Here is a 61,283-nt window from a genome sequence, read left to right as displayed (position 1 = left end):
TCTTTATACAATATTTCTCTATATGTAGTTTTACTTCAGTAATAATAGGGAAGTGATCACTTCCTATAGTTGTTTTATTGATTACTTTCCATTAACACCTGCTAGAGAATCTGAAACTAATGTTAAATCAATTTCCGACACTGTATTTTCTCTCAAATTAATTTTTGTCCCACTCCCATCGTTCAAAACTACCAAATATTTCACATCCATTATTTCTTCAACTACACCCCATTTTGATCATTATGATCACTCCATAGTGAGCTATGTCCATTAAAATCCCCACAAATCACTTTATCCTCTAAATACTTCCCAAATTCCTCCATTAGATCTAAAGAAAGTCTTAAAATAATAAATTCTAACTCTTTTCCTTTATCTCAAACTCTAAATTGAATCCCCTTTTTAATGAATATTATACATCCTCCTCCTGATGATACGTCTCTATCTCTTCTAATGCTTTCATATCCTTTGATAACAAAATCAAGATTTGGTTTTAGCCAAGTTTCCTGATTGCATATAATATCTAATTCTTCTTTAAAATCCCTAATAAATCCTTTAAACTGTTGCCCATTTGAAATTAGACTTCTATCATTCCATTGTAAGACGATCAATTTGTTCTTTCTTCCAGTCCTCCTACCCTCCCTTCTTCCCCTAATCTCTTATTTATGTGCTCCCATGATATATCCTTAATACTGAAAAACCTCTCTGCTCCTTTCACGATTATTTTGATTTTCTCTGTCTTGTGCTTAACTTGATCTGTACAATTAATTACATCAGCAATAAACAGCATCATCTTTTCAACTGTCAGTACTGTGTCTGATCTAATCTGCCTTTGCTCTGGTGTTGGACTCAGCTGAACTTTTCCTGGCACATCTTTTGGTTTCTTCACTCTTTTTGCAGCTTCTGCATAACTTCTATTATTAATGACTTCGACATGTTCAATTTCCACTAATTTTCTCCTTACTTCACATCCTCCATGAGTCACCCTGTGTTGCCCTCCACAGTTCCAACAAGTATCCTTTCCATTTTTACATTCATCATACCCATGCTCTCCTCCACACTTTGGACATCTTTGTTTCCCCTTACATGCTGCTGCGATATGTCCATATCTCTGGCATTTATAACATCTTAGAGGAGGAGGAATGTATGGCCTAACAGGAAAACACATAAACCCTACTTTTATTCTTTCAGGAAGAGTAGTTGTTTGAAACTCCAACATCACCTAAAGACTTTCTACTCTTTTTCCTTCAACTGTTCTCATCAGTCTTTTTCTTTTGTTTATTTCACTTCCATAGAATCATATTGAACTAATTCAACTTTAACTGTCCTTTTATTTGGTTTTGTCTCTAAACTTTAAACCAACTCTTTATTTTCCTCTCCAGGCTGCAGAGTCTGCTGATATAAACATGCATCATGCATTCATGTTTTTCCTGATAAACTGTGTAAAATAATGTGCACTACATGTGGCATCCCTGCTACTTCACACTTTGAGCTTGTTAAATGTTTGAAGCTAAATATTTCTAGGATAAAAGACATCATCTGGCAGATTAGCTCAGATTGCTTCAAAACTCTTCCATGATGAAGAGCATTAGTGAAAACGAAGACTGGTCATAGTTGGAAAGTGTTTTAGCTGTGATCAAATAGCTCCGTCTGTTAGAGGATCTCCTGTAGTCTGTAGGGTCGGTTCTCTGAAGGTTCCTGAGGACCAACAAGCTGACAAGGAAATGGATCCATAAAAAGTTTGAGACACAAGAGTGTCGACCTGTTGGATGGTCTCTACAACATGAGACCAGTTGGAAGCTGAAATGGTTCTAACTGAAGACCCAAATAGTGTCAGACATTAAAGACAGATGAAGGATTTTTATTACACTGTATGAAGGCTGCAGACACCAACAAACGAGATGTTCTGGACTGAGACATTTTGACTGCTGGGAATTTATCTCACTTGGTGAGCTTGACTTTGATTCCAATAACTTTAAACCTGTAACTGTGTCAAACTGACCAGATGTTCTCAATCAAAGGTTTTCTCTCTGAATGGAGATAAAGAAATGTTGGCTTTAGTTCTTCATCTGGTCATCTGAGAGGAACATTGCTGATAAACTGTTGGAGATGATGATCTCAGAGTGGAAAGTTTGAACCATGTTTCATGTATCATGTGTGACCTGGTAGATCAAGGTGTTGGTTAGTATGAACTGCATGGGCTTCATCTAAAACCAACTGTGTCAGGGTTTAAACGCAGCAAACTGGAGGAAGGACAGACAGGGTATGAAACACAGAAAACATCTGATTCATGGAGACACTGATCAAGAATGATCATATCTGTGCAGCGTCCCAACTCAGTTACCTTCTGCTACAACTAATCTGTCCACTAGAGGGAGCACAGATACTTCCACAGGTTCTGTTTCAAACTTAAAGATGAAATAACTGCATTCAGTGTTATTTGACTACTTTGTTAAATCTTTGAATAAAGAAATGTCTGTTTTTATTTCCTTGTTTTACTTCAAATAGTTTTAAGAAGCAACGTCCAGCTTTCTGACTCAATAACTCATTTTATTAAGAATTGGAGGATAAAGAAACCAAACACTGACAAACACATTTAACACGACTAAAACAAGATGAAATGCTGAAGGAAAGAACTCAGTGTGTCATGTTCATTTTTCATGATGTGTTTTTAATCAAATATTTAGACTGAAAATAAAACAAGTCAAATAAAACAACAGCAACAAATTTCCACCCACTGCTCTAAAAGTGAGAGCTGTAAAAAACGACAGCATGAATAAAAGCAAATAAAAACAGAAGGTTACAGTAAACACACATAAAATGATTCCTTGGCTGCTGATATAGAAATGACCTGTTACTGGATACAAATTCACATTTACCTTCAGAAAGTTCAACCATGTTTTCCAGCTGGAGCCAAACACTGTTGAGCTGGATGTCACCTGTGCTGAAAGCCAGCAGATAACCAAACCCCAGCATGATTTCAATGTGTGAGAACATAATAGAAGGGGAGGAAGGGAGGGAATAAAGCTCAGACAGCATGGGATCAAAGTCTGTGGTGACATTAACTTCAGTCCAACTGTGGAAATAAAAAGATAAAAGTCCAGAAAAAGGCATCAAACCTGAATGAGCCAACAGCTCAGTGTGATAGACTAAAGTACTGAGAACATCTAGTGTCCTAGTTCAAGTCCTCAATTGACCAAAGAGCTTCTATTAATAGATCTTTACCATAAATGATGTTGAGATAGTTTAACAGCTTTAGACATTTTTCTATGACTTTATCAATGGAATTGAACTTGACATTAGTTAGTAAAGTTGAAAGAAAATTCACATTAGTTGATAAACCAGCTGCTGTCAGCTCCATCCATCATATTGAGCCAATAGGTCAGAGGTCATGACTGAAAGGGTTTACAATATTACAGTAAAATGTCTGGTTGGATAGCTTAAGGTGTTTGCTCAGAGATCAGCAACATGGAGGTCATTGGATCAAGACTGAGAAGATCCATGTTTTTAAAAACCAAAACTGAACAATTTGAGAGAACTTTGAAGAACATTTCAAAGAGTTGAACCAGTGTGAGTCAATAGCTCAACATGATGGATCATAGGGTGGAGATTCAAGAAAGTCTGGGTTCAACTTCTCATCAGGAACCATTTAAGATCTGATTTGTTGTGAAGAACCTCAGAGTCTGTATTTTGAGAAGTTCAGGGATGAAAGTGAAAAGTTGAAAAGCACCAAGAGAAGAGAGATGAGAGAGGAGCAGACCTGATGGTGTGGAGGAACTGTCTGTGACCAGAAGATGCCAGTGGTGGAGTTCCTGGGTTCAAGTCCTGCCTGAGCTACAACCTGGAGAGAAGATCTAGTCCTGCATAATGGTTTGCTCAGAGTGTAGAGAGAACTGTTAGAAGTTGACAAGGTCCTTTGTTCAAAGCACATCTAGATGTTGGAGAAGCAGGACATAAAAGGAAAGAACCTTTATATTGCATGTAACAACCACTACATAGTTTAGCATATATTACACACAGTTTACTAACATACATACTAAACTATGGCCCAGATCTTACTGATTGTGTTGTTAACAACATTACTACTTTTGACCAACAATGAGTCTACTAACTGTAATTGCAGCAAAAAGAATGAGAAAACATTTCAAGGACTGATGGAGGCAAGAAGGGCAAGAAGGGAAGGAACACTTGCATTTTCACAACATATACTAAAAACTAGGTGTAGAAGTAGGTGATAGAAGTAGGACATATGGAGCAAGAAAGGAATGCACACATATAAAACATATGTGTGCATCTAGATATAATGGGTGTGTTAAGTTGTTTTAGAGAGAATGATTGACAATGTTAAGCACAAACAGCATGTATGTTTTTTTTCTATATCTTTCAGGGATTAGAGAGTATATAACAGCTTTTTAGGATGATCCAGGCCTAGTTGTGGTGGAGATTTAGAACCAGACGCTGCACCACTGGTGACTTACGGTCGCGAACAGTCCCCACCACAAGACCCTTCACACATTATTATTTACAGAGAGCACATTAGTACATAGATTCAGCTGGGGCAGGATGTGGTCACCCTATGTCCAGTCGTAATCTTTGAGGTCAGCTGCCCTGAAGGTTAAAGTCCTCTAAAATGGTGGGGATGATGATACATCCCCTCCCTAACCTGTCGTCCTGGCTCCCCCTTGCCGTAGCTTCATAGGTGTACCTACATAATCTGTCATGACACTAATTGTTGGGCTTTTGGTTTTTCTTTTGCTGAAAGTTGAAACACTGAGTTTGAATTTGTTTATGAAGGACTGGAGGTGGCAGGGTTTGAACCCAGGATCATCGGGTCCACAGCACAGCGCCTCAAATGACATGACCAACCAACCAGCTGAGAAACAAAGAGATCTCTAAACCATTCCCAGTGATTAATGTTAAATCTAGTTTATTAGACCAAAATAAACTGAAATGCTGCTTAACCCTGAGCTTCACAGCCCACAGATTCTTAGGAGGCAGCCTGTTTATCTGGGACTAAAGTACAAAACTGTTCAGATCAGATGAAGAAAAACTACATTAGTGACACAAACAAGAAACATGACAGAAAAGATTGGAGATAGAAATGTTAAAACTTCTTCTGATGGTGATATTAAGAGCCAGGATCAAACATTTACTGGAAGAGATGTAAAGAACCAGTAAAGAACCAGTAAAGAACCAACTCCAGCAGCAGTCTTGTTATAGCACTGGAAGCACATTGGAGGAAAAACCCTAAATGAAGCTTTGACTGGAAACAGAACCAAACCTTTGGATCCTGGAATAATCCCAGCTTCCATCTTTAAAGGACTGGAAGAGGACGAAGTTTACAAGGAATCTTTTCCAAGAGTTTCAGAAAGAAACCGACTGAATGTGAAAATGTTTCTGAGTGAAAGAGACAGACATGTAGAGACTGAACTATCTGTTCAACAGTGAGAGTGTTTCTCTGACAGGAGGAGACTCTTTAGACTCAACACAGAAACACTGAGGAACCAGAACTGATCCAGACTCCAGGATAAAGAGGTTCAGTGAATGTGGTGTTGAAGGTAAATGATAAATAAATAAATAAAGAGATGAGAGCACGTGCACAAACCTATTCACAATATAAACATCATAATACAGTTAAGTATCTCATTTTCATAACACCACAAGGGGTCATTAGCTTTGTTTCAAAAGGTTGGGGTGGTAGGACAAGTGATAAGTATGTGACGGAGCATAGTGGATATCTTGACCTGTTGTCCCCTAGGGATGTGGTTCTTGCTGACAGAGGGTGTAATGTAGCAGATTATGTAGGACTTGTCAATGCACAACTCAAGATACCTGCCTTTATCAAAGGAAAAGCACAGCTTCACCCAGAAGAAATCGAGTTGTCGAGAGGACTGGCAGCTGTGCGCATCCATGTGGAGAGAATTATAGGACTTGTAAGGAATAAGTACTCTATTTTGCAAGGAACAATACCCATATCACTTTGTTATTCAGCCTCAGATGGACTCACGCCACTAGACAAAATGGTGAAAGTGTGTTGTGCCCTCTGTAATCTTTTCCCTCCTGTTGTTCCACCAGAGTGATGACATGCTGAATTAAACATCCCAACACACAAAGTATTTCATTTTGAAATAAATCTGACTTTTGTTGATCAAACAATATACTTGTTTCATTATTACAATATTTAATGTTTTAAAGGTTTACTACTGAAGAGAAACATATGAGAAACATGTCACCATTTTTCAATTGTGATTTTAATAACGCACAAAATTAAGACAGGATAAAAATAAGACAAGAAAATCATCCCACGTCCTCATCTTCCTCTCCTCACAATGTAGATTTTATTTGCATTAGTTCTACTTGAAATGAAATATACACTGAAAGAAGTGATGGAAAGAGGATAGTAAGGAGGAGAGGAAGGAAGGGAAGGAGAGAGGCAGGAAGAGAGGTTGAATATTCTAATTCCAATTCTCTTGTTACAATACATCAAAATAACAGAATTGGAATTAGAATATCCCTCCTCTCCCACTGCCTCTCTTCTTCCCTTCCTTCCTCTCCTCTTCCCTCCTGATCTATGCTTGTCCCTCTCCTCAGTGTAGATTTTATTTCAAGCATATCATTAGAATAAGAACAATAGGGAATAAAGAAGGCAGGTTAAACACAACTTTAAAAGATCACAAGACAATCGCAGTACCTTAAAAATAAGGTTTGTCGACTTAGTTGAAAAATAACCCGAAGTGGGATTACTGGAATGACACCATGTTTAGAAGTGGAAAACTCTGGCATCAGAACAAAAGGAAACAAAACCTTAGCCTAAATATTATTGAATATCATTTTGTTATGTTAGCTTTGTACAATGTCTGTTGCATCACAGTGTAGTTCCTCAGTTTGGCTTTATCTTCCTGCATTCATAACACTTTCCACACTTTTGGAACCCTTGTCATCTGCAAGCAAGACCTGTGAAAGTGTCCTCGCTTGCATAGTTTTGATGCGCAGATGACTACATCCTCTGGAGCTCCCTGTGGTTCACCACAGTAGCCTCCTGAATGTGGCTGTTTCTCTGAGATTGGGGAGACCACTGTGCGTGGTACCGTGTAGTACTTTCCCAAAAGTTCTGGCAGAAGTCTAGTTTTGATGAACTGCACTACTCTGTTGTACGTCTCACTGAAGAACACGTCATCAAACTGAATGCGTTGGATAAACGTTTCAGTGGGACTCCACACAACAAAGTCACAATACTGTACACCTGCAATACGCATTTGGGCTTGAACTTGTGACATGTATTTGTGATTTGCCTTCAGTGTCATCACATTGTCCTTTTCCACTAGACAGAAGTTTGTGTCAGTGTTACAGCTGTTGGCAAGAGAGCTATTTTTGAGGGTAAAGGGACATTTGATTTCAAGCACATCTTTACCATGGCAGACACATGTAATGATCCCATCTGGCGATGCACCAATCCATGGCAAAGATGTGTTGATGATGAGGCCTGCTGTTGTCACCTGCAAATCTGTGTGATGATCTTGCAACGCTTTGATGTAATGTATCCTTGCTACTGGCTTATTTAGATTTCCCCATCTAGAAAAATGATGTTACACATGAATTAGATTGACTCCTACTTACAACAATCACAACCTAGAGTATACTACTTCACATCTAAAACCTGTGCATTAGCTGTTATGCAAACATGATCTAATTATGCATTGTATACATTATCTAACTGTGTAATTACCTGACTTTTCGACAGAGCAGAAATGAAATAGTGGAAGTGTTAGGACTGGGATCTTATCTTGAGCTTGCATCACTTAAGTCTTTGAAGTGTAATGATAATAACTTTGTTACTCTGCAATATCCCTTAAAAATTTAATAAAAACCAACCCTGGGTAAACCTGGTTGGTTATGTGGCCTTTCCATATGCACTTCTGTCTTTACCTCACTGCCTCAGCAGAAACCTGACAGGATCGAGGGTAACAAATCCTTTTAATCAAGGATATGCCACTGTCCGTCCTGCCTGCCTCGTGGAAGACCGATGCTGTGACTCTGCCTGCTCTTTGCTCAAACCACACCTTGCTGGCTGACTGTTCTCTAGTTGCCTTTTCTACTGAAAATGACTGCAAGATGTTTTGAACACTGAAGATTAGTTAAATGCAGTTTTTAATGTTGATACATCTGTTTATATTAGTGTTAAGCCAGGGGTCTGCAACCTTTACGATCCAAATTTGCCCTCGGCCCAGCTAAATAACACTCGTTTAGAGCCACAAATGTTACATGACCTTTTAAGTAAAAAGTAGTTTTTTAAAAAGGTCTTCAGGAAAAAAAAAACATTAGTTGGTTCTTTTTTATTTTTAGCCAATGTTATCAAGACCCACTGTGGAAGATCCAAAGAGCCACTTGTGGCTTTGGAGCCTTAGGTTGCGGACCCTTGTGTTAAGCAAAGTTCAAATAGTATACTTAATACCAGTACTTACCCAATATGCATTTACCAGAAGCTTTTACCAAAAGTGTAGTAATCTTATTGAATATACCAATAATATAAAAAATAAGGAAGTGCTTTACAAATTTAGTGAAGAATTAGACAGCCAATGTACATACCTCTTTTTCCGTTAGCTGAAGATCATCAAATACCTTTTCACTCTCTACCAGCAGTGATGATAAATCTGCTTGTAATCTTGCATTCGAGAAGAGACTTGTCAGAGGTTGTGGCAAGATCAGTTGGACAGTCTTTGGTATGTATTTGTCAGAGTGACCCACGATGATAGACAAAATAGCCGTTCCGTTGGGATTTCTTTCCTGGACATCACACTCATGCAGCTGTTGGAAGAACCTCATGTATTCATCCTCTGAAGGGACAGGAATGCTGGGCAGTGTAGTGGATTTTGATTTATTCTTCTTGGTCATTGATATTTTGCTCAGTTCCTCATACTGGATTTGAGATGTTTTGCCTGGAATGACCCAGGCACAGGCCTTCTGAGTGCTGGACTGTCCATCTTTGACATTGACTGCTGCCAGTAGTGCATACATCAGTGCAGCTGCATGGGAGCATGCTTCACCCAATCCTGCTTTACAGGTGCAGTGAGCCATTAGCACAGTCCCATCCTCTCTGACAACAACCCAGGGTTGTGTGGGTGTGGCATTTATGGCCTGAGAGTGATTCACTTGAAGTCAAAGAAGGTGATCTATTAGTAAAGTAGAACTAGAAAATACTTATCAAGATGAGTGTGAGACTTTAACTTTCTTGGGTCAAGTACAACATTAACCTCAGGTACTCGGAACCCCCCCCACATGACTTTTTGCAACAGTCAGGAGCTTGATGTTCGTACACCCACCCCTTGAAATTTCAAAATTGTTTATTTAGGACCTTAACATCACTCTTACATTAATCATTAGTCCTGCTCTATGTTTCAGTGGATGATTTAAATGATCCTAGCTTACCCCTTTGCAATGCTAACAGTGTTAGCCGCTGTTTACATCAAGCATAAAGATCAGTAGAACACGACTTACCTTTGCTTTACACAAGAATATTTTCTTGTTCTTCTGATACCATATTTTTGGGTCAATGACCCAGCCAGCCGTGAAATATCGATAGGCATCCGTGCTTTTAAAAGCTTTCAGACTTTCCCCGATGTATGAAGACGGGTTGTGTATAAGATATATGTATAAGTCGTGGAAGGAAAAATCTGGAAGCCTGTCAGTTGATGAAAGGTGTTGAAAACAGTCTGCAGGAACTTCGTATGGATCGCATCCAATAACAGCAATTTTTTTGTTGTATCGTTTAAGTTCGTGGGGATTTAAATGAGAACGATCCATTCTGGTCTGAGAGAAAGCGCCACGGAGCTTAGCGTTCGGTACTCAACATGGCGGTAGCAAGGTAGCGTGCATGATGACATCATCCTCCTGAAACGCATCTATAATGCAGAATTGTCAGTGGGGCTGCATCTCCGGTCTTCTGATTCATCTGTAGCTTCTTTCTCCATTCGATCTTGTTCGCTGGTCTTCTGCGAGGAAACAACCCCGTTTCGTTCTTTGGCAGAGTTTTTATAGTGCAGATAGCCTCACTGCTCATCCCCTGTTGCCGGGCAAGCTATCCCATCATTGAGTTACATGGTCACTGTGACCTTTCGGTGCTGTCACCTGGCCTCCGTAGACAGAGTCGTAAACAGCCAGCAGTTGGCTCCCTGTGATTTGACTTTTACCTTCACGACTCCCGCTCCCGTCCTGGTGCCATGACTTTTGCCTGTATTTTGAACTTCAGACTGATGAAAAACAGCGTGCACCTGGCTTTTTGTTTTTTGCTCCCATGCTTGTTATGACTTGAGCTTGCTCGTTGACCTTCCATTCATGCCCAGTTCCCGTGAGCTGGCTCTACTCTGCCCCTCCCGTCCTGATGTTATGTCTCTGCCGCCTCTGGCTCCCAAGCCATGGTGCCCTCCTTATCTGCTCAGCCTCAAGCTTTCTAACACAGTATTTCTCTGCTCACACCAGTTACAGCTAAAAAAAATCATCACTTCATTTTTATTCATCACAATTGATTAACATTACCCCTCTTCATTACATTTAATAATTGTAGAAAAATAGAAAATCATCATACATGTTGCTTTGATTATACTTGTAGTTTTCTACTTCTGAAAAAGATAAGACAGTTAAGACTTCTGAAAAAGATAAGAAAGTTACAGTTAATGTGTGACTCCATACAGGCCTCTTCAGTCCTCAGTTCCAGAGTACGAAGATATACTCATTTTACTGTTTCATAACATCTTATCCATGTAATATGATCATTATTTATTTGATACTCTAAAGATTAGGCTCTCATTCCATCATATGTGATTGTTGTTAAAATCAATCATAGTGATACACTTCTGCAAAAGAAAGAATAATTAAAACATACACCAAATGGGCCTCCCATACTTCATAGCTTTAAAATGTGAACATTTACTGCTGTATATGTCATTAAACTAATTATGAGGGTTTAATTCATTTCTGCATGGATACATGGAAGGATGTCACCTCATATTGACAATGGACAGAAACCTGATGGTAGCCCCGCAATAAAACCACCTTCGAAAAAATAGTCGTGCCCGCCAAATGGGCGGAAAAATCCTGGATGTGAGGGACTGGGTACCTGTTGTTATTGGTCGCATAATTAAGGCGCCAAAAATCCCCAAAGGGTCACCAACCCCCAGCGGCCTTGGGAACCATATTTAAAGGATACGCCCATGGACCTTTGGAGCGGCATACATTGCTGAGGCCATCCATGTTAGCAAACTCCTCTTTAGCTATTGCTAACTTAGTGGCATCTAGGCGGCATTCCCGCACAAAAACCGGCGGACCCACCATAGAAATACAATGCTGTACCCCATGTTTAGCTATTGTAGCAGAAAAAGTGGGGACCGTGAGAGCAGGAAACTCAGCCAACAATCGCTGAAACTAATCACCCATGGGAAACATGTTAGCAAGAGGCCAATGGCCGGGACCCCCAAGTGTACAGGGATAGGTTTAAAAAAAACACAGCACCAATAAATCCACTATTCACTATTAGAAACAAGCACTAACAACCGGAAAGCACACAAAAAATCTGCACCCAGAATAGGTACTGACACAGATGCTACTACAAAGTCCCTGTTAAACTGACGTCCATTGAAACATCATTAGCAGTATCTGGTGGTGGTCCGTGGCTCTGACACAAAATGTCTGCCGCCGACACTGGCATTATGAAACAAAACGGAAGGAAACGACGACCAGAAACTTCGTTCAAGAAAAAAAAACAGCTTATTTGAGCTGCCGGCACACAGCCACTAGCAAACACCGGCAATCTCTTTTCCCTGAAGTTGGAACAAACACGGAGGTATGCAGCGCTTTGCCTTCACTCCAAATCGGCGGTGGTAGAAACAGAGAACTTCGTCCTTTCGCCGCTCCGTCACCGCAGCCAAGGCTTCAGCAGCCTCTGGCCCTCCTTGAGCCATGCATGCACCTTGAACCTTGTTGTGATTATCAGCAATAAAACTAGAACCAATTATCCTGCCCCACTTGCAATTTGTGACTAATAGACTTTATACAAATGTAGAGGTGCACCTTTAAGTTTCTAAGGAGGCTTGTCAAAGTGGAGTTCAGTGTTTTGTTGCTTCAAGGCAAAGAAAAGGTAAGACAGCTCCTGGTTGGATTAAAACCCATGTTTTAAGCATAACTTTTCACTTTAAAAATGTATTATAATCTTAACAGAGAAAGGCCGTTCATTATCGAAAACCTTCCATTGTGGCAGAATTACAATTCTGCAAAGATAAGTGGACCAACATTCCTCCATAGGGCTGTAAAAGACTCATTGCATGTTATCACAAATGCTTTATTGCAGTTGTTGCTGTTGGGGGTTAGCCCAACCAGTTATTCACAACTATCTACCTGGTGTGGATTTGACATGCGTTTGTATAAATATGATTTTGAAGCAAAACGTTTTCCACATGTGTCACAAGCAAATGTTAGTCTCCTGTGTGGATTCTCATGTGTACGTCTAAATATGACTTCCAGGCAAATCTTTTTCCACATGCATCACAAGCAAAGGGTTTATCTCCTGTGTGAATTTTCATGTGTATGTTCAAATTTGACTTGGAGACAAATCTTTTTCCACATTCATCACAACTAAAAGGTTTATCTCCTGTGTGAATTCTGATGTGTTTGTTTAATTTTGACTTGGAGACAAATCTTTTACCACATGCATCACAACCAAAGGGTTTGTCTCCTGTGTGAATTCTCATGTGTACGTCTAAATATGACTTCCAGGCAAATCTTTTCCCACATGCATCACAACCAAAGAGTTTATCTCCTGTGTGAATTCTCATGTGTTTATCTAAAGTTGACTTCTGCACAAACCTTTTTCCACATGCATCACAACCAAAGGGTTTGTCTCCTGTGTGGATTCTCATATGTATGTCTAAATATGACCCCCAGGCAAATCTTTTCCCACATGCATCACAACTAAAAGGTTTATCTCCTGTGTGAATTCTCATGTGCATGCTTAATTGTGCCTTATAGTAAAATCTTTTTCCACATGCATCACAACTAAAGGGTTTCCCAGCATGGACTTTTTTGTGTTGTTTTAAGTTATGTTTCCTGGTAAAACCTTGACCACACTCACCACAATTAAACTTTTTAACACCTTTCTGGACTTTTGTCAGTGAATCTATAATTTTCTTCTCTCTGAAACACGTCTCATTACTGGAACAATCTGAAGACGTTAATCTTGGATGACATGTCATGTGACTCTGAAGAGAGCGTCTGTTAGTAAATTTTCCTCCACACTCAGAGCAGCTCAAAGATTTGTTGACAGCGTTTCTGCCTGACCCTGGAGTCCTGCTCTCCTTCCAATCAACCTCACTGTCTTCAGTTTCAGAGTCTGATAAGAGTTTAAGCTCAGATTTATGATGCTTCACACCAGTTCCACAGTCCTCTTCTATCATTTCTACTTTTATCTGGTCAGTTGAGATGCTTCTTGGAAGATCTCTCTCTTCTGTTTTGTGTTGATGAAGCTGAGAGAGCAGACGTTTCTCTTCATCCTCTTCACTCTTCATATGAACAACAGTTAATGGAAACATGGTATCATTAGTCTCTTTTTTCACATTCAGTTGTTCTCCATCCTGGCTGGCCCAGATTCTTTCATTTTCCTCCTTTATGTGGAGGAGCTCCAGCTCCTGCTGGTTCATATGAGGACTCTGTTCTTCAGGAGCCTCTTCTTTAACATCTGCAGACATAATTGAAACACATTACATGCATAATGAACAACTTTATCTTGACAATGTTACAAAGATGATAAAGATTAAAACTAGAGAAAAGAATCTGATAAATATTATCAGTGAACAGTACAGTAGGTAAAATCAGAGAGGCCGCAATGGTGTGATAACCTGGACTGTAAATATATTGGTTTCACGGTGTCATGGTTTAACACTAGAACTCCCAGGGCCGTCAATTTGACGGGTTTGAAAGTTTGACATGACATAACTCTGGTTTATTAAAACTTTTATCTTCCTGGCATCCTGACTTTTTCTAAACCTGTGTCTTGTGTATTCCTATGTCTCTATTTAAAGATCTACGTATTTCTATCTCTAACTACCACAGCCGCTATTTTGACGGCCCTATTATTTACATTGACGTTTTCTTTCCCGCAACGGAGTATACGGGCGAGCGTTGCTTAGCAACCACCACTCTAGAACGCAGTCAGAGAAGGAGATTGTTGGCATCCTACAAATAGCTTCTAGAAGGATGTTTTCTGCTGAAGAGGCATTGGAGATGCTTCAAAAATTAGATGATTGTGATTCTGGGGTCGAGAGGGATTCTGACGGTTCTTGGTCAGTATTCAGTTCCAGTGACAGCAGGTCAGAGAGTGAGCCTCCCCCGGCTAAAAAAACACGAGTCGTCCCGTTAGCAGGAGGTTGTGACTCATTATTTCAAGGTAGTAAAAGACTAGCCTATGTAACCATTTTATCATTTTAGGCTATAGTTTACAGATTAATAAACTAATAATATATAAACTATAGCAACAGTGCCACAATCAGCGCAGGTTCAGAGACAGGGAGAGGAGCCAGGTGATCAGTGCCCAGCTATAAACCCAGCAATCCAGCTGGCAGGAGAGAAACTACAGATCAAGATACTGATGATGGACAAAGAAATAAACAATAAGTTAGGTCATAGATATAGTAGCTCAGGAACAACAATCTATTCTGCACTTTACTGCGTTTTCATCGCAAGACGAGCGCACACCTGGGAAGGAGGAGGAAATAGGAAAGGATGGCGCTGTGTGGACAGTAGTAGGGGAGGAAGAAAGTAGAGGGAGCCGTCAGACACAGAACACGCTGACAGAGCACCTGATCCAAGATGCCCAGACCACGTTCTTCTGTTTGGTGGATGCCAAAATGCTCATCCACGTTCAGGACTGCAGGGTGGCTGAGGCCCGCAGAGTTTTAGGAGATTATTCCTCCTCAGACATGAGTGTGGATGAGCTGAAGGCATTTTTAGCACTAGTTTATGTCCGCGGAGTGAAAGGGGGGCGTAACATGGAGCTGTCCAGCTTTTGGTCAGATTAGTAAAGCTTTTTTTTTTTTTAAATGAACCCGCTACTCTGTATTATTTTTCAGTACTATTTTTAAATAATAATAAAACATAATAGGTTTTGATCAAATACTATTAATTCTTGTCAAAACCATCATTTTATAGCCTTCAAGAAAACCTTTAGCATTCTGACCAATGTAATGTGATGACATCATCACCGCCTCGCATCCAGAATGCTCGCCGTCAAATTGACGGGCTTGGGAGTTCTAGCGTTAATTAGCATATTCTAAAACACAAATGTATATAGTGATTTAAATGCTTTAATTTAACGCTGAAAAAGAATAGTTATTACATTGTTGATAAAAATACCGTATGTTCATTATTTTGTACATAATATATAAAGCTTTTTTTGTTATTTTTGAGGACTTTCAATTAGTTTGGATGCTTTTATTAGAAGCTTCATGCTTGTGATTGGTTATGATTTTAATCAGATTGTCTTTAATCTCTTTACTCCTGCCTTACAGGTACAAGCTTTCATCATGCTGAGCTGTGCTTTACATTAGATTATAACTGCATTATCTAACCTCTTATCCAACCAGGTCCCTGAACAACTGACCATTAACAGAGTTTATCTACAGCCACTTCAGTGATATATTTCTTCCTGATTGGGAATAATACTCTCCTCCATTTGAGGATCTTCTTTGGAAACTAGTCAATGACGCTGAAGTTGGTTCCCCGTAGCTCTCTGCCCCGACTCCTGACCTGATCTTTCTTCTTGTAGTGCCTGAATTTCACTACAAATGGCCGAGGCCGGTTGTTGTCGGGCTTCTTACCTCCGAGCCAGTTAACACGATGGAATGTGATGTTTTTAACCTCGTCACTTGGGAGTTTTAGCTGACTTTGGAGAAATTCCCAGATAGTGGATTCACCGTCCTCCTCTACCCGTTCCGGGATGCCGGAGAAGACAAGGTTGTCCCACATGCCCCGAGCTTGTATATTCAGGATGGTCTCCCTCATTTCTTTGTTTCAGACAGCTGCATCATTCCATCGGTACGTTTCTTTACCTTATCCCTCAGCGTTTGTTTCTTGGCTGTGAGCGAAGCTTGTTGTTTGTGGCTGAACTCCAGAGATTCCCTCAGAGCTTGAACATTTCTTGTGTAGAACCTCCACCAGGGTAAGACGAGCATCCAGGCTGGTTAGCTTCTTGCCAATAGAGTCCAGGACATCAGCGTAGCTTTTCTCTGGAGAGATAGTGGAGGTGCTGGCCGAGCATTCTGAACGGGGATATCTTGATGCTGTTGTGGTCATTGATGCAGATTTTTGTGTTTTGCCCATTACTATGTTGTCAAAACATTGGTCTACCTAGCTCTCCAGGCTGTCTAATGTTTCCTCTTCCAGTTTGTTTTATTGAGAAATATGAGACAGTGGTTGGTATTTTAAACGTTTCTATGTTGGGCTTCAATTTATTGGCTTGTTTTACTTGAGTTATTACTTGAGCACAGCTCTCACGAGATCTCAGCCACTCATCATGTCCTCACATTCATGCTTCTCACTTAATACTTCCAATTATTAAGTGCAAGCAGCCAAACAATCTCATTTTCATAGTTTATTCTGAATATCTAAACACTGTGGGTGATTTTGGATATGAATGATACATTATATATTAATTATGATTGTTGAATTATATATGTTTTTCCAAATATTCATAATCATACAATCATAATTTCACAACATGCCATTCTAACAAAATAATCCTAATGGGTACCAAATTCGGCACGGTAATGGTAGATAAACTTTTAGTGTTCAACACACACACACATCCTTGTACTTATATCTTTATGAGGACTTTTCAGTTACTTCCATTGACTTCCATTCATTGGGCCTAACCCTAACTCAATTCATACCCTAGTTCTAAACCCAACTCCTGTCCCAAGAACGCAATTTGAAAATGTGAGGACCAGGAAAATGTCCTCACTTTGCGATAAAAATACAAAAAATGGTTCTTAATCAGCAGCAAGTACACACACACACACACAAGGCCAGTACATCCATTCATCGATGTGGAAACTTGGGAATAAGCGCCTTGCCCAAGGTGATATCTACCTGTAGGAGGTCTGGAGCTGGAATTAAATATCAGGATAAATACTATCCCCAGCGTGTGCATCAAGTCTAGACCAACAGTTTCCTGACAAAGCTGGTTGCATTTTAGCCACTAAATGTCACAGCAAGACAGAGAAAGACTAAAGAGGCTTGATTTCTGACGGCAGCCTCAACTGAAAGAAAGAGGACCCGTGTCCTCAGGTGCACCAGAACCAGCCTCTCTCTGACCTTCATAATGTGGGAGGTCAGAGCTATGGGTCTATAGCCTTGAAATCCTTTAGAATGTACTTTCTTTGGCACTGGGACCAGACATGATGTTTTTCATAGCTCTGGAACTCTTTGTTACTTCAGGCTCATAGCAAAGGGGTACTGCAGCACTCCACTCAGCTGACCCGCACAAGCCTTCAGAATCCTTGGGCTGATACAGTCAGGACCAGGAGATTTCCTAGGGTGAAGCTTTTAAAGCTCTCTACGCACCTGGTCAACAGAGATATTAAAGCTACATGCAGAAGATAAATGAGGAGGGGGAGTCAGACCAAGGACCTTCGGGCTACCGCTGAGAGGTAGTTGATGTAACAACGAAGCAGAATTAAAGCTGCTACTGGGGTGGGGCATTCAAACCTGTTTTAATTTTTAGGCCGTGGTTCAGTTTTACTCAACTAAAACTGAATTAATGACGCTGGATTTTTATGCTGGGCCACAGGAAGAAATACTTTGAAAAGCATTATCACTTATTTTTAATTAAAATTAAGAATATTCAGTGCCATCCATGCCCAGATGTCACTAAGGCAATCAAGAAGAGGCTAAACAAAAACATTATGTTTTAAAAGGGAAATAGACTTGACAGTCATCAGCACAAAAATAAAACGCAACCTCAGGGCTCCAAGAATGGAGCCTTGAGGTACCCCCCAGGGGAGGTAAAATCATCCACCATGACCCAGAAACTCCTATCAGAGAAGTAGAACCTGAACCATTAAAGAGCTGAGCCAGTGATGCCCACCCACTGCTCCAGTCTGGAGATGAGAACGTTATGATCCACTGGATAAAAAGCAGCTGGTAAATCTAAAAGCAGTTCCCAGAATCCGTTGCTAAGAATACATCATCAAAAATCCCTAAAAGAGCCGATTCAGTGGTAAGTTTTAAACCCAGACTGGAACACTTCCATAATCATATATTTATCCAGTAAGGCTTCAGCTGGTTGTAAACTGTTGTTCCAAAATTTTGGACAGAAAAGGGTAACTTGGAGATCGGCCTAAAGCTTAACAAAGCAAAATGATTGAGGCCAGATTTCACAATAGTATGTTTAAAATTGTTCTGCTCCACGCTGGAGGTCAAACTACTATTAATAACTTTAAGGATAAAGAGGCCAATAGAAGAAGAAAACCCCTTAAGACGACCTGGAGGAAGAACATCACAGGGGGAGCCAGATGGTTTTATACTGATAACCAGTGTCTCTAGAGAGGAAAGGAAATAATGCTCCCAGTGATCAAAGACAGCGAGGCAGGTGACCAGATGGACGGGTCATAGGAGGGAAGAGAAATACAGGCCCTAATGTCAACCTTGTCCAAGAAATTAAGAAACTAATTACAGAGTTCTCTGGAAGCTTCTAGAGGAACAGGTTCAGGCGCATTAAGAGCAGAGTTAAAAGGAGACATCTGCAAAATCCACTTTTTTAGCCTTTAAATACATTTTGTTGTGTACTTTGAGTCTGTAGGAGAGCAGAATAGTTTAATTTAGTCTCTCCAGGTGCTACGTAGATATTTGTGTGAGTGTTTCCTACAATTAAATCTGCTTTCCGTCCCGTGGGTTTGTGCTCACACGGAGTGTTTTCTTTTATATGTATTTTACTCATGACTTATTTGTGATAAAAGGGGGGCCTTTAGGGTTTTTAATCTTTTTATATTGTTTATCACTTGTGTCTGCTCTAAGTGCTTTCTTCCCCCACATGCCATTGACAAAGAGATAAGAGAGAAGGGTGAGTTATGCTATTATCAGCAACATCTAGGGACTGGCACCAATCCTCACTCCTTTCTCTCTGTTTAAAATCAAGACACATGAACTCTAACCTTACACACACACACACACACACACACACACACACACACACACACACACACACACACACACACACACCCACCTTGAATGTTGTTTGAACTGTGTGTGACCAAGCATGTATAAATAAAGAGAGAGGGGGCTAATACTTCGTAGATTTGCACTGCAAGTGTGAACTACCCTTGCCGCAAGTAAAACTGACTCTGTGTCGTTCCTTACCTTTGAGTTGATTAAATATTACCTATCAAGAATAGTTTAATTTAGTCTCTCCAGGTTCTGCGTAGATATCTTTATAATCTGTTTGCGTCGTATTTTCCTGCCAGTTTCAGCTCAGGAAACGTCTAATTTCTTCGTCCTTTTTATGAAGCAAATCTGGTTTTGATCATAAAAGACAACCAGATGCACCAGACTGTTAGCTGCCAGACAGGAGACACACACACAAACAAATCCTTACTCTTGATAGGAGCTGCAGTTAATGGAAACCTGGTATCAGTCTCCTCCTTCACAGTGAGCTGCTCTCCTTCCTGACTGGTCCAGAGTTCCTCCTGTTCCTCCTTTATCTGGAGGGGCTCTGGCTCCTGCTGATCCACATCAGGACTCTGTTCTTCAGGAGCCTCTTCTTTAACATCTGCTGGCAGCACTGAAACACATTACATGCATTATGAACAACTTTAACTTCATGTTTCTAAGCTGGTAAAGATTCACATTAGAGACAAACATCTGATCAGCAGTTTAGAGAAAACTGAACCTCAAGAACTGACAGTTTAGGTCATGTGCAGAATCTCATATTTAACCCCTGAATTAAATCACTATTATATAAAACATAATTGCCTGAGTTTTGCTGTGAAGCAGATGGTTTGTGAAGTAGAGATTGTTAATTGAATATAGCACAGACAGCTGATATAGCAACATTTAGATATTTAGTAGGAGGATAAGACAAAGGAGGCATAATTTAGCATAAATCAACCACTAGATTGCAGCAACTTGTTCCCTAAACAATTCTTGGTATGTGGTAAATACGTATCAAGCGACATTAGTGGACAGTGCGTGAGAGAAATGCATCAGATCTATTCTATTTTATGATCAGTTTTAATCATCAATTAACACTATATCAATGAGGGTTATTATTTAATGTGTTACTCCATGCTTGTGGCTTTATGTTCAGAATATTTGATGTGCGTACGATAATATAAAATGCATTGCAGGAGCTCTCTCCACATCAGCAACAAGAAGATTACAGAACAGTTTCTGGTTATTGTATTGAACTTCATATTCAGCGAGATGTTTTATCCAAAAAATGTCCGTCCCCTTAAACCAGGGGTCTGTAACCTTTACAATCCAAACACTGCTTTTTTTTTTTCTACAGTTTGTTTTACAGAGAGGAACGGCCAAAATATTCTGGAAAATGAGAAAAGCCAGCAGGGACTCACCCTAAATGACTTGCAGCTGTAATTGTGAACGAAGGTGGTTGAGAAAACTGTTAAATTAAGATCACCTTTATTGGCCAAGTTTGAGTACAAACAAGTGCAATGTGCTTATTTGTTTTACAGCAGATTAGCTGACTACTCTGACTGGGCGGGGGGTGGGTCGGAGAGAGAACCAGCCCCTGGAGAGCGCTGGTTTTGATGGTTCTTGAGCAGGAGAAGATGCTTCACCTGCTGCTGCCATTCAGTCACGAAGCTGGTGATCCACTGACAGGTGGAGGCCGGCACTGTGAGCTGGGTGACCTTCTGATGGAGGATGTCTGGGTTGATGGTGTTTAACTTTACGTTCTCTCTCTGTGTTTAGCTGTGACACCTTCCTGGAGGTTGAGCTGCTGCTGCCAACAACTTAATGTTCTTCTGCTATAGATGATCCACTTGGCCCCGTCTCTCCTAGACATAGCTACTGGCTGAGCTTCTACTGTGACTAACTGTATGTGCTCTCTTTTATACTCTAGACTTGAAAACTGGCTTAGAGTTTATCTGCTTATCTGTGTTTTTCTCCTAGATGAAGCCACTAAAGGAGCTACAACTGCCTTTAACATTTTACTTTTCTTTCACATAGAAAGTACTCCTGGTTCAGGGCTCTCAAACCCCCAGTTGGTCTAGGCAGAGGGCCAGGAGGAGTGAATGTTGCAACTCACTGACTGGATGCAATCGGTTGTGTTTCCTTAGAAATGATTTAACCAATTTGAACACTAAACTGAATCTGACTGCACTGGTTGATAACTAGGATCAGGTGAATTGAATGAGTAAAAAAAATGTGTTAAAATAAATACTATGAAGTCTAAGGATAATCTTTATTAATCTGACTCCTAGCTGTTTTTCCAACTTATACAGGTCCTTCTCAAAATATTGGCATATTGTGATAAAGTTCATTATTTTCCATAATGTCATGATAAAAATTTAACATTCATATATTTTAGATTCATTGCACACTAACTGAAATATTTCAGGTCTTTTATTATCTTAATATGGATTATTTTGGCATACAGCTCATGAAAACCCAAAATTCCTATCTCACAAAATTAGCATATTTCATCCGACCAATAAAAGAAAAGTGTTTTTAATACAAAAAAACGTCAACCTTCAAATAATCATATACAGTTATGCACTCAATACTTGGTCGGGAATCCTTTTGCAGAAATGACTGCTTCCATGCGGCGTGGCATGGAGGCAATCAGCCTGTGGCACTGCTGAGGTCTTATGGAGGCCCAGGATGCTTCGATACCGGCCTTTAGCTCATCCAGAGTGTTGGGTCTTGAGTCTCTCAACGTTCTCTTCACAATATCCCACAGATTCTCTATGGGGTTCAGGTCAGGAGAGTTGGCAGGCCAATTGAGCACAGTGATACCATGGTCAGTAAACCATTTACCAGTGGTTTTGGCACTGTGAGCAGGTGCCAAGTCGTGCTGAAAAATGAAATCTTCATCTCCATAAAGCTTTTCAGCAGTTGGAAGCATGAAGTGTTCCAAAATCTCCTGATAGCTAGCTGCATTGACCCTGCCCTTGATAAAACACAGTGGACCAACACCAGCAGCTGACACGGCACCCCAGACCATCACTGACTGTGGGTACTTGACACTGGACTTCTGGCATTTTGGCATTTCCTTCTCCCCAGTCTTCCTCCAGACTCTGGAACCTTGATTTCCGAATGACATGCAGAATTTGCTTTCATCCGAAAAAAGTTCTTTGGACCACTGAGCAACAGTCCAGTGCTGCTTCTCTGTAGCCCAGGTCAGGCTCTTCTGCCGCTGTTTCTGGTTCAAAAGTGGCTTGACCTGGGGAATGCGGCACCTGTAGCCCATTTCCTGCACACGCCTGTGCACGGTGGCTCTGGATGTTTCTACTTCAGACTCAGTCCACTGCTTCCGCAGGTCCCCCAAGGTCTGGAATCGGCCCTTCTCCACAATCTTCCTCAGGGTCCGGTCACCTCTTCTCGTTGTGCAGCGTTTTCTGCCACACTTTTTCCTTCCCACAGACTTCCCACTGAGGTGCCTTGATACAGCACTCTGGGAACAGCCTATTCGTTCAGAAATTTCTTTCTGTGTCTTACCCTCTTGCTTGAGGGTGTCAATAGTGGCCTTCTGGACAGCAGTCAGGTCGGCAGTCTTACCCATGATTGGGGTTTTGAGTGATGAACCAGGCTGGGAGTTTTAAAGGCCTCAGGAATCTTTTGCAGATGTTTAGAGTTAACTCGTTGATTCAGATGATTAGGTTCATAGCTCGTTTAGAGACCCTTTTAATGATATGCTAATTTTGTGAGATAGGAATTTTGGGTTTTCATGAGCTGTATGCCAAAATCATCCGTATTAAGACAATAAAAGACCTAAAATATATCAGTTAGTGTGCAATGAATCTAAAATGTATGAATGTTAAATTTTCATCATTACATTATGGAAAATAATGAACTTTATCACAATATGCTAATATTTTGAGAAGGACCTGTACTATAATAATATAAAGCATAAGTTCTAATGTTTCCCTTTTGTTAGAATAGGATAAGAAAGCTCATCGACACACATTACAAGGATAAATGGCCCAAGGTCCGTCATAAATGACCTGTGGCTCAGTCCACTGGGTTTGATAGTAGAGCAGCCGGGAACTGGGTTGATTAGAAAGCTGCAGTAACATTTAGATTAAGGATGGACACCAGCTACTACACAACCTACCAGATAAACACCACAATGGTGACACATAGTCTACTGATAATCACTGGGGGAGGGTACATCCATTGCATTGGAGTGCCGGATATAAAACTACATGTGACCTTCTTTCAGGGCTCTTCGTCATCCTTTCACACAATGGCGACGGTCCGAGACGGGAGCCTCAGCGCTGATCTCTGTAATCATTCCTCTGCCTAATTTAAATGAAAGGAGCTAAAAGTTAGAAACTGTTCGAGAGTCGTTCCTTTAAGAGTCAGTGTTAGATAGAGTGTGATCACTTCTGGGGACCAAGGACAGGAGGGACTCCGAGACGTCTGACCGCCAACAGGGTGCGGCAGCTCAGACAAAAGTTTGTGAACAACATTTCAAGACACATTCAAGCTCTTTCAAGGTCCTGTGGTGAACATCTACCTTGACCAGAGCCCAAACACCAGCACTCCTTAGAAGATGGAAGAAAAAGACATCTACAAATGATCTTTGCAAATTGAGGAAGTGTGTTAGAAGTTACTTTGAATGGATTTTCTCCATTTAGATAGCAGAGAGACGGTTGCACCACCTACCAGGAGATGGCGGTAATGTAATACCAAACATGAAAGGATGAATGTTTTCACAGTCCAGACTGTTAATGTGGCTGTTTTTAATTAATTCAGTCAGAATTCATTAATTTATAAATCAATTAATTTTTAGGTTACTTTAAATGTCTCTAGATAAATGACTGTGTTGTAATATAACATTGATATTTTAACATATTCATTGATGGATTAACTACTTATCATATAAGTAGCATTAAACATCTTCCTCAAACATTGAAACTGAAACAACATGAGATGTTTGTCCAAAACTCCTGCAGCTGTAATCATTCCCAACAAACAGATCTTTGTGCTTCCAGCGGCTCCCATACCGCTCCTCTACCGTAATACACCATGGATGGACGCATCTGATTTCTACCGTCAGCGATCGTCGGCTCACTTCACCGCAGTTAGATGATCCTCTGTCGTTTCAAACTCTAATATTTCTGAGCTGGGCTCCAGAAGCTCCTGCTGATGTTTCACTATCCTAACAACGAGTTCTAATTCAGAGGAATAATCCACCAGCAGACTGAAAACGGCTCCTAAACTTTAACTACCATCCACACAGTTGGCATGAAGAAGGAAACATCCAAACCTAATCTGGGCTGGAAAACATCATCCATCATCTGGTGTCTCTTCCTCTGCTGCGTCCTGCCGCTGTTTGAGCTCCTGCTTCCCTCCAGTTTCTTTGACCAGATGTTCCTCAAGCTGCTGGACTTCTTTCCAGAGTTCATCAACTGCTGCTGCTGCAGCTCTCTTACAGCTTTATCAACACTCCCGCTTCTGGGCTGCTGACGAACAGGGAACAAAGGATGAAGAACCCGGAAGAGATCCACGTGTTTGGGAAGAGGGGGCGTGGCCAGCGGAACCGGAAATAAATGTATTGTTCTTATTATGTATTACTGTTGCACGTGTGTTTTTACAGTTGTTTCCAAACACGATGTTTCAAAGTGAATATTTCAAAATACGGATGAAATGTGTTGAGACAAGGTAACAATTAAAATGCTGAGCAATGAGCCAGGAGGCCCCAAAGATTGAAAAACATTTGAACATTAGAACAAACTTCCAAGGAAACACAAATATTTCTAGTTCTACCTGCCTTCTTGTTCCAACAGGTTTGGATATAATTTACATTTAAGTCAGAATCCTTGTAGACTGCAATAAAGGGAGATTTTAGTCTAGAAAAGTTGCATTTATGCAATATAATAATGGATTAGTGATTAAGTCTCAACATTTCTGATCATATTTAGGGACATAAAATGTTCAAATATCAGAAAAACAAACACTGTCCACCATATCCAGGATAAATCAGGAAATATATCCTTCGAAACCGTTTTGACTCCTGAGTCACACGAAGAATCATGAGGCTCGCAGTCAGTCTGTGTCATATTTGAACAAATACTCCTCATTGTTTATTAGGTATGAATATTTGTGTAGCAACATCCAGACCTTTACCTCTTATATACTTTAACTGTATCCAAACTGTAACGTCTCTCATCAGAAAAGAAATAAATAATTTCACGCACATTTTATCAGCTGGAGAAATCAACCAGGCATCAATCAGACAGGAGATATTAATGTAGTAACTCAGAACCACTAGGAACAGCTCTCAGAACCACAGTTTTTTCCTCAGATGAGATTAAAATTGGACAAAATGATCATACTTGTAAAAATGCCCATTTTCTTCTCAAACATATTCATGATTTAACTGTTAACTTATCAAAGAAAAAACAGCTCAAAGTATTTACCAGTAGAAAGCTTAATATCAATGATTTATGGTCAGGGTCAATGGACCTTATGGTTCATTAAAGGTTAAAGCAGAAGACTAATATTTCTTTTTTTTTAAACCGTCTATGCATGGTTTAAGGAACTGTATTTGAAATGGTCTCACGTCTTTACTCACATATACTGTATTCTGAAACTGAAATTTATAAGTGGTTAACAAGATGCGTTGTTCTGTACTTAACCTGCATCTGGAATAATCTCTGCTGGTCCAGATTTGATTTTTACTGTCGGATTTTCTGCCTCTGTTTATTAATGAAATCAAATGTATGCATGAATTTCTTTGGATCAGAATCTGAGGAATGCAGCAGCATGGAGAGGAGGCTGGGTGTGAAGTTTGTTATGGAATGAGGAGATGTTTGCATATAGGGGGTCCTTTTTGTTGCAGAGGACAAAGTCTGTGGGGAGGCATGTCTCCATAAAACCCCAAATCAACTCTCATGGTACTCCCTCTGGGTCTTAAAAATTACCCATCGTTTTATTTCACAGTGACCTTACATCAGGAGCTTATTTAAGAACCAGATCCACATGGAATGAACAATGAGATCTGAATACTGACTGTTAACTCATATGGATAAACCATTTAAGGTAAAACTGTCTGGTATCTCAGACTGCTTTCAGCCCAGATTTAGAGACCACCATCTCCAGATGTCAGTGTAAAGGTTTCAGCCTCAGCTGATTTAGACATTCATGACAGTTTTCCATTAACATCTGTAAATGGTTTATTCTTAATCTAAACAGAAATCAGACAAAAATAACAACATTTTCTATTAAAATTATGACTAATAGGTTGATTAAACAGAATGTAGGAAAGATTCATATGTTTGTGACGCTGTAATTTTCAAATTCCACCTTACATGTGGCAGAAACACAGTGACATCTGCAGATGATTTACTGTATAATCTGGCAAGAAACCATCCTGGGATTAACTTTATCTTCAAATGATAATTGATATGGTGATCATATAGACAACACTTACAAATATGAGGGGCTTTTATTTTGAAATTCCATATTACATTAGGATTAAACTTTTACACTGACATCTATACATGGCGTCCTCCTAATCTGGACATAATTAGCCTGAGATAAAATAGTTTTTTCCTTCATTATACATTTGAGAGGTTTCCATGTTTATGGGGCTTTAATTTTGAACCTCCATATCTCGTATGGATGAACCTTTCACAGTCACAGCTGTAGATGTTAGTTTTGAAGTTTTTAAAATATGATGCTTGAAGAAGGGTCACTTTAACAGTTTTTACACGGCTCACACTGAGGACCTTGGAGACTTCAAGTAAGTGTTTTGTCTTCTCAGAAAGGTGCTAAACTTGTTTTAGATGCAAGTTTTAGATAGACTTTCTTATTTAATGTGTCTCTTTATTTTCATGACTGTTTATATTTTGGATTCTAACTGAAGGAATAAACACTGTGAATGAAACATATGAAATTATGCAGTAAACAAAAGGTGTGAAATAACTAAACGTCTTTTATACTTTTAGACCCCCTTGCTTTGATGGCTGCTTTATATGGCATTGAGTGTAAAGACATAACAATATTTTCTCATAACCCTGTCCTGTCTGACCATTTCTTAATAACCTTTGAGTTTAATTTAACCGAGTACTCCACACCTGAAAGAAAATTTCATTATAGTAGATCATTATCAGACAATGCTGTAACAACCTTTAGAGAATCTGTTCCACTTTTAATTTCCTCATTATCACAGAAAAACACAGTGGAGGGCAATAATTCTGTTTCTGCCCCTTCACAAATTGATTCTATTGTTCATAGTGTTACTTCATCATTGCGTGATGCATTAGACAATGCAGCCCCCTTGAAAAAGAAGATAATTATTCATAGGAGGCTAGCTCCTTGGTTTAACTTTGATCTGCGTACTTTAAAGCACAATGTTAGAAAATTAGAGAGAAAATGTCGCTCTACACATCTAGAGGATTCTTACTTAATCTGGAAAAATAGCCTACTGTTGTATAAAAAGACACTTCGCCAAGCCAGAACAGCTTATTTATCATCATTAATAGAGAACAAGAGTAATCCTGTTTCTCTTTAGTACAGTTGCTAAACTTACACAGAGTCATAGCTCTGTTGAGCCATCCATTCCCTTAGCTCTTAGCAGTCATGACTTTATGGGATTCTTCTTAAATAAAATTGATTCTATTAAAAATCAAAACTTTGACATACTTCCCAAGATGATTACTTTATCCTCAGCAAGTGAGACAACATTAGAAATAACTGCAGAACCTGATTTGTGTTTGGACTGTTTTGATCCTGTGAAGCTTCCTGAGTTATCAGAAATATTAGCTTAATCTAAACCTTCAACTTGTATGTTAGACCCAATCCCAACCAAATTATTTAAGGAAGTGTTCCCTCTGATTACCAGCCCCATTTTAGATATGATTAATTTATCCTTAGTAAATGGATATGTACCACAGGCTTTTAAGGTAGATGTAATTAAACCTTTACTTAAGAAACCTTTGCTTAATCGAGATGACTTGAAAAATTACAGATCTATATCCAGTCTTCCATTCTTATCTAAAATTCTTGAGAAAATAGTTGCTAATCAAATGTGTGAGCATTTACACAGCAACAACCTGTTTGAAGAGTTTCAGTCAGGCTTCAGAGCTCATCATAGCACTGAAACAGCTCTGCTGAAAGTCACTAATGATATTCTTATGGCCTCAGATAATGGACTTGTGTCTGTACTTGTCTAGGTAGATCTCAGTGCTGCATTTGATACAGTCGATCATAATATTCTCTTAGAAAGGCTGGAATATGCTGTAGGGATCAGGGGAACAGCGCTAGGCTGGTTTAAATCTTATTTGTCTGACAGATTCCAGTTTGTTCATGTAAATGATAAATCATCTTTAAACTCCAGGGTTAATTGTGGTGTACCACAGGGCCCAGTACTTGGGCCGATTCTCTTTACTATATATATGCTTCCAATAGGTAAAATTATCAGGCAGCATAGAATAAATTTTCACTGTTATGCTGATGATACTCAGCTTTACTTATCCATGAATCCTGATGAACCCAACCAGTTAGATAGACTACAAGCATGTCTTGAAGATATAAAAATGTGGATGACTTTACATTTTTTGCTTCTAAATTCAGACAAGACAGAAGTTGTCGTCTTTGGACCGAAGTCTTTTAAAAAGAAACTGCTTAGTCAATCACTTAACCTGGATGGCATTAAATTGACCTCCGGTAATGAAGTAAAAAACCTTGGTGTTATTTTTGACCAGGACATGTCATTTAAATCCCATATTAAACAGGTTTCTAGGATTTCCTTCTTACACCTCTGGAACATTGCCAAAATAAGAAATATCCTATCCAGGAGTGACGCTGAAAAACTAGTCCATGCATTTGTTACTTCAAGGCTGGACTATTGCAACTCTTTACTATCAGGATGTCCACAAAATGCAGTTAAAAGCCTTCAGCTGATCCAAAATGCTGCAGCAAGAGTTCTGATGAAAATTAACAGGACAGATCATATTTCTCCTATTTTAGCTTCCCTTCATTGGCTCCCTGTTAAATCCAGAATAGAATTTAAAATTCTCATCCTCACATATAAAGCCCTTAATGATCTAGCTCCATCATACATCAGAGATCTGATTGTTCCATATGTTCCTAACAGAGCACTTCGTTCTCAGACTGCAGGTTTACTGGTGGTTCCTAGAGTCTCTAGAAGTATGCTCATCCAGGAGGAGTGAATGCTGCAAGTCACTGACTGGATGCAATCTGCTGGGTTTCCTTAGACAGAAAAACTTTTTATCCAATTTGAATAAATAACTAACTCTGACAGCACTGTTCAATGGTTAGGATTAATTGGAATGTATGTACCTGACTGTTGTGAAGTGCCTTGAGACAACATGTGCTGTGAATTGGCGCTATATAAATAAAACTGAAATTAATTGAAAGTAGAATGGGAGGCAGATCCTTTAGTTATCAGGCTCCTCTCCTGTGGAACCAGCTCCCGGTTTTGGTCCGTGAGGCAGACACCCTGTCTACTTTTAAGGCTAGGCATAAAACTTTCCTTTTTGATAAAGCTTATAGTTAGCGTGGCTTAGGGTACCTGAGCGATCTTCCTTATTTTTACCTCGGCCTTCCTCCCTCCCTGTTGGACGGAGTAAGGGGGAGTCAGGTTTAGCCTAAACCGACTCAGTTATGGTGGAGGTGCAAACACACCCTCCATATCTGCTACCTGTATGACCCCTTCTCTTTTCCAATGGTTATAATCAATCTGACAAAGAGAGGTATCCCTAACGTTGTGGTTTTTTGTATAACAATGGCCATCAGTGGGCTCTAGATGGATAAACTTCATCAGTTTATTATTTTACTTAGTTCCTCTACACGTGGCCCGCTCTGGGGTGGCCGGTGCTCTGGCACTCGGTGGTTTGGTCTGGCCTCCCCGGCAGCCCCGCGCCATTCCGGACCCTTTGTGGGGGTGCCTTGAGATGACATTGTTGTAAATAAGCGCTATACGAACAAATAAACTGAACTGAAACTAGAAGCTACACCTGGCCTTACTCTGTGTCTACCTGTGACACCTTTCTGGAGAGGGGCATTGTCCAAGCTTCTGCTGGCAACAACTTAATGCTCACCTTCTACAGATGATCCACTTGGCCCTGTCTTTCAGTCTTTAACCCTTTCTCTCTGCTAGATATAGCAATTGCCTGATCTTCCACTGTGACTAACTCTATGTGCTCTCTTTCAGACTCTATCCTTGAAAGCTGGCTCAAAGTGGATCTGTTCTTTCTTTCTAGATGAAACGACTAAAAGAGCTACATCCATTAACATTTACTTTTCCTTCCCATAGAAAGTACTCCTTGATCAGTGCTTCTGTGTTCTTTTTGTGTTTCTGCTCTGTTCTCTCAAACCCCCAGTCGGTCGTGGCAGATGGCCGCTCACACTGAGCCTGGTTCTGCTGGAGGTTTCTTCCTGTTAAAAGGGAGTTTTTCCTCTCCACTGTCGCTACATGCATGCTCAGTATGAGGGATTGCTGCAAAGTCAACACCAGTGACTGTCCACTGTCGCTACATGTTCATCCAGTAGGAGTAACTGCTACAAATCTCTGACTCGATGCAATCTGCTGTGTTTCCTTAGATAGAAAAACTTTTTATCCAATTTGAATAAATAACTGAATCTAACTGCACTATTCAATGGTTTAGGATTAATTGGAATGTATGAACCTGACTTTTGTGAAGTGCCTTGAGACAACATGTGTTGTGAATTGGCACTATATAAATAAACTGAATTGAATTGCTTTACACTGTAAGCATTCTCTCCATGCAGGGAATCACAGGAAGAGCACGACATGGAAGAACCTTAGATAATAAGAAACGCAACAACATTTAATTTCCTTTTAGGATAAATAAACTGTTTTTGAGGGGAAGTTTTGAAAGGGCTTATAAGGTGGCATGCTTTGAAGAACCGATTACAGACATGATGACAGATATATTGTTAGATGGGGGTAAACCAGGGACGAAGTCCAGGGCTATGGGGACCAAAGGAGCTCTGGTCTTGCTCTTACTGTCATTGGGAGAAGATCTGGATGTGTTTGACCTGAAGAAATACTCTGCTTCAGAGGAGGCTCTGTTAGGCTGCTGCCAGTGGGCAAAGCTTCACACAAACCTCTGCAAGTATAATTCATACAGACAAATTTATTTAATCATTTAGTACAATTGTCTCACCTTTCACTCTTCAGACTAAGAGGCTGTAAGCTTTCAGAGAGAAACTGTGAAGCTTTCTGTTCAGTTTTCAGCTCACTATCATGACAAGTGAGAGAGCTGGACCTGAGTGACAACATCCTCCAGGATTCTGGAGTGAAGCTTCTGTCCTTTGGGCTTACCAGACCACACTGTAGACTGGAAATCCTCAGGTCAGTCACTCTGGTCACCTGCTCATTGTTAGCAAACTATCCTTCAGCTGCAGTGGAGGCCTACACATTTGTTTCAAGTCACCCCCAGGTTATCACATTTGGAAATAATGTTTTTCCCTTGTTCTTCTTTTACATATTTTCAGACTAAGTATCTGTAACCTCTCAGGAGACAGTTTTAAACCCCTGTCTTCGGTTCTCATGTCACCATCTTGTCAAGTAAAAGAGCTGGACCTGAGTAACAATTATGTGCAGTAGTCAGGAGTCATGCTCGTGGTTCCTGCACTGAGGAGTCCACACTGTAATCTATAAATTCTTAGGTCAGAGCAAATTTTCATTTTACTCTTTGTCATTCATGTTAAATATCTCCTAGGAATAACTTTTGAGTTTTAAAAGCTATATTCATGATTGACTGTATTAGGCTTTTTGAACTTATTCATTGTGGTGAAGAATTTTTTCTCTGATGTCATTTTTAACACCAATATGACCTCTAAAAGCTCATTTTAAAACAGTTACATGACAAAGAGAGAACCCAAGAAGAAGAAGAGCCTCGTCAAGAAGATGAGACCTGCAAGGAGGAGATGCAGAGGATCACAGCGTAGAGGAACACTGTACAACCTGTTTGACTCGAGGATAACATACCAGATAAATAACATCCAAAGTAGATTTAATAACTTTTTGAGGTAACAAGAGGGGAATTGATAACATTGTTTAAGTAGTATTTGGAGTGATATGATTGAGAATGAAAAGGCAGGGAGACAGGATACATGACATCTTTTAAAATAAGCAAATCAAGCACAAATCAAATAGATTTCCACACAAACCAGCCAACCATCACCAGGTCAGAGTATCTACAGAAACAATCACTACTCAGGTGAGTAGTTACCTTATGTTTTCCATTATTTTGAAATGTTATCTGCTGCTTATGTGTGTTGTTCATGATAAATCTGTGGTTGTGTTTTTATTTTGAAAATACTCATTTTTGGTTTAATGTAGTTCATTGAGGGAGGAGTCTGAAGCCTCAGAGGCCTCTGCCTCTGGCCAGGATGATGGTGAGCCAGAAGAACCAGTGCCAGGAGATTCCACTGACCTGTTCCCAGCTGTTTCCAGAACTGTTTTGCTCCTCCGAAAGGACCCAATTCTACTTAACTGAAACCTACAAGTTAGCTGCTTTATATTCCTTTTTTTTTTTTTTTACATTTTTTATTTATCATTTATTTGTTTTTGAACAAATCCATCCATGTTCTGTACCTGGTTCTTCCATATAGGTCTCCTTTAAATATATAATATGCAGATACAGTATTAGAAATAGAACAGAAGGGGGAAAAAGAACATGAAAAAAAAAAAACTATTGACAATTTCTGGTGTATATAGGTGCAGAGGTGAGAAGGCAGATGAATTGGTTTAGGGAAGGTCCTACGGTTTTCACCGCTCTGTTGTTCATCATGTTTAGTCTCTATACTTCACACTTACTACAGTATCCTTCATGCTTGCTATTCCAGACTGTCACTTTGATGTTGGATTATCATCTATTTGAAAGTGGTTTAATAAATGGGAGCACCCCACAACTTATTTCCCAGTCTGGACATTGTTTGTCAGCGCGTAGGAACCTGGATCCATCCAAACCCAGAAGGGAGCAAAGAAATGGAACCTGATGGTCGCTACAAAATATATTATATATATTATAAAATATATTATATTATATATTATATTTATTGATCTAATACTGGTTACATTAGGATAATGTGTTACAACTTATACATTTTCTGTCGACATTATTGATATATTTACAAATAATATATTATATTATATTATATTTACATACAAGCAACAATATTTCTACCAATAAAAGCAGGAACATCAACATTAATAATAATAATTACAATAGTTTTAAGTGTGATATCCATTTCTAATCCTCTTTTTATACTTTTTAATGGTGGGACATTGCTTGAGCTCCACATTTGGAATATTGTAAAGTTTCATCACAATAGTGTTATTGTTCAAAAGTTGATGCCAAGTGTTGTTTTATCTTTTATTTGTTTTTTGTGTTACATTGTTAAACTGCAAATTATGTACACAAATCTCATCTCCTGTGTACTTAGTATATGCTTAAATACAGGTAACAGAAACTGATTGTTCGATAAACAAATTCATTTTCATCTGTGGACCCCCTGAGATAGCTTTGGCCCCCCTAATTAGTTGACAATTATTTCATCATGATTAATCTGATTGTTTCAACCCTAAATTGGAGTATTTTTTTAAGCTGCAGCCACTGACCCGAACCAGCTCACTGACACAATGACAGCATAAACCAGTTTTGGCGAGGACATTTGTGTGTCCACCAAGATATTTTGCACATACAGCCACAGCAACCACACCTGAGGAAGCTGGGCCAGAACAAATGAAGAGGCCCACACCAGAGGGGACCAGCTCTTATATAAGCAGGCCAAGAACAAACCAACTAAGGACAGCAGAGCAGCTAAAAGAAGCTGTGAAAGGACAAAGTTATCCACAATGGGGGTTTCATGCTGCGTGTTTATTGCAGCTCAATGATCTAAAAAGGGCTTAAATAATGATTAAATCTTTTCCGCAATCATAACCAGCAAGGTTTTTTTTTCTGTAAATTCTAGTGTGTTGGTTTAGATTTTACTTAAAGGCAAAGCTTTCATCACCTTCATCACACCCAAACTGTTCTCTTCAGTTGGATTTTTGTGTTTAATTGTGATGTAAGGGCAAAAATGTTATCACAAGCATCTCAATCAAAGGGTTTGTTCCCTATGTGGATTCTCATATGTCTGTTTAATTGCGACTTGGAGACAAATCTTTTTCCACATGCATCACAAACAAAGGGTTTATCTCCTGTGTGAATTCTCACATGCTTGTTTAAATATGACATTTCCAAAAATCTTTTTCCACAAGTATCACAACTAAAGGATTTCTCCCCTGTGTGGGTTTTTGTGTGCTGGGTTAAAGTTGTTTTTTGAGTAAATCTCTTCCCACAAAGATCACAACTATAAGGTTTGTCTCCTGTGTGGATTCTCACGTGTTTTTTTAAATCTGACTTTTGGCTAAATCTTTTTCCACATGCATCACAATCGAAGGGTTTTTCTCCTGTGTGGATTATCATGTGTATGTTTAAAAGTGACTTGTAGGCAAATCTTTTCCCACATGCATCACAAACAAAGGGTTTATCTCCTGTGTGGATTCTCACGTGGTGGTTTAAATGTGACTTCATGAAAAATCTTTTTCCGCAAGTATCGCAACTAAAGGATTTCTCCCCTGTGTGGGTTCTTGTGTGCTGGGTTAAAGTTGTTTTTTGGGTAAATCTTTTCCCACACAGATCACACCTATAAGGTTTGTCTCCTGTGTGGATTTTCACGTGTTTGTTTAAATTTGACTTGGAGACAAATCTTCTTCCACATGCATCACAATCAAAGGGTTTTTCTCCTGTGTGGATTCTCATGTGTATGTTTAAATCTGACTTGGAGGCAAATCTTTTCTCACAACCATCACAACTAAAGGGTTGATCTCCTGTGTGGATTCTCATGTGGTTGTTTAAAAGTGACTTGTAGGCAAATCTTTTTCCGCAAGTATCACAGCCAAGGGACTTCTCCCCTGTGTGGGTTATTATGTGCTGGTTTAAAGTTGTTTTACGGATAAATCGTTTCCCACAAACATTACAACTAAGTGGTTTCTCCCCTGTGTGGCTTTTTGCGTGTGGAGCTAAAGTGGAGCTTTGGTTAAATTGTTTCCCACAAACATTACAACCAAAGGGTTTTTCACCTGTGTGGATTCTTCTGTGTGGCGCTAAATGTGACTTTTTGGCAAATCTTTTTTCACAAGTATCACAACCAAAGAATTTCTCCCCTGCGTGGACAGTCATGTGTCTGCTTAGATCGCGTTTCCTGTTAAAACGTTTACCACACTCAACGCAGTTAAAGGTTTTACTACTCCTCTGGACTTTAGTTAGTGAATCTATGTTTTTCTTTTCTCTGAAACATGTCTCGTTACCAGAACAATCTGAAGACGTTAATCTTGGATGACATGTGATGTGACTCTGAAGAGAGCGTCTGGTAGCAAATTTTCCCCCACACTCAGAGCAGCTCAAAGATTTGTTGACAGTGTTTTTGTCTGACCCTGGAGTCCTGCTCTCCTTCCAATCATCCCCACTGTCTTCAGTTTCAGAGTCAGCCAAATGTTTAAGCTCAGATTCATGATGCTTCACATCATCATCTTCACTGTCTTCAGTCTCTGTATAGTTGGGAGAGCATCCATGAGTATTTAGATCTGGGTTCCTGCTGGATTCTGCTGTCCCACAGTCCTCTACTTTAATTTCTGCTTTTATCTGGTCACCTGAGCTGCTGCTTGGAAGATCTCTATCTTCTGTTTGTTGTTGATGAAGCTGAGAGAACAGAGGTTTCTTCTCATCTTCTTCACTCATCATATGAACAACAGTTAATGGAAGCCTGGTATCATCAGTCTCCTTCTTCACATTCAGTTGTTCTCCATCCTGGCTGGCCCAGATTCTTTCACTTTCCTCCTTTATGTGGAGGAGCTCCAGCTCCTGCTGGTCCATATCAGGACTCTGTTCTTCAGGAGCCTCTTCTTTAACATCTGCAGACATCATTGAAACACATTAATTCAATTCAATTCAGTTTATTTATATAGCGCCAATTCACAACACATGTCGTCTCAAGGCACTTCACAACAGTCAGGTACATACATTCCAATTAATCCTAACCATTGAACAGTGCAGTCAGATTATGTTATTTATTCAAATTGGATAAAAAGATTTTCTGTCTAAGGATACCCAGCATATTGCATCCAGTCAGTGACTTGCAGCATTCACTACTCCTGGATGAGCATACTTCTAGAGACTCTAGGAACCACCAATAAACCAGATACATCAGATCTCTGATGTATGATGGAGCTAGATCTAGAATTACATGCATTATGAACAAATTTATCTTAGAACTAGAGAAGAAATTCTGATAAATATTATCAGTGAACAGTACAGTACGTAAAATCAGAGTTGCCACAATGGTATGATAACCTTATGTGTGAATATTACGGTTTCACGGAGTCATGGTATAAATATGAAATTCTAAAACACAAAGGTATCCAATGATTTAATTGTCTTTCTTTAAAGCTGAAAAATAATTTTTATCACATTGCTGGTTTAAAACAGAGTATATTTCCTTTTTTGTTTTAAAGATGGGGGATTTACGGTGGCGCAGTTGGTAGCATTGTTTCCTAGCAGCAAGAAGGTCCTGGGATTGACTCCCGGCCGGGGGGGTCTTTCTGAATTGAGTTTGCATGTTCTCCCCATGCACGCGTGGGTTCTCACCGGGTACTCCAGCTTCCTCCCACAGTCCAAAAACATGCTTGTTAGGTTAATTGGTCTCTCTAAATTGCCCTTAGGTGTGTGTTGCCCTGCGTTGGAATGAAAAATGACTGACTGTTTTAAAGATTTTGATAACTGTTGACGCTTTTATTAGAAAGCTTGATGCTTTTGATGGGTTATGATTTTACTCAGAATGTCTCTTTACAGTAACACCTTAGTTCGGTAACACATAATAATTTCAATAATAGAAATGAATCAATCAACTCAACCTGTCTTTCCCTGATGCTGAAACTAGTGAGTTTGGAGAGGCTTTGAAGACGGAGGCTCATCTATGCACCTGATAGGGATGTTTCTTCTGGTAACAACGAGCGATTTCTTGAGGGAAAGACGGCTTAATCTTCCGTTTTCTTCCTCTAAGTGGACAGGCACTGATGCTCCAGGGTTCGTTGGTCAAACAAGAACTTTGTTGTCATATGTCTCAGAAGACAATAGCTTCCAGAGGCTGAACAGTTGAAGGAAACCCCGGAGGTATAAAATGAGGTTGATTCAGGACTTCCAGAAGCCTTAACCTTAGAGCAACCAGTTGTTCACCTATCAAGTTCACTTCTGTTGACTGGATAAAAAGGCCATAGATGAAATCAGCTTCTTAATTTTGAGCCACAGTCCTCCCAGGGCACACAGGTTGATCCTCTTTTTAATGCAGTCGATCAGCTGGGCTGTGTCTCTGGTCCTCCGATTCATCTGTAGCATCTTTTCTCCATCTGATCTTGTTCGCTGGTCTTCTGCGAAGAAACAACCGCAGTTCCCTTTTTTGGCATTACTTTTATAGTGCAGATGCTCTTACTGGTCAGCCCTTTCTTAGGCTTCTCCGTTATTGCGCAACATGCTATTAACCAATATATTATTGCTCAATACTTAGTCATGGTCATCGTGACTTTCTGGTGCTGTTTTTCAGCCTTGAAGATTCCAGTAATAGCCACGCAGCTGGCTGTAGTCTCGTCCTCCTTTCCTTGCGTTGCTTGTTGGTCTTCAAAAGATTTGCTGTCGGCCCGCAGCCGGCTCTCATCACTCCTAGTCATCCTACAGTTCTCTCCCTATTCTGCTCAGTCTTAAACTTTACACAGTATTACCCATTCCATTCTCAGCTGTTGCATTTACCTTTGAACACAGTTATAAAACCATCACTTCATTATTTTTATTCATACATCACAACTGATCAACATAATATCTCTTTCATATATAGCTGATTGAGAATTTTAAACCTTAATATTTTTTATTTTAATTATCAGTTTTCAATCATATTTCAATCATATGTCTTTTGACTTGATAATCAAAGATTACTCATTTCGTTTAATACATGAAAAAATTGAAAATCATCACATCATTTTCTTGGTTTTACTTGTTTATACTTCTGCAAAAGATAAGACAGTTAATATGTGACTCCACACAGGCCTCTCCAGCTTTCAGTACCAGAATATAAGAATATGCTTGTTTCACTATCTACTGCTTCAACTGTGTATTTTAATAATTGTTGCATGGATTACACAAAAGGATATTTATTGTAATTTTTATGGATTTAACTGTGAGCAGTTAATGAATGTTGCATGGATTACAGGGAAAGATCTCACCTTATTTTGACAGATGGAATGACACAGCTGTCCAGAGAAAAGTAAGACAATGAGGGAGACCATCCTGGATATACAAGCATGCAGGACAACCTTTTTTTTTTTCTTCCGGCATCGTAGAATGGGCAGAGGAGGAGCACCGTCCGGGAATTTATTCAACATCAGCTAAAACTCCCCAGGGACGAGGTCGACAAAAAAAAAAAAAAATCACATTCCACCGTATTCACCAGCTCGCAAGAAAGAAGCCTGTTAACAACCGGCCTTGGAAAATGTTAGCTAAATTTAGGCACTACAAGCAAAAAGAGCAGGTTAGAAGTCGGAGAAGAGAGCTACGGGGAACAGAGCTCAGCATTAATGACCAGTTTCCAAAGGAGATCCTTGATCGGAAAAGTATTATTCCCAACCAAGAAGAAATATATTACCAAAGGTATCAGAGCTACAGTGGCTATGGATAACTCTATGTTAATGATCAGTTGTTCAGGGACCAGGGTCACTCTGTGGCTTTATTAGGAGCAACAAGTTAGTCTTAAACATGTAATACTGGTTAGACAAGAGTTTAGATAAACTAGCAATTGTTATTGTTATTGCACAAAGTGTGTCACACTCACACACACATATACACACAAACATACACTCATCGGCCACTTTATTAGGTACACCCGTCCAACTGTTCGTTAACACAAATTTCTAATCAGCCAATCACATGGCAGCAACTCAATGCATTTAGGCATGTAGACATGGTCAATATGATCTGCTGCAGTTCAAACCGAGCATCAGAATGGGGAAGAAAGGTGATTTAAGTGACTTTGAACGTGGCATGGTTGTTGGTACCAGACGGGCTGGTCTGAGTATTTCAGAAACTGCTGATCTACTGGGATTTTCACGCACTACCATCTCAAGGGTTGACAGAGAATGGTCCGAAAAAGAGAGAATATCCAGTGAGCAGAAGTTCTGTGGGCGCAAATGCCTTGTTGATGCCAGAGGTCAGAGGAGAATGGCCAGACTGGTTCGAGCCGATAGAAAGGCAACAGTAACTCAAATAACCACTTGTTACAACCAAGGCATGCAGAAGAGCATCTTTGAACGCACAACACGTCAAACCTGGAGGCACATGGGCTACAGCAGCAGAAGACCATACCAGGTGCCACTCATGTCAGCTAAGAACAGGAAACTGAGGCTACAATTCGCACAGGCTCACTAAAATTGGACAATAGAAGATTGGATAAACGTTGCCTGGTCTGATGAGTCTCGATTTCTGCTGCAACATTCGGATGGTAGGGTCAGAATTTGGTGTCAACATGAAAGCATGGATCCATCCTGCCTTGTGTCAAAGGTTCAGGCTGGTGGTGGTGGTGTAATGGTGTGGGGGATACTTTTTTGGCACACTTTGGGCCCCTAAGTACCAATTGATATCATGCCAACACCACAGCCTACCTGAGTATTGTTGATGACCATGTCCATCTCTTTATGACCACAGCGTACCCATCTTCTGATGGTTACTTCCAGCAGGATAACGCGCCATGTCATAAAGCACGAATCATCTCAGACTGGTTTCTTGAACATGACAATGAGTTCACTGGACTCGGCCTCCACAGTCACCAGATCTCAATCCAATAGAGCATCTTTGGGATGTGGTGGAACGGGAGATTCACATCATGGATGCAGCCGACAAATCTGCAGCATCTGTGTGATGCTATCATGTGTCAGGGCCACAGGAGCCGTAGGGGACGAGTGGGTGAACAGCGCCAAGGCTTTTTTGGAATCATCAAATGCCTGTAACCTGCCGGGGGTTCACTCTATTTGCTGGTCATCTTTTTTACCTTTAAATGCTTCGTACAATGGATGCATAAGGTGAGCAGCCCGTGGAATGAAACGGTTATAAAAGTACACCATCCCCAAAATCTCTTGCAGGGGCTTCACGGAGGGGGGAAAAACCGAAACCGTTTCAACCTTGGCAGGCAGGGGAACTGCCCCCTGAGGAGACACCTTGTGTCCTAGGAACTCAACAGCAGGCAGACCGAAATTGCATTTAGACGGGTTCACGATCACGCCATGTTCACTGAGCTGCACAAACACCTCCTAGGGATGCACCATGTGTTGCTCGGAAGAAGGACTAGCCACCAGGATATCATCCAAATAGAAAACAAAACAGCGTGCCCTGCAGTACCGAGTCCATGATTCGCTGGAACATCTGTGCAGCACCTTTAAGGCCGAACGGCATCCGTAAAAGCTCAAAAAAACCAAAAGGAGCGATTTTCACTTCTGTTAATGGTTGCTCATTCCCTATTTTACAACTTGCAATTGGTATATGGGTTAGGTTGATTTTAGTGGCTCGACACAAGTCCCAAGGGCATTGTTTTAACAAGTTTGGCTTAAGGCAACCTATAAAAACCTCCTAAAATCATTTGGAACCAGGCAACAAAACTTTTTACCACCAACAAAAAACCCCAAAATAAGGTGACTCAAATAATTCACCACAATAAATTATTGTCCACAATAAATCTAGACTTTTATATGCTTTATTTAACTAGTAATGCTTTTGCAGGTGTCAGTAACAGCTTAACAATCAGCAAAACTTAAAAAAATTGAATAATAGAAATAAATCAATCAACTTAACCTATCTGACCCTAATGCTGAAACTGGGAAGGCTGAAGAGGCTTTGGAGACGGAGGCTCACCATGGATCCAAATGGAATGATTTCTTCAGTAGGCCACAAGTGATTGTTTTCTTGGATGAGAGGCAAATCTTCAGTTTTCTTCCTCTAAGTGGACAGGCGCTGATGATCAGGGTTTCGAAGGTCAATTTGGAAAAAATAAAAAACAAAAAAAAGCATTTAAAAAACAGAAACTCTGTTGGCATATGTTTCAAAAGTCGGTAGCTTCCAGAGGCTAAATAGTTGAAGGAAACGTTTGAGGTGTAATTGAGGTTGGTTCAAGATTTCCAGAAGCCTGAAACTTAGAGCAATCAGTTGTTCACTGACCAAGTTCACTTCAGTTGTCTTGGTAAAAATGCAACAGATGAAATTCAGATTCTCAATTCTGAGTTGCAGCTCTTCTCAGGGCACACGGGTTGATCCTCTCTATAATGCAGAGTTAGCAGGGCTGCGTCTCCAGTCTTATGATTCATCTGTAGCTTCTTTCTTCGTCCAATCTTGTTCGCTGGTCTTCTGCGAGGAAACAACCCCGTTTCTTTCATTGGCACAGTTTTTATAGTGCAGATAGCCTCACTGCTCATCCCCTGTTGCCGGGCAAGCTATCCCATCATTGAGTTACATGGTCGCCGTGACTTTTCGGTGCTGTCTCTTGGCCTCCGTAGACAGAGTTGTAAACAGCCCCCAGCTGGCTCCCTGTGTTATGACTTTTGCCTGTTTTTTGACCTTCATGACTCCCGCTCCCGTCCTGGTGCCATGACTTTTGCCTGTTTTTTGAAGTTCAGACTGATGAAAAACAGCATGCACCTGGCTTCTCGTTTTTCGCTCCCATGCTTGTTATGACTTGAGCTTGCTCGTTGACCTTCCATCCATGCCCAGTTCCCGTGAGCTGGCTCTGCCACTCCCGTCCTAATGTTATGTCTCTGCCACCTCTGGCTCCCAAGCCATGGTGCCCTCCTTATCTGCTCAGCCTCAAGCTTTCTAACACAGTATTTATCTGCTTCTTGCTCTCATACCAGTTACAGCTAAAAAAAAAAAACATCACTTCATTTTTATGAATACATCACAATTGATTAACATTACCACCCTTCATTACATTTAATAATTGTAGTAAAATAGAAAATCATCATACATGTTGCTTTGATTATACTTGTAGTTTTCTACTTCTGAAAAAGATAAGACAGTTAAGACTTCTGAAAAAGATAAGACAGTCACAGTTAATGTGTGACTTTAAAACTGTATTATAATCTTAACTGAGAAAAAGCTTGTTCATGTTAAAAAACCCTCCAATGTGGCAGAATTACAACAATTCTGCAAAGATGAGTGGACCAAAATTCCTCCACAGGGCTGTAAAAGACTCATTGCATGTTATAGCAAACGCTTTACTGTAGTTGTTGCTGTTGAGGGTTAGCCCAACCAGTTATTAGGTTTAGGTGGCAAACACTTTTTCACCACTATCTATCTGGTGAATAGCCACTCCTGGGCAAACTAAATAAGCGAGCTGCTGCTGCTTTTCAGCACAAGCAACTGGGACTTCCACAAATCTGCCACTATTGGCTAGCTAAACTGATAACAGACATGGAACAAAATTGCTTCCTGGGACCTACGCAATATGGTGTAAAGAGGCTCTTAAACTATGCTTAAATCTTTTACACAATCATAACCAGCAAAGGGTTTATCTTTTATTTAATCAAAAAAGTGTCTCTCAAGTTTGGTTTCTTGTGTGTATGTTTAAAGATGACTTGAAGAAAAAGACGTTGCCACAAGCATCTGAACCAAATGTTTTTTTCTCTCCTGTGTGGATTTGTCATGTGTTTGTATGAATATGATTTTGAAGCAAACCTTTTTCCACATGGATCACAAGCAAAGGGTTAGTCTCCTGTGTGGATTCTCATGTGTTTATCTAAAGTTGACTTCCGCACAAAGCTTTTTCCACATACATCACAAGCAAAGGGTTTGTCTCCTGTGTGGATTCTCATGTGTCTGTTTAATTGTGACTTGAAGAAAAATCTTTTTCCACATGCATCACAACTAAAAGGTTTATCTCCTGTGTGAATTCTCATGTGCGTGTTTAATTCTGACTTGTAGCAAAATCTTTTTCCACATGCATCACAACCAAAAGGTTTATCTCCTGTGTGGATTCTCACGTGTTTATCTAAAGTAGACTTCAGCACAAATCTTTTCCCACATGCATCACAACCAAAAGGTTTGTCTCCTGTGTGGATACTCATGTGTTTATCTAAAGTTGACTTCCGCACAAAGCCTTTTCCACATACATCACAAGCAAAGGATTTGTCTCCTGTGTGGATTCTCATGTGTGTGTTTAATTGGGACATGAACACAAATCTTTTTCCACATGCATCACAACTAAAAGGTTTATCTCCTGTGTGAATTCTCATGTGCGTGTTTAATTCTAAGTTGTAGCAAAATCTTTTTCCACATGCATCACAACCAAAAGGTTTATCTCCTGTGTGGATTCTCATGTGTTTATCTAAAGTTGACTTCCGCACAAAGCTTTTTCCACATACATCACAACCAAAGGGTTTGTCTCCTGTGTGGATTCTCATGTGTCTGTTTAATTGTGACATAAAGTCAAATCTTTTTCCACATGCATCACAACCAAAGGGTTTGTCTCCTGTGTGGATTCTCATGTGTATGTTTAATTCTGACTTGTAGCAAAATCTTTTTCCACATGCATCACAACCAAAAGGTTTATCTCCTGTGTGGATTCTCACGTGTTTATCTAAAGTTGACTTCTGCACAAAGCCTTTTCCACATACATCACAAGCAAAGGGTTTGTCTCCTGTGTGCATACTCATGTGTTTATCTAAAGTTGACTTCCGCACAAAGCCTTTTCCACATACATCACAAGCAAAGGGTTTGTCTCCTGTGTGGATTTTCATGTGCTTATTTAAATCTGACTTGTAGGCAAATCTTTTTCCACATGCATCACAACTAAAAGGTTTCTCCCCAGTATGGACTTTTGTGTGTTGTTTTAAATTATATTTCCTGATAAAACCTTGACCACACTCACCACAATTAAACGTTTTACTACCTTTCTGGACATTTGTCAGTGAATCTATAATTTTTTTTTCTCTGAAACAAGTCTCATTAATGGAACAATCTGAAGACGTTAATCTTGGATGACATGTCATGTGACTATGAAGAGAGCGTCTGTTAGCAAATTTTCCTCCACACTCAGAGCAGCTCAAAGATTTGTTGACAGCGTTTCTGCCTGACCCTGGAGTCCTGCTCTCCTTCCAATCATCCTCACTGTCTTCAGTTTCAGAGTTTGATAAGTGTTTAAGCTCAGATTCATGATGCTTCACATCATCATCCTCTTCATCATCTTTACCATCTTTAGTCAGTGAATAGTTGGAAGAGCCTCCATGAGTATTTAGATCTGGGTTTATGCTGGTTTCTGCTGTTCCACAGCCCTCTTCTTTAATTTCTGCTTTTATCTGGTCAGTTGAGATGCTTCTTGGAAGATCTCCGTCTTCTGTCTGGTGTTGATGAAGCTGAGAGAACAGAGGTTTCTCTTCATCCTCTTCACTCTTCATATGAACAACAGTTACTGGAAACCCTGTATAATCAGTCTTCTCCTTCACATTCAGTTGTTCTTGATCCTGGCTGACCCAGATTCTTTCATTTTCCTCCTTTATGTGGAGGAGCTCCAGCTCCTGCTGGTCCATATCAGGACTCTGTTCTTCAGGAGCCTCTTCTTTAAAATCTGCAGACATCATTGAAACACTTTATATGCAGAATGAACAACTTTACCTTGACAATGTTACAAAGATGATAAAGATTAGAACTAGATAAACAATCTGATATACACTCACCGGCCACTTTATTAGGTACACCTGTCCAACAGCTCGTTAACTCTAATTTCTAATCAGCCAATCACATGGCAGCAACTCAATGTATTTAGACATATAGACATGGTCAAGACAATCTGCTGCAGTTCAAACCGAGCATCCGAATGGGGAAGAAAGGTGATTTAGGTGACTTTGAACATGGCATGGTTGCTGGTGCCAGACAGGCTGGTCTGAGTATTTTAGAAACTGCTGATCTCCTGGGATTTTCACGCCGTACCATCTCTAGGGTTTACAGAGAATGGTCAGAAAAAGAGAAAATATCCAGTGAGCAGCAGTTCTGTGGGCGCAAATGCCTTGTTGATGCCAGAGGTCAGAGGAGAATGGCCAGACTGGTTCGAGCAGATAGAAAGGAAACAATAACTCAAATAACCACTCGTTACAACCAAGGCATACAGAAGAGCATCTCTGAACCCACAAGACGTTGAACCTTGAGGCGGATGGACTACAAGAGCAGAAGACCACACCGGGTGCCACTCATGTCAGTTAAGAACAGGAAACTGAGGCTACAATTGGCACAGGCTCACCAAAATTGGACAATAGAAGGTTGGAAAAACGTTGCCTGGTCTGATGAGTCTCGATTTCAGCTACGACATTCGGATGGTAGGGTCAGAATTTGGCTTCAATAACCTGAACGCATGGATCCATCCTGCCTTGTGTCAACGGTTCAGGCTGGTGGTGGTGGTGTGGGGGATATTTTCTTGGCACACTTTGGGCCCCTTAGTACCAATTGAGCATCGTGTCAACGGCACAGCCTACCTGAGTATTGTTGCTGACCATATAACTTTATGACCACAGTGTGACCATCTTCTGATGGTTACTTCCAGCAGGATTGGAAGACATCTCAGATTGGTTTCTTGAACATGACAATGAGTTCACTGTACTCAAACGGCCTCCACAGTCACCAGATCTCAATCCAATAGAGCACCTTTGGGATGTGGTGGAACAGGAGATTCGCATCATGGATGTGCAGCCGACAAATCTGCAGCACATGTGTGGTGCTATCATGTCAATATGGACCAAACTCTCTGAGGAATGTTTCCAGTACCTTGTTGAATCTATGCCACTTTTGTAAATATGAATCTGAGGATATTATTTAATATATAATATTAATATTTTAATATTAATATTTCAATATTTTACCAAATAATATTCCGGTCTGTTAAGGATTGTCCTGTGAATACCAGCCCCCTTAAGGCGATGGTATTAGGACAGAATAGAAAGGTGTGAGACGAGCTCTGACATTATTGAACAGCATAAACTCTGCACACATATGGAATGAATTCACACAATTTCTTAAAATACAAGAATTTATTAACAAAAATAAGTCAGCTCAAAGTCAAACATATTTCAATCAACAAACTCTTTACTATGCTAAAACAATCCAACTAAACTACCAAGCAGAATTAAAGAATAATGAAGATTAATGGACTATGTACAATATAAACTAGTTGATTAAAGATTATTAGAAATCATGACCAAAAAGAGTGATGCAACATTACCATGCATTGTTTATGTTTGAGAACCAAGGATTATCTTGAAGAATCTAGAAGTGAAGTGAAGTTAGTTTTGGAACTAACTTAGAAAATAATCAGCAACATTTAGACAACTCTTCACAATGCAAGATCAGATTAAATATTATTTTAATAAAATCATGTTTTAAATAATGATCTGCTGAATAAAACCAACCTCCTGGATGACTAATTCTCAACGCTGTCTAATTAACTGCCTTTATTTATTAAAATAATATTTGGAGAAATATTATTGAGTATTTTGGAAAAGAGCCAAATCTTTCTGGAGGAATGGGGCTTAATGGTGTTTACTTAGTTATCAACTCTAGCAAATGATGTTCAGGGACTATTATTCACTAGCTTGAAAACTAACAACCTTTCTGTTGACTAGCCTTAATGCTAGCACACGTGTTCTTACCGGCTGGCCGTTGGGCTAACAAAGAAGTTAGCTAAAGTGCTAAGCTAGAAGAAAGCTTAGCGCCAGAATCAACACATACCTTTAAAATACCAGAGTTAAAATGCATAAGCGCGGACGGCGCGTTATGAGCAATGTTCTGGTTAGAACCACCCTTTTAATAAAGTTTATCTTAGCTTCAAAACATACAAAGAACACGAACCGGCCTGGGTGCTACAGGTAGCATGCTAGCACCAAGATAGCCGAGTTCCACAAAACAAACTTCATAACATGAAAACGTTTAGATCATTTAATCCTAACTGTTAATCTGTTAATCTGCCCAAACCCAACCTCTGAAACTGTTGAGGGAATGTTGTCCAAGGGCGAAGTTTGAAGAAAATATCCGTCGTGAACAAAGAGTTAGCTTCCCGCTAACTTCCTCAGTTTCTTCCGATCAGAAGGTGCGTTCGTTCTGTGAACAAAGGTTAGCTTCCCGCTAGCCTCCTCAGTTTCTCCCGATCAGAAGGTGACCAGCTGTTCGTTACCGTAAACACGTTTGCGGGCCGTAGTCTTTCCTCCAGACTCGGCTTGTTGAAACAGCTTCTCCACCGGGGCTTCTCTCGAACACCGTTTGCTTCTGTGGGGCCTCGAAGAGAAAATGTAAGCAACTCTTACACCTTAATTTCCCCGTTCATGAATGAAAATACCGGATACACAGACAGTATTTCATTCTACTTAACTTTTGCATATGATCGGTGATCGTATGCTCCGGATCCAGTTGAATTTATGTCTTTTTGCCAGCAAAAGACATCAGCGCGCTGTGGTTCCCTCCTGACCGGTCCCTCTGGAAGGCCGTATGGAAGAGAAAGACTTGTGGAAAGGTGGGGGCTTTTATTTGGGTATTGACGCCACAAGAAGTCCGCAGTTACCCCCTTTCATGGCTGTGCTGGAAGAAGGTTAATGCACTTTATTTTGAAAAGTTCCAGGAAAGTATGTACTGGAGTTTTAGCGTTGAAACCCATGGCTGTATGGTCCCAACACCACGAAGGATTAAGGCAGTTCTGAAGCCAAAAGGGGGTCCAACCCTGTAGTAGCAAGGTGTACCTAATAAAGTGGCCAGTGAGCGTATGTCAAAACATGCGGCTCAGATGTTAGAGATGTGCTACTACTTCTAGCGTCACTGTGAGTAACCATGTTCACAAGAAAAATGAAACACTGATTTTAGTTTTGTCAAAGTGCTCTTACTGTTCATACTTCACATAGGAAATTCAAATTTTTTACAACAATTTGTCCTCTAATATTTACTGTGACCTCCACGATTTTGTTCCCTACAGACATTCAATTACGTCCCTCAAAATCTATCAAATGTTGGTCATTGTTTTTCATTCCTTGGGTAAATATCTGGTAAGATGTTTGTTGTTGTAGAGCAGTTGTGTCCACATTTGTGACACATGGAAAAAAAACGACCAGCATGTAATTGTCCCTCTGAATCTTGTGTGCAAAGCAGCCCTGCAACTATTGTCATTGGCCTTATGTATTTTATATAATAAGGTCAGGTCAGAGGGCATGTTTTAACTCACATAATGAACCCCGGACGCTGTTTCAGGCACACATGAACATTTCTTTGGTCATAACACTGGTACAATCACACAGAAATTTACAGTTTTCTAAAGCTTTTCAAGGTTCTACCCTGACCCAAGCTGAGCCTAACCCAGCCACAGAACCTTTGGCTCTAGAGGCAGGTCCTTTCTAAATTTCTTCAGAAATTTTCTAGTTATTATTATTATGTATTTTATAACTATTTTATGTTCATACTTCAGAGTATGCTACTACTTTGTAACGCACTTTAAAACAACCACAGCTGCAACAAAATAGAAGTAAGGATCAAGGATCAAGAATCTTTATTGTCATTATGTCACCATAATGAAACTCTTGTTTAGGCTCGGCTCCAAAGACATACATGAATTGCACAGACTTAGTTGAACAAACGCTTACAAAAATGAAGGACATATTTTGCAAGATATAAAACACCTTGAAAACATTTTTGTTTGACACTTGTAGAATTCTCCAACTTTGTCATTAAGAGGCGGGGTACACCCTGGACAGGTCGCCAGTCCATCGCAAGACAACAAACAACCATGCACACACCTTTTCACAATTCAGAGTCCAATTAACCTAACAGTCATGTTCTTGGACTGTAGGAGGAAGCCAGAGTACCCGGAAAGAACCCACGCATGCACGGGGAGAACATGTAAACTCCATGCAGAAAGAACCCCGGCCGGGTGTTGAGCTTAGAACCTTCTTGCTGCAAGGCAACAGTGCTAATAACTGCGTTACCGTGCAGCCTACAAAGTTCATCAAACAAAATTAATTTTAAAATTAAATGAAATACTGTAAGAAACAAAAGGTAAGAAAGTGAGTGAGGTTTAATTATTCAACTTCTTTGCCAGTGTGGTGGAACAAAAATTATTCAACAAAGTAACTTCCTCAGCTTTATTAATTTAGCCTTGCAAGGGAGAAGCCGTCTTCCAGCATCAGCCATGTGCCTAGGAGCCGTGCTGTAACTGTTCTGATCAGACAAAGGAAAAGCTTCACTTTATCACAGCATTTCAAGGTCAAAACCCTCTTGGATCCTAGGTCCCCTTAGGAGAGGCTGAGGTGGGAACTGTTGTAATTCTTCACTCAGACATGTTGGCTACTCTGCATCAAGTTCCTCCTTTAATCTTGTATGTCATAGACCCAGAATCATTGGCATAACTAAAACTAGGCCATAGAGTTTGATTCTAGCTTCCTTCTGCCATATGTCCATGTGCCCCTGGGCAAGGCATTTAACCTCAAGTTGCCTACCGATCTGCATGTTGGTGTATGAATGTTTTAATACACATTGGGTGAATGTGGCTCTAGTGTCAAGCGCTTTGAGTGGTCTGTATGACTGGGAAGGCACTATATAGGTTCAGTCCATTTGCCCTGAACCCTGACATAAATAATACAACATGGAGGACCAGCACTACGGATTCCAGGCTTTCAGCTGTTAAGAGCAGACCGTAACGCTAACTTATTGGGAAAAAAGCGAGAATGCAGGATCTGATTTTATAAAAACAAAAGTTGATGCAGAGATATCAAAGTGTGAAGACATGTAGTTCTGACCTGGAGTCATTTATCATAAACTGTAAACCGTTTTATTCACCAAAGGAGTTCTCCTCCTGGTTGGTGTTTATATTCCACCTCAAGGCTCCATCAATGAGGCAGAAAGTCAACTAGCTGTGCAGATAACAGATGTGGAGAAAAAACATCTTGACTGTCTCATCATTGTTCTTGGGGATTTTAACAGAGCAAACCTCTTCAATGAACTTCCCAAATACAGACAGCACATTAAGTGTCCCACCAGAGAAAAACATTCTGGAAAACTGATACACAATTATAAAGGATGCATATCACGCAGTCACCAGGGCTGCTTTGGGACTTTCTGACCACCTTCTGGTCCATCTCATCCCAACCTACAGGCAGAAATTAAAAACTTCCAAACCAGTTGTCTGGACTGTTAAGAAGTGGACTGATGAATCAAAGCAGATGTTACAGGCCTGCTTTGAGTGCACAGATTGGACTGCATTTGAAACTTCAGCCACAGACTTAAACCAACTCACTGATGTGATGACATAATACATCAGCTTTTGTAAGGACATGTGTGTGCAGACCAAGACCATCTGCACTTACAATAACAGCAAACCTCGGTTCCCTTTAGATCTGATTAAATTGCACACGGAAAAGGAAGCAGCTCACAGCAGTGGAGACCAAGCCCTATGGACGTCATGACGCATTGCTGCCATTATTTTGTCGGCGGAAACACCGGCGTCGCTAACAGAAGCTACCCGTGAAAGTAAGTAGAGCAAGTCACAGATTCCGTACCAAAACAAACTAAACACCATTTGGAGACAGCGATACCTCAAAAAGAAATCTGGTCAGTTAACAGGTTCGACCCATACAAACACAGAGAGTGGACCAGAGACTTAAATGAGCTTCTAGAAGTAAAGTTACCCAACGTGTTTGGTTGCTTTGTATGTGGAGTGAGTACAATTCCGAAATTACATGTCCCAGGAAGCTCAACTGCAGTTTACCAACGGAAGGGTGCAGGATCTTCAGATTTACTGAGTAAGTCACCTCAACACTGTTGTTCTCACTAAGGTACATGCAGATAACATGTACACAAAAACATGTCTCCCAAACAACGTTTCTTAGCCCACTACACGCTTGGTGCCAGTGCAATGCTGAACAGTCATGTTAAGTGTTGTTTCTGTTGATCCATGTCAGCAATCTGAACAGTTACCTCCATGGAGGCAGTAGTGGCAGAGTTTTCCTCCCTGGTAGCTGGTTAGACGTATGAAGCTTAGCAGCTTATGTGCAGCTTTTTAGCTAAGAAAAATTATTTAAATATTACTACATGAAACTTACCTGAGTGGAAACGCAGAGAACACACCAACATGTGTCGTGTAATGTTGGTGAAGATGATGTCAGGTCGCCTAATAGCTACCAGCCAGCTCTGACTGCTGAGCTCCGTAGTTTTTCTTCCACTTTGGAAAACTGAAAAAACGCTATCCATTTGGAATCCCCTTTCCTTTACGGCCATGAAAATGACTGTGGCAGTTACAGACGCAACAAAACATTCCCATTTTATCGTTCCCATTTTAACAAAACAGCACCGATCCACATAAATGCCCGCCACTACTTGCGTCTTCCACCGCTATATCCAAAATGCATTGCGCGGCTGACGTCATATTCACAAGCCCTATAAGCAGGCCAGGAACAAACTGACCAAGAAGATCAAGAATAAAGAATAAAAGTAACATGAGGTTACAAAAGTTTTAGCACTCATGGGAAAAAGGGTAGCTCATACCTCCAGTGAGGACTTAGTGACAATGCGAAAGAGACGTTGTACTTTGTTTATATAAATGGTGCATAGCTCCCTAAGACCACATTCTGAAAACCTGTCTGAAAGTATGGTGTTTATTCTTTTGTGAAATTTTACATCTCCACCGATTAGACCATTTTCGAAGTTTTCTTTGGGTATTCTGAAACTATGGAAATAATTACCTCTAATCAGGCCTTCCTCAAACATCATGTCACATTTTTTAAATTCAGAATATTTAGCTGATGATCACTGCTAGTATACCAGGTGGAGTCAAAAGATTAATTCTCTTTGATTTTGCTGGATGTTTTGATGTTCATGTAATTAAGCACCTAGGGTAATAATGAACCACTGCATTTACATAGCAAACTCCAGAAGGAAAGACATAGGCTTCATTTTGTTGGTGTTGTGAAGGCTCTGCCTATTGTTCTCACTTACATGAGATTGAGACAAAGGGCATGAGCAAATCTCAGTCCTTTTGAAGTGCTGCTTGACAGGTCTACTAGTTTGGGCATGGGGATATTGCTAAGATCTCTGCCTTTCACATCTTTGTGTGACGAGAGGATGTTGTTTTACTGTCAAAACCTGTCCACTGTGCTTTTTCAAGTTTCACAGACTGTGAAGGCTGCATTGCTGGAAACAGCCACTTCCAAACTCCACTCCTTGGTTCCAGGAGAAAACACTTGAAGTCCAGATGCTGGAACGGCCCATATCAGATCCTACACCGCTGTTAAGGTAGCAGAGCATGTTACCTGTGGATCTATGCTACACTGCAAGGTGTTCCTGGGGAACACCACCTGAGCAGCATCCTGGTTCTGAACCTCCTGCCTAGAGGAGTTTCCTACAACCGCCCACCTGTACCAGATTGGTAACAGGGCAGCTTGAAGCGCAGAAGCCACTCAGGAGAGGGAGCAGGATTTTTTAAAATTTTGTTTATGATTTGTTTTCTTTGAGAAAGAACTGTTTGCTTTCAGTACCAGAAGAAAGGACATTCCACTTCAAGGTCACGATGCAGCTATATGGAAGATGGTCTGTTCTGATGCTGATGATTGGTATTGCAAGTATTGTTATTACTCTTGTGTTTATTTGGGGAAAGGTACAGCAAAGATAATTTGTGGCTAATCTGAGTAATTACGGCAATAATACTCATCAGCTGATTCGAAGAGAGATTCATCACTTCTCTGACTACTATGATCATGCTGATAATGTCTGGTGGCAACTGATGCATCAAACTGTGAGGAAGATAAGAAATGATGGTTGCTATGTTTGTTGTTTGATTCCACATGCTATTAATGATCAACCATTTTTAGTATCTGTTCCTATTGATACTGCTTATACTCTAGCTACTTTCTTTCCATATTGGCAACATAACCAGCTGGTGGAGGTCATTTTGCCTTGGGTGAGGAATTATAGCGTAAGACAAAGTAGAAATGTTAGTAGATTTTCTGGTGAGACTAATTTAATATGTGCTACTAAAGGACCTCTTTATAGATTTTGGGGTAATAGGAATCCGATAAGAGATCCAGATATTTGTATAGCACAGGAGGAAAACACACCTTATTTCCTTGGAAAGACAGAAGGTTGCAAAACTATTGTATCTGTTTCATGTGCAATAGACATAAATTTGAGTCATGTCCTATCAGAACTGCTGCTTATACCATTTCAGGATCTTTGGTCCCAGATCCCTTTGTGTTAACTCTTAATCTTACAGCCGTACCGAATGGAAGTAGGTTGTATGACCAGGCAGGTAAATTAACCAGGGTTCTTGTTACTTTTCCTAGTAGAGATGGGTACTCGTGTCCTAAGAATATGGTCCGGATGTGTGGAAATAGATCATATCTGTATCTGCCTGCTAATTGGTCTGGAGTATGTTATCTAGCTCATTTACTACATACAGTCACTACTTATGATTCAATCAGCCCATTATTAGAGAGGAAGACAATGTTCAAATGGCAAAAGAGAGCTAGGATTCCATATTGGAAAGGGATTTTGGGTACACTTGTTCCTAGTTATGGTGCTGCTAATGCAGCCCATAGGATTAATGAGTTGTCAGTTGAGTTAGAAAATCTTACTGCTTTATCTGAGGAAGGTTTCACTGTTCTGACCAAGGAGCAGCAGGACATAAGAACTATGAGTTTGCAAAATATAATGGCTTTTGGATTACCTGTTAGCTAAGAGGGGTGGTGTTTGTCATTTAATTGGAGAACAATGTTGCAATTTTATTCCTGATGGGTCTAACAACATGATAAGTATCCATGATAAATTACAGGAGTTGCTGACGACTCAACAGAAAGAAAATATGGGTTCCTCTTGGAATCCTTGGTCCTGGTTCATTACTGGTGGTTGGACATCCTGGTTAATAAAGATTGGAGTAATTCTTTATTTTTCTTTTTGATTTTTATGTTTATTTTAAAGTGTTGTATATTCTTTTTTCTTAGTTGTACTTTGATTATAATCCTGGGTGATGGTTTTGTAGAATTTTCCTTTAGTTGTGATTATCTTGTAATCAGAAGAAAGGAGTGTAATGGAAAATTATTTTAAAGTGCTCTAAAGTGCTATGACCTTCCATCTACCTCTCCTCTGACCTCTGTGTTTTAATACTTAAGAGTAGATGGACTCTAAATTCAAATGCTGGAGAGTTTCATGGTTAACACTCCCTGAAGTGCTGTATCTCAAGGGATGGTAGATGGGTGCTCTCATAAATAACCTAGTTACCTCTGACCCGGGGTGGGGTCTAGGGGCTATATTTCCAAACTCTTTCAAGTTGAGATAACACCCACATACTGCTATAAATACTGTCTGTAAATTCTGTTTGGGGCTCTGCTTCTCTGACTTGCTCAGTGACAAAGTCTTCAAATGCTGTATGCCTTTGAATAAACTTATAAAGACAAAGTCTGGTCTTTCTCTTGTTAATGCTCTAGGGTATCTGTGGGTTTCCACAGGATCCAGAGATCCACTTGGGCTGCTTAGTCTGCACTTGTGGTGTTGGCTAAATATTTTGTTGACCAAATCCTTTTGGTTTTTATTCTGCAATTTTAAAAACCAGCAACAGAACAGAACTCCCCCACTATCACTAAAGTCTGTTATGTGGGAATATTGGTTACTTATTCAGCTACAGTGACGACAGAAACAAAGCTTTAAGCTAGCTTTCTTTCAACAGTGATAAGATATGCAACTTGCTCTACAATAAACTTATTTATCTGAAGTAAGCAGCAGACACATTGGTGCCGTCTCTGGGGAGTCGGTTGGGAGAGTTTCCTCCACCAGCTGCACCTCTATGGTGCATTCAAGTACAAACTGTACACTGGATTGTTAATATTAAAAAACTTCAATGTATTAAAACCTTTTTTGGTTATTAAATATCAGCATAATCTTATGAAAACATTCCTAAACAACATTGACCATTATCATGTGTTTTTATTGTATCAGAATCAGAATCAGAATCAGAAAAGCTTTATTGCCAAGTACGTTTTTGGACATACAAGGAATTTGTTTTGGCGTAGTCGGTGCAATACAGTACAAATTAAACAGTACAAACATATCTACAATATAATATAAATATAAGTGCACAGTTTTAAGTGAGTGAGAGTAAATATAGAGCAGTATAAGATGCAAGAGCAATACAACAGTGCAGATGATCATTGTGCAAGTAAAGCAGGAGTCCAAGCTGAGCGTTAATGTAACGCATAGAGTTACAGGTTACAGGTGTCCTGTCAGCAAAAAAAGGGGGGGTGTGGGGGAAAGGGGGAATGTCAGGGTGGTTTCCGGGCTTTGTTAACCAGGCTGGTGGCAGATGGGAAAAAACTGTTCTTGTGGCGTGAGGTTTTGGTCCGGATGGACCGCAGCCTCCTGCCAGAGGGGAGAGTCTCAAAGAGTCTGTGACCGGGGTGGGAGGGATCAGCCAGAATCTTCCCTGCCCGCTTCAGGGTCCTGGAGGTGTACAGTTCCTGGAGCGACAGTAGACTGCAGCCAATCACCTTCTCAGCAGACCGAATGACACGCTGCAGCCTGCCCTTATCCTTGGCTGTAGCAGCGGCGTACCAGATGGTGATGGAGGAGGTGAGGATGGACTCAATGATGGCTGTGTAGAAGTGCACCATCATAGTCTTTGGCAGGTTGAATTTCTTCAGCTGCCGCAGGAAGAACATCCTCTGCTGGGCTTTCTTGATGAGGGAGCTGATGTTTGGCTCCCACTTGAGATCCTGGGAGATGATGGTTCCCAGGAAGCGGAAAGATTCCACAGTGTCAATTGTGGAGTCACAGAGGGTGATGGGGGCAGGTGGGGCTGGGTTCTGCCTGAAGTTCACAACCATCTCCACTGTCTTTAGAGCGTTGAGCTCAAGGTTGTTCTGGCTGCACCAGTCCAACAGATGGTCCACTTCCCATCTGTACGCGGACTCGTCACCATCAGAGATGAGTCCGATCAGGGTGGTGTCGTCCGCAAACTTCAGAAGCTTGACAGACTGGTGACTGGAGGTGCAGCTGTTGGTGTACAGGGAGAAGAGCAGAGGAGAGAGAACACAGCCTTGGGGGGAACCGGTGCTGATGGTCAGGGAGTCAGAGACGTGCTTCCCCAGCCTCACGCGCTGCTTCCTGTCAGACAGGAAGTCAGTGATCCACCTGCAGGTGGAGTCGGGCACACTCAGCTGGGAGAGCTTCTCCTGGAGCAGAGCTGGGACGATGGTGTTGAAGGCAGAGCTGAAATCCACAAACAGGATCCTGGCATAGGTTCCTGTGGAGTCCAGGTGCCGGAGGATGAAGTGAAGGGCTAGGTTGACTGCATCATCTACAGACCTGTTGGCTCTGTAGGCAAACTGCAGGGGGTCAAGGAGGGGGTCGGTGATGTCTTTGAGGTGTGAGAGCACAAGGCGCTCAAAGGACTTCATCACCACAGAGGTCAGGGCGACGGGTCTGAAGTCATTAAGCCCTGTGGTCCTTGGCTTCTTGGGAACAGGGACGATGGTGGAGGACTTGAAGCAGGCTGGCACATGACATGTCTCCAGTGAGGTGTTAAAAATGTCTGTGAAGACTGGAGACAGCTGATCAGCGCAGTGCTTCAGGCTGGCTGGTGAGACAGAATCCGGACCAGCAGCTTTCCGGGGGTTCTGTCTCCTGAAGAGTTTGTTGACGTCCCTCTCCTGGATGGAAAGAGCCGTCCTCGGCGTGGGTAGGGGGCTGGTGGGGGTTGGAGGTGCCAAGGCCCCTCTTGAGGTTGGGGAGGTGGGGGTGGTGGATTGTGGCTGCAGCTGTTGGGGGGCGTCGTGGGAGATGGTTGCAGGACTGTCCCTTTGTCTTTCAAAGCGGCAGTAGAACTCGTTCAGGTCGTTGGCGAGGCGTCGGTCGTTGATGGAGTGGGGGGCTTTCGGCTTGTAGTTGGTGATTTGCTTGAGCCCTTTCCAGACAGACGCAGAGTCGTTGGCTGAGAACTGGATTTGGAGCTTCTCAGAGTACAGTCGTTTGGCCTCTTTCACTGCCTTGCCAAACTTGTACTTGGCCTCTCTGTATATGTCTTTGTCCCCACTCCTGAAGGCCTCTTCCTTATCCAGTCTTAACCTTCTGAGTTTAGCTGTAAACCAGGGTTTGTCGTTGTTGTAACTCACCCTGGTGCATGATGGTACACAGCTGTCCTCACAGAAGCTGATGTAGGAAGTCACAGCCTCTGTGTACTCGTCCAGACTGTTGGTAGTAGTCCTGAACACATCCCAGTCTGTACAGCCTAAACACGCCTGGAGATTCTCCACAGCCTCACTGCTCCACTTCCTTGTCGTCCTCACAACAGGTTTGCAGAGCTTTAGTTTCTGCCTGTATGCAGGAATCAGGTGGACCATGATGTGGTCGGATTGGCCCAGTGCAGCACGTGGGACGGCGTGATAAGCGTCTCTGATGGTGGTGTAACAGTGATCCAGAATGTTGTCCTCTCTGGTCGGACATTTTATAAACTGTCTATATTTGGGAAGTTCGTGGGTCAGATTACCTTTGTTAAAGTCACCAGCGACGATTACTAAGGAGTCCGGGTTGGTCCGCTCCACACTCAGTATCTGGTCGCCGAGCATGCGCTGTGCGACCTGCACGTTAGCTTGCGGCGGGATGTAAACACCGACCAGGATGAACGAAGCGAACTCACGGGGGGAATAGAAAGGCTTACAGTTTATGATGAAGGATTCCAGGTCTGGAGAACAGTGCTGCTGAATCACTGTCACGTCGTTGCACCAACCACTGTTGAGGTAAAAACAGATTCCTCCACCTTTCGCTTTGCCGGAGAGTTCCGTGTCTCTGTCCGCTCTGTAGAGCTGGAATCCTGCCAGCTGCAGCGCGGAGTCCGGTATTAATCCACACAGCCACGTCTCCGTGAAGCACAAAACTGCCGATGAATAAAAGTCCCTGTTTTTCCCCAACAACAGTTGTAGTTCCTCCATTTTGTTGGGAAGTGAGCGCACGTTAGAGAGAAATATTCCAGGTAACGGTGTTCGTAGTCCACGCTGGCGAAGACGTACCAGCACCCCAGCCCGTTTCCCTCTCTTCCGGCGTTTCACCGCGTGAACAAAGGTGAGCGCACCTTTGACCAGAATGTCCAAATATTCCAGAGCAGTAGGTAGAAATGTTGGAAATAACTCCTCTGGTGTAGTAGCCCTGATGTTCATGAGTTCTTCTCTGGTGAGAGAGCTCCGGGTACCATCACAGAAGACCGTTTTAAAGCAAAAAACAAAACAAAACAATGCGCACCAACACGCCGAGGCGACCATCTGCGGCGCCATCTTGTTGAATATTATGAATATATTAATAGACAGACTCAAGTTAAATCTCCAGTCAGGTCTATGCTGCCCACTTTTAGAAACACTAGAACGTACTGATAAAATCAGATGAGAAATCTAAACATTTTTCTTCACTGTTGAATAAAGTAAAAACTTTTATACATTTATACGCTTGTTTGTCCTGAATGAAACGCAGTGAATCATGACATTTGTGTATCGTTACTAAGTTACTGTTAGAAGTCAAGTAGTTTTACACAAATACAGTATAAATGCTTCATGAGAACATTTTAATTTTGCTTATTAAATGAAAAACAGTCACATTGTGTTCCATCACAGGATTAGGTTTGCTGGCCCAGATATGTACTATATGTATATATGTGTCATTCATTTAATAAAGTCAACTCTGAAACTAGAGAAACGTCTCATTTCTTCGTCCTTTTTGTGAAGCTAATCTACTTTTGATCATAAAAGACAACCAGATGCACCAGACTGTTAGCTGCCAGACAGGAGACACACACACAAACAAATCCTTACTCTTGATAGGAGCTGCAGTTAATGGAAACCTGGTATCAGTCTCCTCCTTCACAGTGAGCTGCTCTCCTTCCTGACTGGTCCAGAGTTCCTCCTGTTCCTCCTTTATCTGGAGGGACTCTGGCTCCTGCTGATCCACATCAGGACTCTGTTCTTCAGGAGCCTCTTCTTTAACATCTGCTGGCAGCACTGAAACACATTACATGCATTATGAACAACTTTAACTTCATGTTTCTAAGCTGGTAAAGATTCACATTAGAGAAAAACATCTGATCAGCAGTTTAGAGAAAACTGAACCTCAAGAACTGACAGTTTAGGTCATGTGCAGAATCTCATATTTAACCCCTGAATTAAATCACTATTATATAAAACATAATTGCCTGAGTTTTGCTGTGAAGCAGATGGTTTGTGAAGTAGAGATTGTTCATATGAATATATCACAGAGACCAGAAATAAACACATTTCATCATTTAGTGCAGTGATAAGAAAAAGGAGACATAATTTATCATAAACCAACAACTAGTTGTTCCTTAAACAATCCTTCAATGTGTGAAATATGCATCAGGCGGCATTAGTGGACAGTTTCTGAGAGAAATACATCAGAACCCATGAGATCTATTCTATTCTATGATTAGTTGTAGCTTTAATTATTAAGTATCACTTTTATATCAGTGAGCGTTATTATTCAATGATGGGAACACGTGTTACTCCATGCTTGTGGCTTTATGTTCAGAATATTTGACGTGCAAACGATAGTTTAATATGCACTGAAGGAGCTCTCTCTACATCAGCAACAAGAAGATTACAGAACAGTTTCTGGTTATTTTATTGAACTTCATATTCAGTGAGATGTTTTGTCCTAAACTAGAGGTCTGTCACATTTACAATAAAAGAGCAATTTTTGGCCTCAGTCCAGCTAAATAAAACTAATTTAAAGACACAAACATTACATGACCTTTTGAAAAAGACAACTTATAATTTCTGATAAAATCTATTATGTTAAAATTTGTTTTTATTTTTAATGAACCTATTTTATTTTTAGGTTCTAAAATAATGAGAAAAAAAGAGGATGGACACATTTTCCTCTATTGGATGTTGATATTTGTGGAAAATGATGTAAAAAAATCACATAGTTTCTAACCTGATGACAAGAAAAATAAATGTTAGGAAAAGTCTGTGGAAATCTAAATAACTGCTAAAACCTGCATTTATTATTTTATCTTTATTTTTAAAAACAAACACACATCAGATCCATTGACTTATATCGGCTCACTTCACCGCAGTTAGATGATCCTCTGTCGTTTCAAACTCTAATATTTCTGAGCTGGGCTCCAGAAGCTCCTGCTGATGTTTCACTATCCTAACAACGAGTTCTAATTCAGAGGAATAATCCACCAGCAGACTGAAAACGGCTCCTAAACTTTAACTACCATCCACACAGTTGGCATGAAGAAGGAAACATCCAAACCTAATCTGGGCTGGAAAACATCATCCATCATCTGGTGTCTCTTCCTCTGCTGCGTCCTGCCGCTGTTTGAGCTCCTGCTTCCCTCCAGTTTCTTTGACCAGATGTTCCTCAAGCTGCTGGACTTCTTTCCAGAGTTCATCAACTGCTGCTGCTGCAGCTCTCTTACAGCTTTATCAACACTCCCGCTTCTGGGCTGCTGACGAACAGGGAACAAAGGATAAATGCTGCGGAACCTCGGAAGTCGGAACCGGGACGTCGGAACTTACGTCATTTCCGGGTTGTAGCGTTCCAGTTTCCTGCTTGTTTTCGTTCGTATTGATAACAACTGTAACAGCAGCCTTACAACAATAACACTGATCTACGCGTTATTTCGTGCATATAAACAGCGTTGAAACATCTCGTCTTATAAACACTGAAAGTAGTTCGTCTACAACTGACTCATAATTCAGACTTTCGTGGAGGTTCCAGATTAAATTTCCTAATCGGAGCTCGGATATTCCGACTTCCTATTTGATGAGAATTTGTGGCTCTCTGTTTTTTTCTCTTTCATCTTATAATTTTATGTGTGCCTTAAACTTTTACAATCTGGTATTTCTTTTGTATATACATGCCACTCGTTTCTGTAGTCTGGAAATGAGGTTAAGTTAGTCTTGGAACCAATTTAGGCAATAA

The 61,283-nt window shown here is 40.6% G+C and overlaps 2 protein-coding genes across 2 annotated transcripts; both read right to left on the bottom strand.

Annotated features, from left to right (window-relative positions):
• Positions 1-12,312: 12,312 nt before the first annotated feature.
• Positions 12,313-24,742, bottom strand: LOC124865246 (zinc finger protein OZF-like). Its single transcript, XM_047360205.1, has 3 exons — positions 24,488-24,742; positions 19,631-19,816; positions 12,313-13,720 (listed from the first exon to the last, which is right to left on the bottom strand). Exons 1-3 carry the CDS (start codon positions 24,624-24,626, stop codon positions 12,462-12,464), a joined length of 1,584 nt encoding a protein of 527 aa, XP_047216161.1. The 5' UTR covers positions 24,627-24,742; the 3' UTR covers positions 12,313-12,461.
• Positions 24,743-32,258: 7,516 nt separating this feature from the next.
• Positions 32,259-60,853, bottom strand: LOC124865245 (zinc finger protein 260-like). The gene is made up of 3 exons (XM_047360204.1): positions 60,612-60,853; positions 59,147-59,332; positions 32,259-36,175 (listed from the first exon to the last, which is right to left on the bottom strand). The coding sequence occupies exons 1-3, from the start codon at positions 60,748-60,750 to the stop codon at positions 34,317-34,319; spliced, it is 2,184 nt and encodes a 727-aa protein (XP_047216160.1). The 5' UTR covers positions 60,751-60,853; the 3' UTR covers positions 32,259-34,316.
• Positions 60,854-61,283: the final 430 nt, after the last annotated feature.

This window comes from Girardinichthys multiradiatus, unplaced genomic scaffold, assembly GCF_021462225.1.
Source record: "Girardinichthys multiradiatus isolate DD_20200921_A unplaced genomic scaffold, DD_fGirMul_XY1 scaffold_54, whole genome shotgun sequence".
NCBI lineage: Eukaryota > Metazoa > Chordata > Actinopteri > Cyprinodontiformes > Goodeidae > Girardinichthys > Girardinichthys multiradiatus.
This window is presented reverse-complemented; position numbering and strand designations above follow the sequence as displayed.

Excerpts from the sequence above, each read along its gene's own strand:
- LOC124865246 (XM_047360205.1), bottom strand. The coding sequence starts at position 24,626 with ATGAACTCTGGAAAGAAGTCCAGCAGCTTGAGGAACATCTGGTCAAAG. Across the intron at positions 19,817-24,487 it reads TGTTTTCCAGCCCAGATTAG|TGCTGCCAGCAGATGTTAAA; the intron begins GTTTGGATGTTT and ends AATGTGTTTCAG. Across the intron at positions 13,721-19,630 it reads AACTGCAGCTCCTATCAAGA|ATGTTAAAGAAGAGGCTCCT; the intron begins GTAAGGATTTGT and ends TTATGTCTGCAG.
- LOC124865245 (XM_047360204.1), bottom strand. The coding sequence starts at position 60,750 with ATGAACTCTGGAAAGAAGTCCAGCAGCTTGAGGAACATCTGGTCAAAG. Across the intron at positions 59,333-60,611 it reads TGTTTTCCAGCCCAGATTAG|TGCTGCCAGCAGATGTTAAA; the intron begins GTTTGGATGTTT and ends AATGTGTTTCAG. Across the intron at positions 36,176-59,146 it reads AACTGCAGCTCCTATCAAGA|ATGTTAAAGAAGAGGCTCCT; the intron begins GTAAGGATTTGT and ends TGATGTCTGCAG.